The sequence below is a fragment of the Quercus robur genome, chromosome 2, assembly GCF_932294415.1.
Source record: "Quercus robur chromosome 2, dhQueRobu3.1, whole genome shotgun sequence".
NCBI classification, from domain to species: domain Eukaryota; kingdom Viridiplantae; phylum Streptophyta; class Magnoliopsida; order Fagales; family Fagaceae; genus Quercus; species Quercus robur.
The window spans coordinates 26,859,369-26,931,457 of NC_065535.1; the positions used below are offsets into that span (position 1 = coordinate 26,859,369).

Below are 72,089 nucleotides of genomic sequence, written 5' to 3' on the forward strand. Positions count from 1 at the left end.
GTTTCTTTTTATTTGATTTTTTTTGCTTTAAAAAACTCCACAACTCTACACCCACCACCAAGAACCATCACCCAAAACCCAAAACTCCACTAACAAAAGCCCATCCAATCAGCCAGCCACCCTTCACCTCCAGTTGCACACCACCCCCCACCCCCCCTCCCCCCCCCCCCCCCCCGCCCCCGCGGGCGCCTCTTCCCCCAACAGAAAATCCACCCTACCTAGATCCTTTACACCACCATCACAAGTTGTTGGCCGATCAATACGTAAAAGAAATAAAATTGAAAATCTCTATTAAGTCAAACGAAACATCAAATCTTATGAAATTCATAAAAGCAGTTACAAATCCATAGAAACCTACAAATGAAGATACCTTCTATATATATCATTTTAAAATCTTGTCAATGAACTCTAATAGTTGAAATATGTATGTATTTCATACAGTATATATTCCCCCCTCCCACCATATTACTAAGTATATTTACAACTCAATTAGAATCTCTCCAAGATGTATCTCCCTCACAACAATAGTAGTGCAATTGATACTTTGGCACAAAGGAAGGTTGGTGACAAAATCGAGGAAAAAAAACTGAATGAAAAAATTTTAATGTGGTCAAAGAGTTAAGAAATTAAAATAAAAAAATTTTAACTTCAAACAAAAATCAATATTAACCTAAGTTTAAAAAATGGCGGACCATCAAAATTTTGTTGTGCACCACCCTTATAGTTTATCTTTTTAGCAATTAGTGTAATTCATCTTATAAAAGTTATATATCAATTTAACTTTGCATAGTGCATACAATAACTTTTACCTAAACCAACACCTTAAACTTTTTCTCTCCCCCTGTAGGAGTCTTACTTCTCTCTTCGGTAAGAGTCTTTTCTCTCTCAACTAGATAAGAGCTTCCTCTCTCCCTTAAAAATCTGTCTAAGGGCTTTTCAGGGTCTACACCGGTTTCTATATGGGCTGTAGCCCTTTTTCTTTTTGCATAGTGACTGCATGGATCAAGAAGTGGTGAATGGTTTGGAAAAGTTAAAGCTTACAAAGGAAGAAGAAGAGGATATTGTTATTACAAACAGTACCAGCTCTGAAATCCTTGAAGAATGCTCATTGAGCTTATTTGGGCGTTTACTTTCAGATCGTCATCAAAATATAAGAGCCCTGAAGAATACTCTAAAGGCAACTTGGAAGATGGGCTCGGATTTGAGGATTGTGGAGGTAGGGAACAATCTTTTACAATTTAAATTTAGTTCAAGATATCAGTTAGAGTGGGTTGAGAAAAGCGGGCCTTGGAATTTTGACAACAACCTTCTCCTTCTATGCCGGTGGAGGAAAGGTTTAACGTCAAATAATATCAGTTTCTCCAGCTCCCCTTTCTGGGTGCAGATTTGGGGCTTAGCTTTTGAGAATATGACTGAAGTAATTGGGAAGGATATTGGCAGTAAGATTGGAAGGGTGCTAGAAGTTGACAAGCGGGCGATGCAAGCGGATCTAGCTAAATTTTTAAGAATAAGGGTGGAGGTTCCAATTGACAAACCCCTCCGTAGGGGGGGATATGTTAAGAATGAAGAAGGTGGAAGATATTGGGTTGATTTTAGGTATGAGAGACTACCTAATTTTTGCTACATCTGTGGCTTGCTTGGGCATGATGAAAAGCATTGTCAAGCTAGTCCAATGGAGCAACGATTAGGAAGGCAATATGGGGAATGGTTGAAGGCTGGTGGAAGTTTAAAAAATGGAGGTGAAAAGGATAAGTTGAAGATGCAGTTTGAGGCTAAAAAAGGAGGCTCACGGTCTAGGGTGGTGGACGACGGGGCTGGTGAAGAAATTGGAGATGAAAGGAGGAGCTCGCCTACTGTAATGGAGGCCGGTGGAGCTGATGGAGGCAATGGCTCAGCTGAGATGATGGATGCAGTATCCTTGGGCATGATGGAAGGCTGTGACACGTCAAATCATAGGGATATGGAAAGGCAGATCAGATGGGATGATGCTGCTCCAGTAGCTTCGAGTAAGGGGCTGGACAGGACATCACGTGAGGAGAAAAAAAGTGCTAGAACTGAATTAGTTGGGAATAAAGTGCATGGAAATAAGACAAGTCAGGATGTAACTGAGAGGGGGTATGGGCCAGCTTTTAAAGAGGATGAAATAATAAGCCCAAATGGGCCTAAAGGAAGAGGAGACTTAAATGAGGACAAGGAAAGCGGGCCGGTTATAAGAGAGACTGAAGCTTTAAGCCCTTTAAGGCTGAATGGAAAAGAAGGCTCAAGTGAGGCTCGAGGTAGTCAGATACAAAGCCCAAGCCGGTTATGCAAGAGAGCAATTAGAGGTAAAATTAAGAGCATGGCAAGGGAGAAAGGGAAGAGCCAAATTATGGAGAAGTCTGAGCAAGCCCGGGAGGTAAGTAAAAAAAGAAAAGTTAATGATGATATGTTGTTTGTATGGGATGATAGAATTTCAAAACGTTTTTGTGAGGAGAAACATGGAGATGGGGTAAATTCTTTTACTGAAACGGCAGTGACTGCTGAGCAGCACCGCCTGGACCAATGATTACTTTAGGATGGAACTGCCGGGGGCTTAGGAACCCCCGGTCAGTTCGAGTGTTGCGTGAACTTGTGCAACGTTGGAAGCCCAAAATTGTCTTCTTGATGGAGACAAAAATGAAGAAACATCGGATGGAAAAAGAGAAATTTAAAATTGGTTTGTTGAATGGACTAATTGTTCCTAGTGTGGGAAGAAGTGGGGGTTTAGCTATGTTATGGAGTAGGGACATAAAAGTGGAAATTCAAGGCTATTCAGGGAGTTACATTGATGCATTTGTGACTGACCCAGAATCTGGTTTTCAGTGGCGCATCACGGGTTTTTACGGAAATCCTAAAACTCATCAGAGAAAGGAGTCGTGGGATCTTTTGAAAAGCCTTAGCCAAAAGTATCAACTGCCCTAGCTATGCCTTGGTGATTTTAATGAAATTGTGTCAGTAGAAGAGAAATTGGGTGGGGTGCAAAGGTCTCAAAAATAGATGGATGAGTTTAGAGAAGCAATACACCATTGTAGGTTCAAGGATCTAGGTTACTGTGGTCCTGAATTTACTTGGTGTAATATGCAGGAGGGTGAGAGTAGATTGTATCTAAGATTGGATCATGCTTTGGCTACCCCGGAGTGGGTTGATCATTACAAAGATATTAAAGTGCAGCATTTGGTGGAATCCACATCTGACCATTGTGCTTTGCTTATTTCTGATGATACTGTTGTCCAGAAGCATCCCAATCGACGTAGATTTCAATCTGAAGCGATGTGGGCAAGAAGGGAGGAATGCAGAAATATCATCCAAGAAGTCTGGGATGGTAGCCAAGACTTAAACTCTCCTAGTGGGATTGCTGCCAGATTAAGTCATTGTGCTGAAAACCTCTCTAGATGGAACAAAATGGTGTTTGGGCAAATTCCTAAGCAAATTCAGAGAAAGAGGGAGACTCTCAATACTCTTGTCTGTAGGGATAAAGATGGCAGCTTAGGAAGTGAGATTAATGTAATAAGAAAGGAGATTAATGAGCTACTAGATAGTGAAGAAATTATGTGGCAACAAAGAGCAAAGGTGTAATGGTTAGGGCTTGGGGATCGAAATATGAAATACTTCCACACTAGGGCTTCAGATAGGAGAAGGAGAAATACTATCAACAGTATTATGGATGAAAATGGGAATTGGCATGATTCTATGGATGGGATTGCAGAGGTGGCGGTGTCATATTTCAAGAGTCTGTATTCTACTTCTTTTCCGACTCGCATTTCGGAAGTCATAGATACTATCCCAACTAAAGTCACTGAAGATATGAATCAGCGCCTTATTCAAGAGTTCACAAGGGAGGAAGTGGAGGCAGCTCTAAATCAGATGCACCCAACAAAAGCCCCGGGTCCGGATGGTATGTCTGCTATCTTCTTTAAAAAATATTGGGGTATTGTTGGTAATGATGTCATATGCATGGTATTAAATGTGCTTAATTCTAATGTGTCTATGGTAGAGATAAATAGAACAAACATCACTTTGGTGCCAAAAATAAAAAACCCCACGAAAATAACAGATTTTAGACCTATTAGCCTTTGTAATGTTATTTATAAACTCATATCGAAAGTGTTAGCCAATCGCCTTAAATTTATCCTTCCTCAAATTATTTCAGATAATCAGAGTGCGTTTCTCTCTGGGAGACTTATTACTGATAATGTGCTTGTAGCTTTTGAACTGATGCATTATTTAGAACATAAGAAGGATGGTAGGGAGGGTGTTATGGCGATAAAGTTGGATATGAGTAAAGCATATGATAGGGTAGAGTGGGGTTTTATTAAACAAGTGATGGAGAAAATGGGCTTCCATGAAAAATGGATTGAGTTGATCATGCATTGCATCACCTCTGTATCTTATTCTATACTTGTTAATGGTGTTGCTTACGGTAGTATTACTCCTACTAGGGGTCTCCGTCAAGGAGACCCAATTTCACCTTATATTTTTCTGTTGTGCGCAGATAGTTTTTCCTCCCTTATTAATAATGCTGCTATGAATCAAAGAATTAGTGGAGTATCAATATGTAGAGGCTGCCCTAAGATCACTCATCTGTTTTTTGCAGACGACAGCATCTTATTCTGTAAGGCAAATAGTCAAGAATGCCAAACTCTTATTGATGTTCTTCAGTTATATGAAGCTGCTTCAGGTCAGAAGATCAATGCGGATAAATCTTCAGTATTTTTCAGCAACAATACCCCAGATGATAGAAGATGTGAAATGTTGAATATGTTGGGTCCAATGCAGGATACCCGACACAAAAAATACCTTGGACTACCCTCGATCATTGGCAAGTCAAAAGTTGAAATATTTACTGAAGTCAAAGAGAGGGTGGAGAAAAAATTAGCGGGGTGGAAGGAGAAAATGCTTTCTGTGGGTGGCCGAGAGATTCTTATTAAAGCTGTTGCTCAAGCAATACCAACTTACACTATGAGCTGCTTCCAAATCCCAAAAAGTATTTGTGATGAGATTGAAGGAATGATGAGAAAGTTTTGGTGGGGCCAAAGGGGTCAGGAATCAAAGATTGCTTGGGTTAGTTGGAAGAAGATGTGTAAGTCCAAGTTGAATGGAGGAATGGGGTTCAGAAATTTATAGGCTTTTAACCTTGCTATGCTAGCAAAGCAAGGTTGGAGGTTGATTTCGAATCCTAACTCTTTGGTGGCCCAAGTCTATAAAGCGAAATATTATCCGCATGGTTATGTGTTCAATGCAAAACTTGGTTTCAGCCCTTCATATACTTGGAGGAGCATCTTCAATGGGTTGGAAGTAGTTAAAAGAGGTACCCGGTGGCGAGTTGGCAATGGCGAAAGGATTTATATTTGGGAGGATAAGTGGCTTCCTACTCCAACAACATATAAAGTAATCTCTCCCCCGAAGCACTTTAATGATTATCCTAGGGTCTCGGCACTGATTGATAGAGATACAAGGAGGTGGAAAAGCGAGGTAGTAAGATCTTTGTTCTTACCTTTTGAAGCAAGGACTATCCTGAATATTCCTCTTAGCCATAGCCTTCCGGAAGACCAAATCATTTGGGTGGGTAATAAAAAGGGAGAATTCAGTGTGAAGAGTGCTTATTATATTGCGGTTAGGGTGCTAGAAACAATGGAGGAAGGTGAAAGCTCCTCGGGTGATGCTAGGAGCCCTCTTTGGAAGAAACTTTGGCACTTGAACACTCCTCCAAAGGTACGTATTTTTGCTTGGAAAATGTGTATGAATGCTCTCCCTACTTTTGTGAACTTACAAAGAAGGGGTATTAATATTTGTGATATTTGTCCGGCTTGTGGAAAAGAGCCTGAATATAATTTCCATGTTTTTGTTAAATGTGAAGTAGCCAGGAGAGTATGGAGTTGTTGGGTAAATAATCCCATTGATTTGTTGGATATAAATATAGATATTGTAGATTTTGCTTTGAAACTTGTTGAATTGGGTACTGCCTGTGACTTGGAGGTTTTATTTGGGGTTGCTTGGGCTATATGGTATAACAGGAATAAAATTGTGCATAAGGCCTCAAGTCAAATTCCGGACCAGATTTGGTGTTTTGCTGTAGAATATATTCGTGAGTTCAAAAGAGCCTCAACAATTTGTTCTCAAGGCTTGGCTAAAACAGATGGGAAGTGGACTGCGCCTCCACCAGGCTCTTTTAAAATCAATGTAGATGGTGCCACATCTGAAGATGAAAGGAACTCAAGTGTGGGAGTAGTTATAAGGGATGTAGATGGCAATGTTCTTGCTGCTTGCTGTAAATATTTACAGGGTCAATATTCTGTGGAGGAAGTTGAAGCTCTGGCTGTGGAGTATGGTCTTCTTCTTGCCAAAGAGCAAAAGCTTTCTCATATTATTTTGGAGTCTGATGCATCAATAGTTGTTTCTAATGTCACAGCAGCTGAAACAAGTGGCAGGCTCGGCCATGTGTATCAAGGTATCCGTGGTTTGTTGTCTTCGTTTAGTAGCTGGAATATTAAGCATGTGAAAAGGGATTACAACAAGGCAGCCCATATGCTCGCACAATATGCTAGACAGAAGGAAGAATCTTATGTTTGGAAGGGAGTTTGTCCTCCCATAGTGGCTCAGATTATTCAGGAAGAGGGTCTGTTAGTTTGATTCTGTATTGAGTTTGCCTTTGGCTTTGTTGTACTCTCTTTTCTATTTGGTAATGAAATTCCAGTTATGTTTCAAAAAAAAAAAAAAAACTTTTACCTTCAAATGGAAAAATAATAATAATAATAATAAAAAATAAATAAATAAATAAAATATTCAACTTCCTCCTATAGTCCTATCTTTTTATTTTGCTAGATGCTCCGTATGCCTTGGGAACTACCAAACAGATGACAGGCTTCAACAAATACCAGTACGTGGCCATATGTTTCACAAGGACTGCATTGGTTACTGGCTCACTACCCATACCACCTGCCCACTCTGCCGCCTCTCCCTCCTTCCTCCCACGAAAACAGTAGTTGAATCAGTTGATATTCAGTTAGAAATTAGTCACGGAGCTTTTGTTGCAGAGAACAATAATGAAACATCTCTTGAAGAGAATTCACAGGCTTGTAATGAAGGGAAAAAAGCTATACAATTCTCTCCACGATAGAAGAATTAAGAGAATTCTACTAGCTCTAAAGGGTACTAGTCAATTATCATATTTTTTTTTTATGGGTTTTGATTGATTCACATCCAACCCACACTCTTTTATGGGTCCGTTTGGATTGAACTTATTGTTGCTGAAACTGAAAACTGAAAACACTATAGTAAAATAATTTTTAAATGTGTAAATAGTACCGTGGGACCTATTTTTAATATTTTTTAATACGTGAATAGTGTATGCACAGTGCATAAACAGTGTATGATAACAGTAAATTCTGCCATCCAAAGTCAACAAATGCGAAAAAAAAAAAAAAAAAAAAAAAAAAAAAAAAAAAAGGGAAAACGTAAAAATTTGAAAACGCAGACGCCGGATTCAGTGGAATCCAAACAACCTCTATATATATATATATATATATATATTATGTATGAGGTGAATATTCTTAAAAAATATTGACACCTTGTGTGAATGTGGGGATATTATTTATATAACCAATAGTGTTAAATAATAATTTTCCTTCATATATTTATATTGATGAAGTTCTAATACATTTATGCGTGCGTGTGCACTATGAAAAAGATTGAGAGCTAGTCTAACAGCCCACAATTTCTAGGATAATGATCATTATATATACTAGCCGTAAACCCGCGCGATGCACGGGAAATTTTGACGTTGTTTTTATTTATTTATTATTTATTGATAAGTGAAAGAAGAAATAAGTACATGGAACTTATAATTATTAGTCTAAAACTCAAAATTATATATTTATTTTTCTAATGGGGTATAACTGATGAGTAATGCTACAGTCACAAACTATTTTACAACATTTTTACAAAATATTGATATGGTCAATCTCTTATTGGTTTTCATCTAGGCCCATCATTAATATCACTTTTTCATTTACCAATAATCACTCACCACATCAGTAATTTGTAAATTTTTTTTTTATAAAATAGTTTGTATCTCTAGCATTATTCATAACTGATATAATGTAATATATATTTTGTAAGCTAAGAGATTAATAATTAATTGTTAACCTACATAATAAACAGTTTGCTTTTATAAACTCCATTTATAAACAGTTTACTTTTATAAAATGTAAACTTATTCAAGACAAAACTATTTATAAATGTCCATTTTTTTAACCTGAATTGTTCTAGGAAAGAGAAATGACACCATGGTCAAAGCAACATTTAGATGTGTACATTTGAACACGATTTAGTTTGCAATTTATCATACAGTCTATACTTTTGTAAAAAAAAGTTATGTAAATTATCTAAATATCTAGATCATATGCATATGCTCATATGCTAAATCTGGTTTGACACCAACGTTTGTTTTTGTGATACCATGGAATAATGAAGAATCGCTTCATTATGCTGAGGTATTGATTGGAATATATACATGTGCAATACGGAAATGGCAACTCTTAGTGGGCTAATTTTCCCGAAAAATTTGTAACTATATGCCAAATTCCCATCTCATGGAGAAGTCAGAGGGGAAAAAAAATGAAACACTTATGAGCAAAAAAATTTATACATTTTACTCATTGCTTATTGAAATTTAGTTACATGGACATTGATTGACTTTAAGAAAATCATGGTTCTTCCAAAGCAACTTTACTACTCTTGTTCTCTGAAGAATCATTTAGTAGCTTTGGAATCGCCTACCTCTTCAGGGTATTCGGCTTTCACCCAAAGCACAACATTTAAACCTGTGATCATAGAAAAAGAACCTAGCAACTTAGCAAGTTGAAGACAAACACTTCTTTTATTACATAAAGGGAAAATGGTTACATTGATTGTGAATAGAGAGTTGGACATTGTTGAGAAGAGGGGACCTCTTTGTGATGCACCAAGCCTAAACAAAAAAGTTAACTACAGATCCAATTCAACATCTATATGAAAAATTTTAAGTAATCAAAATGTGTACATTACAAAGAGTCATCAGAAAACATCCAAGTAAGAAGTATGGCCATGAAAAACTTATTCCTTACTTCACATCAAAATTCCTACAAAAAAAATAAATAAAATAAACACCAAAAGAGTTATATGCACATACCATTTTTCTAAGTTATACCCGAGAGCAATGCAGTATTGACTGATTTGCTAACGCTAAAAAACATCCCTATTATCTTGGCAATACTTCTTGAGCTTCATATATTAACATTCTCCATTCTAATCAATTTAAAGAGTTTTTAAAACATTTAAAATGTTTATATAATTGAATATAAAGAGACACACAAAAGAAATATGCATAAACATTGACATTTTATAAAATAAATCAACATGGTCTAGTTGCTTTCCTATTTTATCTATCTATGTTATTTTTATCACATTTTTTAATATTCCAAATGAATCAGGAATTGAACCATAATATATCATGCCATGAGCCTTGTAAAACAATAATAATATATTTTTTGAAAGACCCATTACACAAAAAGCCACCTACAAACGCTTTACACTTGCATCCTCTATATTACCGCAACACTTTCCTTTGTCCTGCAGCGAGCAATTAGAGTTTTTTATAACGTTAAAATCAAACATTTAATCTTCTGCATAATGGGAGAAAATGCAATTTGTACCAAACAAACCAATGAAGATGGAGGGGAAAACAGAAAAGGCAAAACTCACCTTAAAGGGACTTTCCAACTCTGCTTGTACTTTGGTGACTTCTGCAGTGGTGGAGAGAGAATTGGAAATCTATAAATAAATAAATAAAAAACAAATGAATGGGATTTAATTCCAAAGGGGCAGGCATTGAAGGTTTTGATAAGAAGAGGAAGAGCCCAAAAAGATAGAGTTAAAGGAGGGCCAAAATGATGAATGTGATTTAATGGGAAAGTAAATAAAGGGAGAATTGTTAACCATTTTTTGTTTTGATAAGGAGATGAGAAGTCTTGTGAGTGGATGGATAATATATAATACGTGGGACACTTGGACAGAATTAATAGAGAGTTGAAGTAATAAATGAGGAAGGAGAGTTTATTGGAAATATTAGAGGGAAATATTGAATGATTGAAATTGATTAAAGCAAATTTGGGGCAAAAAGGAGAAGAAGAAAGAGACAAAAGCTAAATGCAAATCACTCTAATAGAGTGCCACATGGCAGAACCTCATTATAAGAATAATCATAAATGTAATATAGAAACAATCATAAAGTTAATAATTTTTGTTGTACTAAAATGAAAAAAAAAAAAATACAATTTTTCTCAAAAATTCAAAAGGCAATTTAACGAAAATATTTATTTTTTAATAAAAGTTATTTATAACATTTTGTGAATCATTAAAAAGAAAAGAAAATTTAAAAATTATTCTTTTAGTATTAAACAAACTTTCTCAAACTTATTTTTTCTGCCTACAATCCAAAACACTGAAAAAAGTAACTAAAAAAATTAATAAAACTTAACTATGATTAATTGGACCAATTAGGAAAAAAAATTGTTATTTATAATCTACTAAGGTTATTTTCTTTGCGGAAATTGTAATTTCATCCACCCAAAACATATTATCATATAATCAATTATTAGCAAAATCTAAGAATTAAATTTCTATATATGCATTGTTATAAAATAATAATAATAATAATAATAATAATAATAATAATAATTAAAGTAAAATTGCAAAAGATAAAATTTGTCTCTCATCCAATAACTTTTGTTTAGCCAACCTTTGCTTGTCTCTAAATAAATTGCGTTATAGGGTACTTTTAATACTATTAAAAGTACTTTGTCCACCACAATGGATTAAAAAATAAACAAAAATGATTAAAGTCTCATAGTTTAACATCTAAATTGAGCACTATAAAAATCATGCTATCAAATTACAGTAATTGCCAAATTAAATTATCCAAATCATGCTATGTATTAGAATAATATTATATTTTTATATTTAATCCTTTATAATGCAATAGGATAACATTTAACAATCAAAGAGAGAGAGAGAGAGAGAGAGAACTGAATCGCATTAATCTAAAGTAGATTAAAGAATATAAAAAATTATCAACCTAAAGCGAAGATGCAAGAAAAATAAAAAATAAAAATCCACTCAAAAATTGTGTGTGTGTGTGAGAGAGAGAGAGAGAGAAAGAGAGAGAACCTTTTTTTGGTAAGGGAAAACTATGCATGAAATGAATGAGATAGTGACAAATTTATAGTAATAGAGTGTGAATAAGAAGAGACAAAAATAGAGGAAGATGAAGGAAAAGATAAAGAATGATATTAATGTAGAGAGTAGTGGAGAGATGAGAAGGTGAGAGAATGAGAGAAGGAGAAAAGTTAGAGAAGTAGTGAGGAGATAAAAAGGTAAGGGAGGGAGAAAGGTTGGAGAAGTGTAAATATGAAATAAAAAAAATTATAAATAATTATAAGAAAATGGAAAAAAAAAAAAAAAAAAAGATGATGACATGGACGTTGACGTGGTTCAACGTGAGAGCAGCAGTATTAAACGCTACGCTTCAGCTTTTAGTAATATATTGATTTGCTCAACACATCATAACAAGGGAATAATTTAAATGGTATATATGACCTCTATTTTTTTTTTTTTTAGATACCAAACAGAAACTTTTTTCTTTTTTTTTTTTAAGATTTTGGCTAACATTGTTATTTTAAACAACTTGGATGTCTAAAGGAACAACCTCCATCCAGATAAGAATAGGATCAGAGAGAAGAGCTCGTCTAGCGAGCTAGTAGGCTACCAAGTTCTCCTAACAACGTACATGACATAACCTGACCTCATGGAAAGAGGCCGCTAAGGCCTTGACGTCGTTGATAATTGTAATTTCCGTGATTCATACTCTCTTTTAGGACACGTCGACATGTCGGTTCCTTTTCGCAAAGGCAAGATACGCAGTACTCAATCTCCCTTAAAACAGTTTTAGACTCAAAGTTGACACGAGCTTGGAAGTACGCAGAGTCTCTTAAAAAGAGACGAATGAGTTGCCACCTGGTTATAGGTCCAAGAACCAAAATAGGACTCCATAAAAGGCCTTTTTACCAAACTAAGTCTGGAGTTAGGTTACTACATGTCATGTGAGACAAGCAAGGGAAAGCAGATAAAACATGTGATCATGGAAGCATAGACATACAGAGAATCAGACAACTCATGGCATCAACTCTTTCCGTTATGGTTCCTCAAGGAAAACTAGTTTAGGTACTTGTCTTAGTTGGTACCAAAGTCTCATCAAACAGACAAAGCTTAGCTTTTAGAGTTTCAAATCATGAAGTTCAATATACAAATTCAATGTGCGTGCTAACAGTTTTCAGTATACAAGGAGTTTATGCCTTTTTTTGCGTTTTTCCATCCTTTCAAATAACTACAAAGTTCTTAAGCATTATTATCTCTCCCCTCTTTGCTCTGGTGTCAGCCCACCCTGCCCGCAGCTAGGGCAACTCTTTAGCCCGAATCCTTGGCAATCAAAACATCTATGCAAATGCACATTAAAAAAATAGAAATTATTTAGACCAGGAAAGTTATAAATTACATATTCTTCAAATTAAGCAAAGTGATTTTTAAAAATAGTAATGAACTTACTTCCAGCGCTCAAAAATATTTCCATTCTTTTTGTTTCTTCCTGTGCCCTAATGAAAGATGAAAAAGGCGTTAGTTTCACGACATTGCAACAACGGATGAGTGAAAAAGGAAGAAAAAAAAAAGTAATTCATCTTAAAATAAACTGCATTAATGGAAAAGCAATATTAATCAAAGATTTAACATGAAGATTTAAAATGACAACAATACTACTCTTTAGTTCAATTGCTTAGATTAAGAATGATGCTCTAGAAAATGTAGTAACCACGTCCAGAAGAATTAAAGACAAAAGTGACAAAACAGATTCTGAATTGATATCAAAGATGGGCCATTGGATTTGGGAAATTGCAAGGCAAAACAGAAAAGCCCTAACCTGCCATGGGTTCAATCACTTTCTTTGTTTGGTAAAGTTACATGCAATGTTATCCAACAAAAAAGAAATCCAACACAAGGTCCACAAAGTGCCAGTTTTGTCCACCTTTTTGTGAAGACATCTTGTACCATCACCTATATATATAGCATGAGCCAACTTATTGGATCACCAATTCTTATGGTCCGTTAAGATCGAGGGAGAGGGAAGGAAAGTAGAGTAGATAAGAATTGGAACAAAATTAGTCTATTTTTAACTAACTCTACTCTATTATCTTTCACTCTTCCTCCCTCCCCTCAATTCAAACAGACCCTTAATAATTCCGCACAACAGAAAAGGGCCTTTTAGTCCCTAATGGTTAGTTGGAAGTATCTGAATTAGCTAGATCTTGTGTCTTGTGGCCTGGTCCTAAAATGAACAACCCCCCCCCCCCCCCCCACTCCGAGAAAAAAATAATAATAATTATAATAGCAACAACTAACAAGTTAACTTGTACGAAGGACTTTAAAAAAATAATTAAAAAAAGAAGAAGAAGAAAAGAAAAGAAATATGCATATAAAACCCATTATAAATGAATTACCTTGCATCCTGAGCACTCTAGAGCACCTTTTCCTCCACATGTTTCACAACTTTTCAAGATCTGCAGACAATTATAAAAATGAATGTAAATCTAAGTCTAAATATGCATTATACCACTAAAAGCAATGGAGAATCATTTGAAGGTCCTTCATGTTTCTTTGTGTTCATATAAATTTATAATCCAGTAAATCAAGCTTCCTAAAAATTTTGCTAGTTCTTTCTTTCTCATAAAATGGTGACCTGACCATCCATCTTATGTTCTTCCCCTTTCATGCAGATATATGGCGCTTCCCTAATCCCTATTCATACCCACAACAAAGCAATATCGAAACTATCACATGCTAGTCAAAATTGAGTATGCTTTTAGAGTGCTCTACATACAATTTTAGGTTAATTAGGCTAATAAATTAATTAATAAGTCCGGTATTGAGTACATTCAAGCTTATGTCGATATATTACCAACTGTGCCAAAAACTTAATCAATATTCTAACACTCTCTTGAACTAAACTTAGGTCAAACCCAAGTTCTATTGCTTTGATATCATGATAAATCGCTGATTGGGAATGTTAGGAAACAATAAATATAATCATTTAATCAATAACGTAAAACTTAAGTTCTGCATTAGGTTCTCCAATTAAATTCAAACATATGATTATATTGACGCGATAAAAAAACATAGTTAGGGTCTATTTGGGACCAGTTTTTTAGCTGAAACTGTAAATATTTTGCTAAAAATACTGTAAATAAAGCTAAAAGTTAACTGAAATAGTATAATAGAACTCGTGAATAATAATAAAAATAAGCTGAATAGTAACAAAAATAAGCTAACTAGTAAAAGAAGGTGCATAAGCTTAAACGCAACCTTAGTTTTCTTTTTCAAGGAAAATTAAATTCAATACAGCCAACTATTTGAATTTAATTCTAACTCCGGTAATGAAAGCATTTAAAAATATAAAATAAAAGTCCAGTTCATTTAATTTTTTTGAGAGAGTGGTTCATCTAATTTATTGTAAATCAAGAGTGAAACACATGACAGTACATATATATTCAAAGAAGAAGCCACATAAGTGGCAGTGATTTAATTCTAATACATACTAATTTTGCTGATCATAGGTGGCTCAAAAATTTTTTTTTTTTTTTTAAGTTGTGATAGAATTTCAATCGTTCCCTTATAATGATTTTTCTTTATCATCGTCTCAAGACACCAAGGGAGTGTTTGGTAATGTTGTTTGAACCACAATTTTCGTTGTTTAATCTACAAAACGCATATTTTCACAGCACTTTTTCGTCCACACGTATTTTTACAATATATATATATATATATATATTGGTTTAAGGGAGGCTTAAACCATATATCTCTTATTTGACAGTTTAACTAACCAAAACAGACTAGTAGGCTCATCTTCAAAAGTAATAAATGTCATGAAACAAACGTAGTTTAGAAGAAAATATGACGTAAAGTAGAGCTATAAAATAAAAGAGAGTTTACCGAATTAAGTGAGAAACCACCAGATTTTGCAGCGAAAGCTGTAGTTGTTGTTGTTCCACGTCTGAGTTCTATGCCATTGCCACCTATGACGATCGGTATCCTTGGACTAAATTGATGAGGATGCTGAAATGTTGGTAGTGGCGGAGGAGTCAAGCTATTGCAACACAGAGAGAGCTCAGCCATATAATTAATTTTAAGAATTTGTTGCTATTTCTAATGGATATTAATGAGAGTTTTGTGTGAACAGTTTCCAGTTGCCTGACCTTTAAACAATTATCAACGTGAGTTGGCTTCTTTTCCTTGGAAGTTGAAGTTCACACGTGTGAATAATGTGAATCTCGTGACACACACCCGTTGATCCTATAAGCTAAAATGAGAGCCACTACTTTTTCTCGCACTCATAAGGACACAAATATTTGTTGCCTAAAATGGAATGGGATGTTCATTGGTTTACAATTTTACATTAATGAAATCTTTTTATTTTCGGGGTGGATAAAAAGAAAAGCTTTATATTTAAGACATATTTGGTTGGGCGAATAAAATACATTTTTGTTTTTCATCATTTGTATTTATATATATATATATATATATATATTATGAATGATAGAAAAGTGGATCATCAAATTCCTCCACCACATCAACCAAATTTGGATCCTCAAAATTCTAGGGGTTGTTTGGTTAGGGGTTTTGAACAACAGTTTTCATCGTTTAAACAATATTATACGTATTTTTACACACTTTTTCATCCATAGGTATTTCCAAAAAATACAAACAATATTACTAAAACAACGTTACCAAACGGCCCCCTAATTGTTCACCATTTGTCTTTTTCTATTCCTTCTCTTAACACTTTAGCCATATCTCATGTCTTTTTATTAACTTCTTCTCACTTTTAGTTTTAGTTCTATTTAGAAGATTCATAATTTTTTCTAGAAAAAAAAAAAAGATTCATTCTTTTTTTCTAAAAGGATAAAACTTACATATAGTTTATTAAATTCCCCATTTAAGCTCAACTATATTAAACACAATAGGTTCTTGAAAATGAAAATAATGTTTGTGTTTTATTGGTCATGATAAATAAGTGGTTGAGTTTCATTAGGAAACGTAATATACTACACTTAAAAATGTTCCGTATTTAAGTTTTTACCTTTCCCAAAACTCTACAATATGTTCTTTCATTTTTGAGAGATAGTTTCAACCTATAATGTCTGCTCATAATTATTGCTCTTTATTACTAGACCAAAATACTAATTGGTTTTTTTGTGTAGATAAGGATCAAACTCTAGATCTCTTATTCAACGACAAAAAACTTTATCAGTTGAGTTAACTAGAACCCACATATACCCTTCCACTTGATCATTTAGTTTGATATTTTAATTGCTAATAAGAATTACACTAACAAAACAAAACTAATGCACGAAGACGCATATGTATATTGTAGTTTGAAGTTTTCCTGAATTACAAATTAATATAATAGTTTTACCTCGGCCTCCCCCAAACATAAATTCCTAGCTCCACCCTGGGAAAGATTATATTTTGTTGGCATGGGTGGAAAATCACCCACCCATTTTTCATCCCATCAATTTCTCTCACCTCCACCAATCAATGGAAAACACCTATTTTCTCTTTCCCCTTTTCTATCATTTCCCTTTTTCACCTCAACCAAACATAGCATGATAGTCCTTTTACTAATTTGGGATAGATTCAATCTTGAATTTTGATCCCTTTTAAAAGGATATGATCAAGCATTTTTATCCATATTCCATCAATTGTTTGCATACACATCTTACATCATGTTGATGTAGCATGGAAAATAATTAAATGCTATCAAAGTATAAGGACATGATACTTCTTCCTCTCATATGAATGGTAGATCTCACTATGATGTGAGATGAGAAAGTATAATATTGTTGTACAATTAGAATATTGAATAATTACTCAATATATAATAATAGTAAAACATTCGAAAAACAAACAAGTAAAATGTATGTGCAAGAAGCCACATAGATGGAAACAACAACACACACAATCTTCAATATTTTTACGAAAATGTCACTGGACTCATTTTGTTGAAAATAAAAATGCCAAAAAGTTTTTTTTTTTAATTTATAAATGATATATATATATATATATATTATGTTTTCATTCTCATTTTTTTTTTTTTTGGTATTGAAAACGAAAATGAAAACAAAAAACAAATCCAAACAAGATTTTCACTAATGGGTCCCATAGAAAATAGGAAGCAAAATACACTATATTTTCAGAGGAACCACCATCAAGTTCCTATCCACCACGCTGTCACAATTCATATGATTAGGTTCTAAAAGAATGGGTTTTGTTGAACCTTTGAAAACCCATTTCATATTCAATTTTGTGATACTTGAGACAATTAAACTAGATACGTTTTCTTTGGTGTAAAAATTTTTTTGTAAACATTTTCAATGTTCCATCTTCAAACAAAAGTCTGACTACACCAAACACCTCTAAAATTATCAAAACACCACTACAATCTCTAAAATGATCAAAATACTTTTGAAACCACCAAAATTGCGAAAATACCTCTAAAACCTCTCAACATCTAAAAAACCCCTCTCTCTTTTTTGTTGAGAAAATCTTAAAAAAAAAAAAAAAAAAACCTTTTGAAACCTCCAAAACTATAAATTGTAAATAACCAAAATACTATTGGCATGTCCAAAATGACCAAAATGCACCCTAGAACCACCAAACTAACAAAAATACCCTTAAATTCACCAAAATGGCTAAAATATTCCACTAGGAAACTAACCTAAATTTCTATAGAACTTTCTCTTTTTTTTTTTTTTCTTTTTTTATTATTATTATTTTTTATATTTTTTTATACAAGATAGAAATTTTACTCTAGAATAATTTAACAGTATATGTGTGTGAAACTCCCTTTTGAAGACTTGAATCTCGGCCCTTATCCTTTACACCCCATAAACACTTATACTTGTGGAGTTACCATCACATTAAACGTGCGTGGTGATTCTATAGAACTTCTTAAAATGCTTTCAAAACTACAAAAATGACCAAAATAATCCATAACAACCAAAATATCCCTAAAACCATCAAAATTACCAAAATAAATCTCAAAAATTATTAAAATATCTATCAAACCTCAAAAACTGTAAAAATACTCGGAACCTACAAAATGAAGTTTAAGACTTTTACCTATTAAAATTTATTTCCAATTATGTTAATTTCTAATCAAAGCTTATATATTTAAAATCTGGTTAAGTTAAAGCCCAATCAAACCCAAAAATTTAAATTTAAATTTAAAAATTTAGGTTTTAGAACTTTTGAAACTATATATATTATTTGCATTTTAGATTAAAAGAATAAAAATAAATAAAAAAGGAGAAGAAAAGAAAACGACGAGAAAAGAAAGAAAAGCTTTCGGACAGAAGCTTGATAGAAAAAGTTACCCAAACAGGGGGATGTGTTCAGTTCCTTGTGTGAGCAGAGCAGCAGAAAGAGAAAGTTCCATCCCATCACATTCACATGTCCAGTCCTGCAGCCTTGTAATTCCTAATTCACCGAAAATTGCATTTGCATGGCAGCGAAATCCGAGAAATCGAATGTGCAGGCATCATCATCCTCCTCCTCCTCCTCCTTCTCCTTCTCCGCCAAAGTGCATCCTTCTGAACTGGATCCCAACCACAACAACCACAACAACAACAACTCCTCCTCCTACTCTCTCGAGAAATTCAAACTCTACGAAACCCGTCAGAGATTTTACCTCATCGGAAGCGATCGGAACAAGAGGGTATTCCGCGTCTTGAAGATCGACCGTAGTGAGCCCTCTGATCTCAACATAAGTGAAGACCCAGTGCTCTATTCCCCCAAAGAAATCAAAAACTTGCTCCAGCGTATCGATGAGGGCAATCGTGCCACCGGCGGCCTCACCCCTGTCGCTAAGGTCTACGGTATTGCCGGTAATTTTATTTTATTTACCAACTGTTTTTTTTTTTTTTTTTTTTTTAATTTTACTATTTGTGCAATGAGGCGACTATTTTTAATATTTGATAGGTTGCATCAAATTTCTGGAGTCTTATTATCTGATTCTCGTCACTAAGCGTCGCCAAATTGGGAGTATTTGTGGTCACGCCATTTATAGCATTGATGAGAGCCAGTTAATCACAATTCCTCATGTCTCAGTTCAAACTGATCTGGCACATTCTAAAACTGAGCTAAGGTAAACTCTCTTCTTTTTTTTCCTTCTGATTGAAATGGGTTTTTGTTACTTAGTCCACCAGTATAGTTTGCAAATGAAATTGACCCTGCAACTGTGAATTTAGGTGTTTGTATTTGGGTAATTCAGACCTACTGAATTGGCTTTGTCTATGTTGTTGTTAATCAATGGACAACAATGACTATCCTTTTTTTGAAAGAGTCTTATTTCATTCTGTGAATAACTACTTTTTGCTAATGGGTTTTTTTTTTTTTTTTTTATTTTTTTTTTTTTTTTTTAAAAGAATTTTAATAAAAATTAATTTTTACTGTTTCATCATTTGAATGCAGGTACAAGAAGCTTTTATCCAGTGTTGAACTGACCAAAGATTTTTTCTATAGCTACACCTATCCCATCATGCAAAGTTTGCAAAAAAATGTGCATTTTATGGGTGAGCAAGGGATGCCATATGACAACATATTTGTGTGGAATGCTCATCTAACAGAAGCAATTAGATCAAGATGCAATAACACTATCTGGACGATAGCTTTAGTTCATGGGGATTTTAAGCAGGTATGTGATGATTGTTTTGTTATTTTAATGGTTTTGTATCTCATCTCATGTGAATGTGATATTTGTATGCCATCCTTGTTGTTTACACATAAGGCCCAATATTTTCATTTGGATCTAGTTTAGACATACGTCACGCATTTGCTTCTTTCTAGCTAAATATATGTTATCTAGCCCTTTCAACTGGTTATGTCTAAATCTTGAAATTGTATTCAAAGTCACATTCAACCGCTTCAACTTGTCACTAGTTTGTCTAATAATGATATTTTTGCATCTAGAAACCCATTATCTCTTTTAAACTTTGAAAGAATTCATATATATAAGATCCTAGAAAAAGTTTTAGCAAATCAGTTGAAATTGAATTTAGATAAGGTGGTGTCAGAACCCCAAAATGCATGTGTTAGAGGGAGACAGATTTTGGATTTAGTGTTGATTGCCAATGAGTGTATCGATAGTCGCATAAGATCCGTCATTCTTGGGGTATTGTACAAATTATATATATATATATATATATTATGTTTTTCCTTTTATAAGTAAGAAAGCTTTTTTTAAAAATTCAAAAAGTAGAGCATTTACACAGGACGTGTACATAGATTACAACAGTCTAAGAACCAAACGAACAAGTATCAAGAATCTCAAAGATATTATCAAAGGAAAATAGAGAGGAAGCATTCATCCACTCAAATAAAGGTTTGAGATGAATAAGCTTAAAAATCATGCACTGATTTCACCCATCCCTCGAAAGTCCATGCATCTCACACCATAGGCACCACATGAGACAATGGGGAATCATGCTCAAAATCGTTTGACTTCTAGTTTCACCCAGCCTTTGGTTCCAACTATTAAGGAGATCCTCCACCCTTTCTGGCATGACCCACACAACTCCGAACAATGCGAAAATATACTCCATAGCTCATAAGCATCAGGGAAATGAAGAAGCAAAATGGTTTATAGTTTCTCATGCTAATTTGCACATACAACACCAATCAATAACAAGGATCCTTCGTTTCCTTAAGTCATCAACAGTTATAATTTTTCCCATAGCCTCTGTCTAACAGAAAAAAGCCTAGACTTTTGGTCTCCACAAGCTTTTCCAAGGAAAAGATAACCGAGTGGAAGAGTGAAGCAATCTACAATAAGATTTTACTTCTAACATACTCCTAGGAGAGGGATTCCAACAAATTTCATCCATGCCACTCTGATTGATCACACTTGAATTAACGAGATCCATGAAGTTTGCCACTGATTCTAGCTCCCAATCATGTATCGTACTTGTGAAATTGATATCCCAATGGTGTGTCTTCCCTTTGAAAATGAAGTCGTCTGCCACCAAAGCTTCCACACCCCTTGCTATTTTACTCAGGAACCTCTCTTGTAGCGGTTGCGCTCAACACCAAGAATCATGCCAAAACTTTATTTGAGTTCCATCCCCCAACTTGTAGCTAATGAAATGAACAGACTGATCCCATCCTGCCCTTATGGTCTTAAGACTAACCCCATACATTCCTCTAACCCGGTGAGGACACCAATCACCTCACACACTACCATATCAAGTTAGATATGGAGAAAGCATACAATCACATGCATTGGAATTTCTTGTTATACATACTTCAGCGATATATATTTGGCCCCAGATGGAGGAAGTGGAATTTTTCGTGTATTTCCACTGTTTGTTTTCCTATACTTGTGAATGGCAGTTCGTTTTTCAGTACTTGTGAATGGCAGCCCGAGTGTCTTTTTTCAAAGCTCACGGGGGGTTGAGATAGGGAGACCGGAGACCCTCTATTTCCTCAGTTGTTCATAATTTTTATGGAGGTACTTAGAAGATTGTTGGAGACAGCAGGTAGAGGGAATTACATATCTGGGGGGAGTCTTTGGTTCTATTTCTAGACTTGTTGTTTTCAGTTAAAGTTTGGAGGATGCAAAAGACGTGATGGTATGTTTCCTTTCTAAAAATATGTAGTTCACAATGTTAAGGAAAGGAGAAGTAAATTTATTATTTCCTTGATGTAGTATCTCAGAGGTGAAAGTACCACTTGGAGTTGCATTCTCCACCTGGGCTGCAAATTTGGGTAAAATTTTGATGTTTTGCAATTTAAGGCAGTGGAACAAGGTAATAGTAGATTGGTGTTGTATGTGCTAAAACAGTGTTGAGACTGTCGATCTTCTTCACTATTTATGGTGTGTCAGTGAGGGGGAGTGGTGAGGATAAGATGTGTTGGGAACCATCAACCAGATAAAAAAAGAGTTTTAGGGTTAGTATATTGGTGTTGTATGTGCTAAAACAGTGTTGAACTTGTCAATTTTCTTCACTATTTATGGTGCGTCAATGAGGGGGAGTGGGGAGGATCATAAGATGCACTGGGAACAAATAACCAGATAAGAAAAAAGGGTTTTAAGGTTAGTGGTTTCTACTGAGTCTTGCTGCATGCTATTTGGTTTCTATCGGGTATTGCTGCATACCATTACTAGCGATCAGTCTAGAGTTGCTTTCTTTGTTTGGACTGTAGCCTTAAGGAAAATTTTGACAAGTGACAATTTAAAGAGGAGGAATGTATGGACTCTGGATTGGTGTCATGTGCGAATGTAATGGGGAGTTAGTAGACCACCTATTAATACACTATCCTATTGCTATGGTTTTGTGGCTTTTGGTGTTGGGTTTGTTGGGTGATGTGAAAGTCTGTTGTTGAGTTACTAGCTTGCTGGCAAGGACAATATGGGCATCATAGGAATGGTTATATATGGATGGCTGCCCCGCACTGCCTGATGTGGTGCTTTTAGAGGGAGAGGAACAACCAGAGCTTTGAAGATATAGAGAGAAGTCTGCCTGATCTAAAATTATTACATAGTCAATCCCTATGTTTGGTTAGTTTATTTTTTTGACAAGTAAGAAAAAGTTATATGAAATGAAAGTGCTACTTCATTCGAAAAGAATGAAGTAGCCTAAAAAATATGTATAGGAAAACAACAAAAAAAGAGAATATATACAAAAATAAAGAATCTAGAAAAATGGAATGGAATCACTAGAAGTGATTCCCCAAGCACGAGACCAGTCAAACAAAGTCCCAGCAAACAATTCTTTGAGCTGCGCCTCCGAATGTCCCAAATCATCAAAAATATGATTATTACGATTATTTGGTTAGCGACTTGATAAATTTATGTAATTTGCATGATTAATTGTATGGTCCCTAGTCGTATACTCCCTGTATACTTGGGTGACTCTATTTTTTGAAATCAATAAAACTTTATTACTTGTCCAAAAATCTTCTTCACTGTTCTATAGCAAGATAATTGTGGTCATCTGTTCTCTCTTTGGGGTTAACATGGGTCATGCCTTGCTAGGTGCTGGAGTTGTTAGCTTGCTGGAGAGGCTGTTTGGGGAGACTTAGAATAGTTATGATTTGGAGTGTTAAACCCTTTTTTTTGTATGTGGTGTATTTGGCAAAAGCAAAATCTTTGTATATTTGAGGGTTGTGAAACTACAATTGTAGAGATAAAGCATATGTTTCTTAGGTTATTTGGATGGAGTTAAATAAATTCATTGTATTTTTTATTTTATAGGGGCTTTCATGGGTGTAGAGCTGGTATACTCCATTGGTCCCCATTGTACTCTTTGTAAAATCTTGTTTAAAAAAAAATGACTTTACTAATATAAAAATACGTTATTTGGATGGATTGAGGTAATGCATTATTTTTCTTTCTCCAATTTGTTGGAGTTTTTAGAGTTAGTACACTTTCGATGTTAATAATTTTTTTTTTTACTCTTTTATACTTCCCGTATATTTAAGTGGTGCACCATTTTTGCACTCTAAATGTGTTTTATTACTTATCAAAACATACAAAACTAAAGGAATTTTTGTATATAAATACAAATCCAACAATGTTAAATATAAAATTCTCTTTGGCTCCAAAAACTTAAAATCAAGATTGCCATGTTGAATCTACTGCTGAATTACAAATTGCAAGGCTTCACAGCAATGACAATTTATTTTAAACTTTGATTCTGCGTGACTGAGATCAATTGAGGGAGTAATGGTGCAATTATTTTAGTGATGGCCAAATCTATGTATAGATAGCAATACTAGAAAATAATTTAGCATTGTTAGTATGTGACACAATGTTTCAGTCTTGTACATAGCATGTAGTATGCAACATAGTTTGTTGATTATTATGATTTAATTATCATTTCTATATTGTAGTCTTTATTCTTTTTACTAATAATGGGTGACTTGGTATGCTATATCCTTCCATTGTAAATGCCTCTTGAAATTTTATTTTATGGAAGCAGAATATTCAAAGGTGATCGTGTCTGTTCACCACAATATGTACCCCCCCCCCCCCCCCCCCCCCCCCGCGCCCCTCTTCTTTTCCCTAGAATTCAACTCATAGCGCATTGCATGATCTTATTGTCTTCTAATTCAATTTCATTGGGAACAACATGTATTTAGTACCTCAATCAATTTTATTAAACGTGATGGTGGCAGACAAGGCTATCAATTTTTGGGAGGGACTTCAGTGTTTCTCTGGTTTCAAGACGCTCTCGACATTTTGCAGGGACACGGTATGGTTGAATATCTTAAATTTTCTTTGGTTCATCTTATTCTTTTACTTAACAAGCAAATGAAATTGTATTTAAAAAATTTAGTTAGAAAAAAAAAATGATTACTAAGATTAGTTTTCTAACTTCTAGGTCCTGGACTTCTGAAATTTTTTTGCCTTTTCCATATAGTATGGTTTGATTTGTCCATCCACAATTGGTTTTTAATTTTCTTGTTGTATTGACTATTTCTGGATATATATGACTTTTGCACCCATGCAGTTATCTTTTTCAATTTGTGAGTATCTAATCAAGTTGAGATAAAAGAAAAAAAAAAAAATTTATTACTGTGGTTGAGTTAAAGGTTGGAACTACTGTGTTGATGTTGAGTTAAATTAAAATTGACCCTGTAAATAAGAAATCAAATGCTGAAAAATAGAATATAATAAAAAAATATGGATTATTATTAGCCTCTGGAAAAACATCTGAAGCAACTTAAGATTCTCAAAGTGCACATGCTAGTCATGTGCATGCCATATCATCTATTTATTGGTCAAGTTGGCAGAAAACATGCTACATCATTAAATTCTGCATTAACAGTAGCACCTATGAACATACTTTAAAAAATCGAAGGGTTCTAATTGCACATGTTGAAACTTGGAAGACCCAATTGAAATTTCTAAGGACCAACTAGTGCTCTAGACTAAATAAAATGCAGTTGAATGGCTTAAAATTTGTTCCTCCGATGTGATTTCTTTATGTGAGGTTGGTTAGTTTTGATGACTCTAGGAGCATCAATGGTATAGGCAACTAATACTGTTGAAAGTTAAGGGGGTGAACTGCAAAATAGAGTTAATGCAGGCAGTTTTGTGGATGTTGGAGCACCTACTTACTTTGATAGGTCTCACTTGGCATTACTTTTTTGGGTGTTTGCTTAAATATTCGTTTCCTTTTTATAGTGTGTGTGTGTGTGTGTGTGTGTGTGTGAGTATATGCATGTGGGTGCGTGTGTAATCCACAAATTATGGGATCCAATAAATAGTTTATATAAGCTTTGCCCCCCCCATAGGTGTTTATCTCTTGTGGTTTGTTCAGGGAAGGACTGAAGGAGGAGGAGCAACAAACCAGGTTAGACATTCTCTCTCTACCTTGCTTTCTGTCTTCACATTGGATTCCTTCTTTCAAAGTTTGGCAAAACTGTAACTGGAGATTTTCTCTCCCTTTACATAAGTTTTTTACAGAGAACCTTTCTTTTCACCTTTTATCCCCTCATTTCAGGATGTGTTGGTTTGTTTCTTATGTTTTTGCAAATGGATCTTTAATTCATTTTTTTTCCATTTCCTATTTTAATTCTCTCTCTCTCTCATATTTACCCTGATATGATCTTCTGTTTCCCTTTTCAAAAATCTTGGTTTTTGGAGCTTCTATTTTTTTGACAAACTCATTGATCCTGTCCTGTGTATCTAATTTTTAGGTTTTTCTTGAAAAAATCTGGATTCTCTCTCTCTCTCTCTCTAGCTATCTTTAGATGTAGAATAATTAGTTTAAGTTCTCTGGCTTCTCAACTCTTCTGTTTAGCAGCATCCTTTTGTATAATTTTTTCTTTTCAAGATTTTGTGTTTGTTCTGGCACTTCTAAGGCAGTTGTTATTATTATAATCTCAGTGTCTGCAGTTCTGCTTGTTCAAAGGTTTTTTTTTTTTTTTTTTTCTTTTCTTTTCTTTTTGCTTTATTTGCATCTGTGAAAAGTGGTAGGAGTGGATTGTATTTTCATGGGGTCTTGAAGGGCATGCCACCAGGAGGATTAATGCTAAATCATTATAAGTTGTGGATTATTGATGTAGAATAGATTTGGAAGCTTGCTCACAATTGATTATATGGTGGTCTCCATGCTTTTAAATCTTGTGGTTTTAGGCTTTAGATTGTAGAAGAGATTTTATAAATTTTGTGGAATAATTATTTATTAGAGAAGTTTGGAAATAAAACCAACAGGCTAGGTTTTTTTTTTTCCCTCCCTACTCCTTTTCCCCTTATAAGGTGGAAAAAAAGAGGAGCTGTTTTCTTTCTTTCAGACTTAGAGATTGAGGTAGATGTTGCCATAGAAAATGGGCAATGTAAGGATTTGGTGCTCATGGGGAAGGCAGATTGCAAATTGGGCTGAAGAATGTGAGGATGCAGGAACATGGGACGAGTTATCTGTTGATTTGGAATCTGAGGGTGAGATGTTGGACTATTCTGGGGAGCTGGTATGTTGGTAAATAGCCACAGCAAACCCAGAAGTGGTGAAGAAGACTTCTGTGAAGGAAGATGAGGACAAGGCCAAAGGAGATAGTGTCTAGTTGTCGCAATGGGTTACTAGGAAGATCAAAGCTCTTAAAAAAACTGTGGTACTTCTTTGGAGGGTCTTGAGGAGGAAGTTATAGGATTTTTCTTATCCTTAGAGGTGAGGAGAAAACAACAGATGCTAGAAGAAAGTGCTTAGAAAAAACTGGCGAAGGAGGGATTAGAGGGCAATCAGGAGCTGAAAAACTTGTTGAGTTCTTGGAATTTTGAGAACGGGTCTGCCAAGCCAAGAAGTGTCAATAAGAAACGGGCCTTAGTCGTTCATCAATGAATATCAAAATCATTTCTTGGAATGTTAGGGGGTTGAACAATAATGATAAAAGGCTTTGATCAGGAATATGATCAAGACGTACTTATCCAAAAAAAAAAGGAATATGATTAAGACGTGTAGGCTGATATAGTTTCTTGCAGGAAACAAAAATGGATTTAATTTCAACAGGAGTGATATGATCTCTATGGGGCTGCCAGCATTTGGACCGGTTATTCTTAGGCTTTGTTGGTTCTTCGGGGGGGTGTTCTAGTGATGTGGGATAGAAGGGTTGTAGACAAGATAGAGGAAACTGTAGTTTGTTTCTCTGTTTCCTATAAGTTCAAAAATGTGGTTGACAATTTTTGAGTGGGCATTTATTGGGGTATATGGGCCTAATTAAGATAGAGATAGAAGGCACCTTTGGGAGGAATTGTCTGGGATTAGAAGTTGGTGGAATGTGCCTTGGTGTGGGAGGTGACTTAATGCAGTGAGATTTCCATCGGGGCACCTCAGTGCTGAGTATTTTACCCCATGCATGAATTTTTAGATTTCATTGCAGATAATGGTTTGTTGGATCTACCTGTGGAGGTGCTTTCACATGGTCTAACTCTCGATTGGATGTTTAGATTTCTCTTGTCGACTGATTGGGAGAAGAATTTTCTCAATGTATATCAATGTCCATTGATGAGGCTGCTCTTTGATCATTTCCCGATTATGCTTGAAGGAAGGAATTTTTAGAGAGGTGGTAGGCTGTTCAGATTTGAGAACATGCGGTTGAAGGCAGATAGTTTTGTGGAGAAGGTGAGCTCTTGGTGGGAATCCTATCATTTTCAAGTTTCTCCTAGTTATATAATAGCTAGCAAATTAAGAGCTTTGAAGAATGATCTAAAGAAATGGAATTGGGAAGAATTTGGCAGTATGGAGGAGAAGAAATACAATCTATGGAAGAGCCTTAATGAGTTGGATCTTGTTGAGGAAATTCGTTCTCTATCTGATGAGGAGAAATTGAAAAAGACTTATAAGTGAGTTGGAAAAGGTAACTCTTTTGGAGGCAATAATCTAGAGCTCTTTGGCTTAAGGAGGGTGACAGAAATACTAAATTTTTTTCATCAAATTGCGAATTCTCATTGAAGGTTCAACACCATAGATACCTTATTGGTAAAGGGAGAGTTGACATCAGACTCAGATTCTATATCTCTGTGCATTTCTCAATTCTATCAACAGTTGTATTCTAAAAATGAAAGACGAAGATTTGTGTTGGGTGATTTGGAGTTCTCAAGGATATCAGGGGAAGCAACTTGGTTGGATATGCTATTTCCTAACGATGAAGTGTTATTCAGTGTGTTTCAAGGTTTTAATGGAGATAATGCTCCAAGACCGCATGGTTTCTCTATGGCATTTTTTTATTTTTATTTTATTTTTCAGACATGTTCGCATATTTTAAAATTGGATATTATGGACTTATTTCAGAATTTCCTTGCCCAAGCTGTTTTCGAGAAGAGTTTGAATGCAACTTTCCTTACTCTCATTCCAAAAAAAGTTGAAGCTATGGAAGTGAGATATTTTAGACCAATTAGCCTAGTGGGTGGAGTTTATAAAATCAATTCTATGGTGTTGGCCAATAGGCCAAGGAAGGTGTTGTTGGGAATCATTTTGGAGTCCCAAAATGCTAATGTGACAAACAAACAGATCTTGGATTCGGTGTTTATTGCAAACGAGTGCTTAGATAGTAGGTTGAAGACAGGAGTTCTAGCAGTGTTGTGTAAATTGGACCTGGAGAAAGCTTATGATCACGTGTGTTGGGATTTTCTTATGTATATGCTGCAAAGGTGTGGGTTTTCAAAAAGATGGAAGAAGTGGATTATGTTTTGTATTTCCAATATCCGCTTTTCCATATTGATTAATGGCAGCCCTACTGACTTCTTTGGGAGCACTAGAGGGCTCCGTCAAGTTGGCCCTTTGTCCTTGATGTTATTTGGCATTTTGGTGGAGGCTCTGAGTCGAATGTTGGATACAATGGTCAATGATGGGCATTTATCAGGTTTCTCAATTGGAACCACCCCAACACTGCAATGATGGTGTCACATCTATTGTTTGCAAACAATACCTTAATTTTCTGTGATGCTAACTCTAGTTAGAAAGCAAATTTGCGTGATATCCTCTCATCCTTTGAAGCAGTATCAAGGTTGAAGATCAATTTGGGAAAATCAGAGTTGGTACTAGTTAGGGAAGTGAACAACTTGGGAGAATTAGTGGCTTTGTTGGGTTGTAGGCAGTCATTGCTCCAATGATACTTGGGACTTCCCTTGGGTGCTAAATTCAAGGAGAAGACGATTTGGAATCCACTAATAGAGAGGCATCTGTGGCCTCATCTCTCGAACGGTTGGGGACCGAGACTTGGAGAAGCTGGAAGGTTCTGTTACTTAGGGATCCAAATGATTGGGATATGGGAGAAGTGGATGAATTCCTTCATACCTTGGGTTCTAATTTACCTCAATCTGAGCAAGGAGACCGTATGATATGGAAATTGTCGAAGAAAGGGGATTTTAACATCCTCTCGTTCTACGATAGGCTTCGAAGTCCCTTGCCTATTTTCTTTCCTTGGGAAGGTATTTGGAAGGTTAAGGCTCCTACGCACGTCTCTTTCTTTGTTTGGATGGCAACTTGGGAGAAGATTCTTACAGGGGACATTCTGCGATGTAGAGGCTTTGATTTTGTTGACTGGTGCATTATGTGTCGTTGTAATGGGGAGACGGTGAATCATTTGCTTCTCCATTGTGAAAAAGCTTATAAGTTGTGGAGCTTGGTTTTTAGATCTTTTGGGATTTCTTGGGTCTTGCCAAGATCGATTGCAGATACGCTTTTCGGTTGGTGGAATTGGTTGGGAAAGCACTCTTCTAGCATTTGGAATTTAGCTCCGTTGTGCCTAATGTGGTGTATTTGGAGGGAGCGAAATTGGCGAACTTTTGAGGACAGGGACAAATCCGATGACCAGTTGCTTGCTTATTTTAGTGGTTCTCTCTTTGATTGGTCTAGGGCTTGGGGACTCACCTCTAGTGATTCTCTCCCTTTGTTTCTTAGTTCTCTCCTTTGTAATTAGCTCTTTGTTGTTTTCGTGTTTCTTTTCCTTTTTTTCTGTTTGTTTCTTTCTCTGTAATCTTTGTTTTGCCTTTTGTTTTCATGAGGTAGTTTCTTGAATATACTTCTTTCTTAATTATAAAAAAAAAAAAAAAAAAAAAACGATTTGGAATCCAATTATTGAGAAGTTGGAGCAAAAGTTTGCGGGATGGAAGCAATTATATTTATCTAACGTAACTTTGGTTAAGAGTACTCTCTTTAGTTTACCTTCCTATTTTCTCCCTTTCCTATTTCGGTGGAGGTGGCTAAATTTACTAAAAAGTTACAAAGAGATTTTTTATGGAGTGGGATTGGTAAGGAATCCAAATTTCATCTGGTAAATTGGGCCCAAATTTGTGAGCCGATCCATAATGGATGGTTGGGTAGAAGGAATTTGAGAAGATTTAACTAAGCATTACTAGAGGAGTGATTGTGGAGATATGGTACTGAGAGAGAGTTACTTTGGATGAGGGATATAGAGGTGAAGTATGGGAGCGAATGGGGGGTTGGTGTACAACAGTTGTGGCTGGTCCTTATGGTGTTAGTCTTTGGAAATTCATAAGGTGGGAATGGTTGACCTTCTCCCTATATCTTCAATTTGATGTGGGAGATAGTTCTAGAGTGAAGTTTTGGCATGATATGTGGGGTGGAGATTGCCCTCTTAAAGTGGCTTTCCCAAAGTTATTTAATATCTATCTCAATATGGAATCCTCACTAGCTGAGCTTATGCAACTCTCTAATGGGGTGACCCATTGGGACGTTCATTTCTCAAGATTGGTTCAAGATTGGGAGCTTGAGTCTTTGGTTAAGTTTATGGAACCTAATCTATTCCAAGTCGGTGAGGGATGAGGGGTCGGATAAACTTTGTTGGAGACCTGCCAAGCGTAGAGGTTTTGAGTTATATGAGGATACTACTAGTCTTTATCCTTGTCCAATGGTACGGCATTTCTGTGGAAATTGGTGTGGTGCTTGTATATTCCTCCTAGGGGCCTTCTTTTCTTGGACTGCTGCCTTAGGGAAGATTTTGTCTACATATAATCTTTGAAGGAGAGGCATTATTGTTTTGGATTGGTGCTATATGTGTAAAAGAAGTGTGGAATTGATGGAACATCTTCTTCTTCATTATCCCATAGCTTATGAGCTGTGGACTATGGTGTGTTGTTTGTTTGGTTTGCATTGGGTTATGCCATAGAGGGTTCTTGATATGCTTGCAGCTTGGCAGGGTAGTTTCGGCAAGCACAAAAACATTGCATTTTGGAGGGCTGCGCCACACTGCATCATGTGGTGTCTTTGGCGGGAATGGAATACTAGAAGCTTTGAGGGTTGCGAATGGTCTATTCTTGAAATTATTATTATTATTGTTATTATTATTATTTTTTTTTTGTACTTTACAGGATTGGCAGATTTTGATTTTGGATTGGTGTTGTATGTGTAAAAGAAATGGGGAATCAGTTGACCACCTCCTCATCCATTGCTCTATTGCTTTTGATTTATGGTCTATGGTGTTTACTCTATTTGGCATTCATTGGGTTATGCCGAAAACAGTGGTGGAGCTGTTGGCTTGTTGGCAAAGAAAGTTTGGGAGGCATCGGAATTCTGCTATTTGGATGGCTGTGCCCCATTGTTTAATGTGGTGCATTTGGAGGGAGAGGATAACTGGCATTTTGAGGATTTAGAGAGATCAGTTTCAGATCTTAAACTCTTCTTTCTTAAGACTCTTCTGGATTGGGTTACAGTGTTAGGCTTTTGTTCTTTTTCTTCAGTCCATGATTTCATGGACTTTTGTACTTTTTGCACTTGATTTGTATTTGTCCTTGATGTATACTTCCTGTATACTCAGGTGACACCCCTCTTCTTTTTAATATATTTTTATTACTTATCAAAAAAAAGAAGGATTGGAGTGTTGCCTTTCAGTCTGTTCCCTGTTTCTCTTTCTTTGATATGTTTGAGCTTTTTCTTTCTTTCTTTTTTTTGAGAGGCTGATTGTATTGCTCCTTGAGTACACCCTGGTGTACTTGGGTTTCTTGTTTTTTTATAAATCTTTTCATTACTTATCAAAAAAAATTATTTTTAAATAAAAACTGCTGGCAGGAAAATTTTGGCAGCAGCTATTTCGGGTAAGATAGGAAATTTGGTTGGTTGTTTGCTAGAGGAAACTTTGGTTTTGAAGGGTCTTAGAGGATATAAGAGGGGGACCATGGTTTTGGGTTGTGAAGAGGAAAGGAAAGAGATGTTCAAGGGGGCTTCTCTTTGGCTGTGAACAGTATCTAGTGACTGGTGATAATGCGCCAGAAAGAGGAGAGAATACAATATTGCCTGCACGCTCAAAATCTAATTCTTTGAGTACGTTGAAATTTACTTATAGAGAATATTTTTCTCTACAATACCAGGACGAGGACTCAATGCAAGTTACCTAATGGACACTTAATGGCTTAATAATCATGTAAAACAACCCTAAGTGCAGAATAAGCATAATTAATTAAATACCCTAAAAGTTTTGTCACAAGAATTGGGAATTTTTGTCTCTCACTGAAGTGCAAAACAGTAAAATATAGTTACCTTTGACTAAAGTTATTGAACCAAATTAAAATAAAAACTGTTTTAACGGTTGACTGCTTATGACAAAACCTTTAAAACTATATAAGACTCAACTTCCATAAACTTGATAAGTAGTCAACTAATAAGCATAATGGTTTGATGTCGCACAGGGTGCCACAAACATGAATTTGTCTAAATTATAAAGTAGTACATGTAAAGCAATAAACCCATAACTTATTAAGGAACAAAAAGCTGAATCCATTTGTTTGTTTGTATTCTTTTTTATTTACAAATTACAGACTAAAGTGTCATTGAACAAGGAGTCGCCTTGTAGTTGATTTGTGATACAACTGAAAAGGACATATAGATTAGATGGAATGTCCTGAGAACTAGGGAGGGATGTAGAAATATAACTCTCTTAACACAATGCCATTAGTTTTATTTATTGCAGTTGTTAAGAAAAAGGAACCATTTCCTTTTCTGCTGAGTTTCTTTATATAAATCACTAATATTTATTTTAGGAACTATGTATTCAGTTCCATAATACACAGAACTTGTTTCTGTCTGTATATATTTAGGAAACTGTTGTATTAAATCCTTGCCAATGGTTTTCATAAATTGCAGTTACTTGAAAAGGGGAGTTAATGATCGTGGAAGGGTTGCAAATGATGTTGAAACAGAACAGATTGTCCTTGATGAGGAAGTTGGGTCACGCAAGGGAAGAATGAGTTCTGTTGTTCAGATGCGTGGCTCAATTCCCCTTTTCTGGTCGCAAGAAGCTTCAAGATTTAGTCCTAAACCTGATATAATCTGTATGTTGCTTTTGTTGTTGATTCTTATGGGCGCTATTTTATTGTTAGCTTTGCAATTTATTTTTATTTTTATTTTTTTTTCCATAAGAAATAGAAGTTTTATTAAAGATGAAATAAATGAAGTGTGTTTCCTTTTTGACTTCAGTACAGAGATATGATCCCACATATGAGGCAACCAGATTGCATTTTGAAGACCTGGCAGGGAGATATGGCAATCCAATTATTGTTCTTAATTTAATAAAGGTTATCTTTAAATGCATTTTTAATGTCTTCCAATTAAAAAGTCTTGTTTTCAAATACAAGAAATTGGATTCTTCACGTGCATGGGGCTTTGTTGGTGGTATTGATTCTATTGAGTTATTTTCATATTGGCCACACAAAAAAACTGGAGAAATAAAAAGATTTCAAATTGGGGTCTTTATTTCTTTTTTCTGATGTTAGATCTAATACCTAGTGCAATCTGCTACTTTTTCACCCTGTAAAATTTCTTGTATCAATTTGTTTATAGCAAATTCAAGGATTGGCAAACTCCCCATCACTTTCTTTCCAACCTGCTGTGGTTGCGAATTTGCATCAAGTTACAGCTAATGTATAATGACGGTTGATGGATTTTGATAAATTTCCATTTGTCCCAAAAGCTTAAGCTATTAGGAAATGGTGAATTTAATCATTTAGCCATTATTCTAACACTCCCCTCTCATGTGTGGGTTTAGATTGGCTTAATATTAAGGGAGGCCCAATATGTGGGATTTTTAAATTTTTAAATGAGAGGTAGAGTGGAGGTAGATTTTGAACTTAGGGCCACCTACTCTTATACCATGATAAATTACCACTTGTTTTAAAAACTTAAGTTGTTAGGAAATAATGTATTAAATGAGGTTTGTTGATGTAGACAATGTATATTTAGAGTGACTTTTTAATGAGTAAAACCAAGAACAATACATGTATTATAATGATTAAAGCATGTTACTCCTTTGAAGATTTTTGAGATTTTTGAATTTTGATGAGCCAAAGAGTTCTAGCTTAAATGAAATCTACTTCCCTTTTGTAAGAACAAGATTGTGAAGTGAGGTTGTGGGTTCAAGTCTTCAAGATCTACCTATGTAACTTACAAATAAAATATATATATAAAAAAAAAGATTAAAATAAAATGAAAAGACGAAACCATTTTTGATGATATGTGGATGCGTGTATTAAGCTCTCTCTCTCTCTCTCTCTCTCTCTCTCTAGTAGTGTCTATGCCTATGACAAATACCTGGTATGATGGAGAGAGAATGGAAAGCTTTCTCTCGATGAAATTTTAATGTGACAAATTATGAATTTTTTTCCTGATCCCAATGCATATATACCTCATCCTAATATATATATATTGATAAGTGTATATTTGGATACTATGTTTACATTGCACATATATACAAGCATTGTTTCATATGCTTTCAGCCTTTTATTTTCTCAATTGCCGACTATTTAGTGCTGAGTTTAATGTCTGATATTCCTTGAACTAATTTAAATGTCAAATTAAGACCGTTGAAAAGAGGCCAAGAGAAATGATGCTAAGGCGCGAGTTTGCACATGCGGTTGGGTATCTGAACCAGATTCTTTCAGAAGAAAATCATCTTAAATTTATTCACTGGGACTTTCACAAGTTTGCAAAGAGGTAAGTAGGTTGCTTCTTCTTCTCTGTCTAGTTTCTATTATTTTTGAATTGGAGCTAAGCATTCTGTATTTCTGCTGTTTCCAAAGCAAGTCTGCCAATGTTTTGGCTGTTTTGGGTGCTGTGGCAAGTGAGGCACTGGATTTGACTGGTTTTTACTATAGTGGTAAACCTACAACTTTTAAGAGGGCCAACAAAATTAGTCGGACAAGCACAGGAAGGTATGTATTTCTTTCTAAACACATTGATCTATATCCATTTAAGCGCAGCAATGCTCTTTTTTGTTTAGCTTACAAAGTGGTATCTGATTGATTGTCAATGTTGAGATTTTATTTTGTTATTTTGCTTTATCAAGAACATTTGTAATGTCCAAGTCATAGGATGTAAGTTTTAACACAAAATTTTTGATTAAAGCTATATTACTAAGGGTGCTTCTCTTGTTTGCTGAAGAACAAAAAAGATAAACCCTTGGAATTAACATCAAATGTTGGAAAGAGGAAAAAATTCTAGAATTCAACACCCAAGGTTGCTTAGAATCATCACCAAGTGGTGGAAAAAGGGATAGATCTAGGAGTTAGTGTCTAAGGTTACTTGAAGTCAACACCAAGCACTGGAAGAAAACTTCCAACCAAGTTGTCAATGATAGTGAATATTGAGGCCTTTAAATAGGTTACCCAAATTACATCAAAGAAGGAAAATGAAATAACTTCATAATTGATAAACTACCATTTGTCCCAAAAGTTAAAGTTGTTATGAAAGGTTGAATTTAATCATTATTCTAAATTATTCTAACATTATTCACTTGTGGGTCTAGACTTCCTTTTATAAGTAGGACCCAATTTGTGGGATTTTTAATTTTTAATTTTTTAAATTATAGATTGGAGACAAGGTTCAATTTGAGGATCACCTGTTTTGATCCCATGATAAATTCGCATGTCTCCCATTTAGAGAGAGAGTGGTAATCCCATGAGATGGAGGCTGAGGAGTGATGGATTCAATTTTCGCTCTTTCTATATTGCTCTAAGGGGCTCAAGTGGTTCTTTTCCCTTGGAAAGGCATTTGGGGGGTTAAGGTCCTGTAGAGTGACTAGAGTCTCTTTTTTGGACAACAGCATGGGGGAAGATACCCACATTTGAGAACCTTATCAGGAGGGGTTATACAATATTGGGTTGGTGTTGCACGTGCCAATGTAGTGGGGAGACGGTGGATCATCTATTGATACACTGCATTGTTGCATTTGATTTGTGGAGCTTCGTGTTTAGATCCTTTGGGTTTTACTTTGAAAGGTCATCGATCTAATTTTTGTTGGAGAAATTAAGTTGGAAAGCATTTTGTCGGATATTTTGAAAATTTTTCAATTATGTTTGATGTGGACTGGGTTCAAAACCTCTAGCTAGCAACTTGGAGCCATCCTCAAGGGATTCCTTCTGTAATAGCCTGGTGTGGTGAGATGGGAAGGAATAGTCAGGTGTTTCAAGAGCTTGGATACCTCGTTTCTAAAAAAAAAAAGGTTTGATATGAACCATATAAGGGAATGCAATTGATGCACTTTTGAAGATGCGGTAAGTATGAGGATTCAGCTGCTAGCACCGTTCACTAGCTAGCTCCTTATATGAGTGGTCTCACTCTTGGGGTTTTACAACTAGCTATTCTATTGCATCATTTATAATGTTGTTGCCATTTTGTGTGTAATTCTTTCTTACTGTAATTCTGTAGGCTACTTTGTGTCCTTCGTATATGAAGTAGTCTCTTTAAAAAATTATTATTATAAAAAAAAAAAAAAAATTCAAGGAAGGTCACGCAATAATTTTTAACTAATTACATTAAAAAAATAAAAGCAAATAAAATTAAATCCTAAAAACTCTCATTCTCTTTCATCATCAATTAGCTTACAAATGGAATCATTCAACATAAATTGTAAATCGAGTCCAACGGGCATAGTTGGTGTTTGCAACCACTCTCCTAGGGTGGGAGACACTCAGTTTGCACAAAGAGAAAATTCATTGCAATTACTGCACACCTATTTATGTTAGGATTAGGAGAAGCTGACAAAAACTGCAAAACCTTATCTTTGGAGGGACTGTTGGTCGACTCGTCACTCAGAATAGTCCCATTGGCAGTCTCGTCCCTATGAAAATATCAGTTGGTCTTTTTTATCCAATTGCTTCCAAACTTCTATGGCTGCTCCTCCTGATTGCCATGCACATGGAACAAATAAATGCATGTAACCATCAATTGCCAAATGAATGAATAATAATCCTTTTGTTAAGACGTTTTGTCTGGTCTTTCTTTGGAGGTAGAGGCTCCCTCAAAGTAGTACCATTCTTGGAGATGGTGACTCTCTCAAGGTAGTCACAACTCACTGAATCCATCACCATTTGCATGTATTCCATCAACTAGATCCCTTACTAGCCAAAACGCTAATCCATTTCCACTTCAAGAACCTTCATCAAACACCTAATCATCCCATTCTCAAGCCACACCCAAACCCTTGGGGCAAACCCTAAATCCAAGACTCTTAATCTCTAGCATCCACTTGAATCCCCTCAAGGAGCCTGAAACCCAAGTGTGTTCCTAAAACTTTAACTAAAATTACATTAAATTTGACAACCATCCCAGTTGTCCATCAAACACATCCTCTTCCAAGAAATCAAGATCCACACCACAGAAAGACTGAAACATGGTGGCAGAGAAGATGGCCTTGAAAAAGGTAGTGAGGTGAGCTAAAGGCATCATGCAGGTCCTATTGAAAGAACTTCTAGTTCCACCGGCGTGAAGCTATTTATGAAAATTACGGGAAAAAAAAAAAAATCAGGAAGCGTGTACCAACCCAAAATGAGAACTCCACCCAAAACTTGAAAAATTTGCCGCAAATTTTGATGATTTGGCTGAAACAATTTGAAAAATTGCTTGGTACGTGAACCAGTATGTTTCAAGGGATAAGTGTTGGAAGTTGGGGCTAGCAAAAGTGCATTCATATGAACAATTATATGAAATATTTGGGGATGCCGTTGGGAACTTCTTTTAAGACAGTTTTGATTTGGAATCCTATTTTAGAGAAGATGGAGAAGAAACTATCAGGGTGGAAGCTTCTCTATCTATCTAAGGGTGGTAGGCTCACGTTACTAAAGAGTACTCTCTCAAGTATTCCAACATACTTTTTATCTCTTTTTACTATTCCTAAAGCTGTGGCTGCTAGATTGGAAAGAATTTAGAGGAATTTTCTTTGGGGGTCTTCTGAGGGGAGTTTCAAATAGCCTTTGGTGGCTTGGGAAAATGTGTGTTTACCCATCGAATTGGGTGGTTTGGGGATAAGAAGTGTGGTGTCATTTAATCAAGCTTTATTAGGGAAATGGCTGTGGAGGTAAGTTCATGAAGTTACCCATCTTTGGTAGAGAGTTATCTCCACAAAATATGGTGAGGGTCAAAGGGGGTGGAGTACTAAAGTTTGCAGGAGGACTCATGGATGTGGCCTTGCATTCATGAAGGGTGGGAGAGCTTTTCTAAGCCTCTGTCTTTTGTAGTGGGTGAAGGCACTCGTATCCGCTTTTGGCATGATAAGTGGATTGGTGATAATACCCTAAAAGATCTCAATCTTGAGCTCTATGTTTGTTTAGCTGCCAAGGATGCTTGTATCTTTAAGGTTTTGTGGATCCCAGAAGAGGGGGTACCGTTAGAGTGTGGGATTTAAGGTTTTATAGAGCTTTTGAAGATTGAGAGCTAGCTGCATCTTATTCTTTATTTCAGTTAATCCAAACTTGTATTCCTTGGGGTGATAGGAGAGATACTCTTCGTTGGCGGCTTAAAGGTGATGGTAAGTTTGACACCCGGTCTTATTACCATGCGATTTGGGGTACATTGATTTCTTTATTTTCTTGGAAGGGTGTTTGGAAACCAAAGGTTCCTAAGCGAGTGGCTTTCTTTTTGTGGACAGTTGCTCATGATTGGATTGTAAATTTGGATAATCTCATGCTTAGGGGTCGCCCTTTGGCAAATTGGTTTTGTATGTGTTGTTGTGATGGGGAATCGGTGGACCACTTTCTTCTTCATTGTCCAATTACACATACTTTATGGACTTTTATGCTTCAAGCTTTTGGTATACGTTGGGTTATGCCAGGATCAGTGGCGGGATTGTTATCTTGTTCACATCTATGGCTTGGGAAGCATAATTCGAACATTTGGAATTTGATTCTAGGGTGCTTAATGTGGATTGTTTGGTTGGAAAAAAATCGTCGCTAGACAATGAGAAGATGCTGGATAAGTTAAAGGTTTTATGCCAACGTAGTCTTTTTGAGTGGTCTCGTTATTGGGGTTTTACTGATTATTCTTCTCTCTCTGAGTTTATGCTTTCCCTTAGATTAGTTTCCTAATTACCCTCTTTTTTTGCTGTTTGTTTTATCTTTTTCTTGTTGTTCATCATCATGAACAACTTGTACTCTTCCTTATTTACTCATTAATAATAGTTCTCTGATTATCTATCAAAAAACAGAAGAAACAATGGTTAACGTGCTTGGAAAACTTTATGCTTACATCCACAAATGACAACAACCAAAATACATTATCAATATTCTAGATTACAAACACACCCAACAAAATATCACAAGCTAAACTCGCAAACTCTTACAAATGAAAACAAACAAACAAACACAAACTAACAGAAATCATTTCTAGAGTGGCTTTTTTTGTCTGGACCGCAGCCTTGGGGAAATGTTTGACTATTGACAATCTTAGGAAAAGAAAGGTTTGTATTTTGGATTGGTGTTATATGTGCAAGCGTAGTAGTGAAAGTGTTGACCATCTTTTCCTTCATTGCCCGGTTGCTTCGGAGTTATGGGATATGGTTTTTGGTTTATTTGGAGTGTGTTGGATCATGCCCTCGTCTGTTGTTGGTCTCTTAGCTTGCTGGCAAGGTCACTTTGGTCGCCTCCGCAATGGAGTTATTTGGAAGGTCATTCCTCTTTGTTTGATGTGGTGTATTTGGAAGGAGAGGAATAGTAGATGCTTTGAAGACTCTGAGCGTGCTATGCCCGACCTCAAGCTTCTTTTCTTCCGAACCTTACTTGATTGGTTCTCTGTGTGGAGAAACCATCCTTTTTCTATTTTGGATTTACTTGACTTTTGTAATTTTCGTTCTTGACTTGCTCCCCCTTGTATACTTCCTGTGTGCTTGGGTGTATCTTTTTATTATCAATGAATTCTTATTACTTATCAAAAAAAAAAAAAAAATTCATAATAAGGCACTCAAAATCACATATCAAAAAAAAAAAAAAAATAAGGCACTCAAAATCTGAAAACCCTAATACAACGAATGGTGCTTTTGAAATAGTATGCAAACTATCTACTTACACACATGGGTATCTTTGAACACCAAAAGAACTACCAAACGACTCTTTGAAGAAACTCGCTCCAAGTTCTTCTAAGTCTTCTCTTCTCCCAATGTGGGAAGGCCACTTAAGCCAAAGCCACCAAACTCTTTGTTGTTTATTACAAGATTCTAACTCTTATTATTCTGTGGACAAGAAATACTAAATTACTTCTTTAACAAAGAATGAGCTTTGCTTTCACACCAAAAGTACTTAAATGGTTAATCAAGTCCAAATAAGAAATTGAGTCAATTTCCAACAATATGTGTATCGGATTGGTGACAAAGATGGTTTGGTAATGTGCAAAGGAGATTGGTTAATGCACCAATGAGAAAGAGTGAGTTGATTAAAATCAAGGGAATGATAAAAGCTTGAGGACGGCCTAAAATAACATTTGTAGTAATAGTAAAGTAAGATATATCAAATAAGGAGGTGACAATATGATTTGGATATGGCCAACCTTGATTAGTCTATTGAGGGTCTATAACCAACCCCAAAGTATTGGGATCAAGGCTTGGTTTTATTATTGTTGAAATGATCTGTTTGGATACCACTTGTTTTGCTGAAACTAAAAACTTATTGCTGAAAATACTGTAGATAAAGGTAAAAATTAGTTGAAATAATATAGTGAGACCCATAAATAGTAGCAAAAATAAGCTAAATAGTGCAATAATTTTCATTTTTCATTGGTATCCAAATTAAGGCTAAGTGTATCAGATTGGTAGCCAGTACAATTTTTATAACTTTGGTTTGATGTGGGTTGGTTATGACTGGCCTAGATGTGTTGTGGTCCTAGCTTCTAGGCCCACCAAAGAAGACTATTGGGCCAAGGCGTGTTAGTATTTGGGTTTGCTCACATGGTATAATGGGTTATAAAGCTGGTTCAAATGAGGCGTTCTTTGTTTTTTGGTTTTATTTTGAAAGCTAGAAATTGTATTCACCATGAACAACAAAAGGATTCTGCATTGACTTGTCAAACACTTAGTGGTAGACCATGATTAGGGGAGTGACATGATGACATGACATGGTGACGATTGCAGCGGTACATTCTGTCTAGGGTTGTCTGGTGTAGTATCAGAAGCAGCATATAGGGATGTGAAGACAAGCGAATTGGCATAAGGCCTCAAGCCACATTGTTCTTAATATTTGCAAGTCTTACATTGTTGATGGAGTCGCTTGAGGACTTTGGAGGATGGGTCTCAAATCTCAATAGCAATCTGGGCTTGATGGTCTAGCTTGGTACTTCAGGGTTTGGTATTGCCGTATTGGGGTGGCTTGTCTTGGCCGAAGGATTGATGACCTGGTTGTTGTACTTGGGTGGTTTTTGTGCATTTGGGGTTGTGTATTTTTGAATGACGGTCCTAGGTTTGAATTTTTGAGGCTTGGTTGTGGTCTAGTGGTTGATGCGCTTTGATGGTCGTTGGATTGATTCATCAGTGGAGGGGTTTAGTTGCCACAGCTTGAGAGTGACAAAGGTGGATGTTGGCCTCAATTGGGTGTGATCTGGTAGATTCGTAGGCCAAAGGAAATTTCTATCTTTCCTTTTTATAATATTACTTGTATATTAAAAAAAGAAAAAAGCACAAAGGAATTGGTTCCATGAACTTCATTTGTGGATGCTCTTTTTGATAATTCAAAAGTTGGGGGTGGGAGTATTTGAACTTTAGATGTCTCTATTGAAAACACCAAGAGGTGACAATTAGTTAAGCTAGAAGGCTCTTGGCAACTTCATATGCGGATGCATAGGGTAGTTCTGTCTCGCATTCTTATAAGAAGAGTAATGGTTTTTTAAACTCCTAACTTTGCATATAATAAAGTCTATTATAGTATGCGGCCCCACAAATGACAGAAAACTTGAAAATACTGATTGTTGTGGTATCAGATGTCATCTAACTTCTTAACAGGGAAAGCAGTCCATGAAACTTCTGTAGATAGCCACTTATCAAAAAAGAAACTTCTGTTACAACGAAAAAAACACCATAACAATTGCATAAAAAAAATGATTGAATTAAGTGCTTTTGAATTTGATAGTGTTATTATTTACAAAAAGAAAAATTAAATTTGTGATTATTACTTATCATATAATGCTCTTTCTGGACAATAAGTTGTGTATCAGCAATTTATTGACCATGTATAAATTCATGAATGTTGGGGGGGGGGGGGGGGGGTGGGGTTAGTAGTAGTTGAGGGCCCCATTTTCATACAAGGGTATTTTGTTTGTAGTAATCATCAAGCCTGGTGAGGTCTCATTTAAGGCACCTACTGGTGCTTGTTTAACATTGAAATAGTTAATCATCTTGGTGTGTCCTTTTGATGTTCTTCTATATATAGTTCATTTTCATCTCTTTCAGGGATGCTTCGCTTAGAGATTTAAGAGCTAATTCAACGGACCTAGCTATGATTGGAAGCTGTAATGATAATCTAAATTCTTTAGTTAATCGAGACAGAGAGACTGATTTTAATCAACAGAATGGAAAAAATAATTGTGGTGGGGAAGCACCTCGTTTTCAAAGTGGAGTTCTGCGCACCAACTGCATTGACTGCTTGGATCGCACAAATGTTGCCCAGTATGCTTATGGCCTTGCAGCTTTAGGCCGCCAACTTTATGCAATGGGTTTAACAGACATTCCCAAAGTGGACCCTGAGAGTACCATTGCTGCAGCTCTAATGGATATGTATCAGAGCATGGGGGATGCTCTTGCCCAGCAGTATGGTGGATCTGAAGCTCATAATACAGTAAGTTTTATTGTGAATTTGTCTTAGTTTATTTTACATTTGTCTATTATTAAATTTGCACATCTACATTTTCTTTTTTTCTGTTCCTTTTTCTTAACCATGCAGATGAGATTTTGTTTTCATTTCCTGAATCACTGTTTTGTTATGAGCATCAGGTCTTCCCAGAGAGGCAAGGAAAGTGGAAAGCTACTACCCAATCTAGAGAGTTTTTGAAGTCTATCAAGCGATACTATAGCAATACTTACACTGACGGTGAAAAGCAAGATGCAATAAATCTGTAAATATTCCTCCCCATTATGATTCTTATTTGATTTTTATGAAAATAGTATCCTATTTCATTTTTATGAAATACTATTTTCATTCCTCTTGTTTTTAATATATGAGATTTCTGAAGTTTTGAATTCTCATTCTATCAATGAGCTCTAGCTTAATTGGCACCTCCTATCCTTATAAGTGCTAGGTGGAGGGTGAAGTCTTGGGTTCAAGACCCATCGGGTGCATGTGTTATGTACCAATAAAAAAATTTTCATTCTGTAACTTCTCACTTATGTAAAGAGATTTAAAATATTTTTGGAAAGCTGGGTTGCCTCAGTTTTTCTGACTCTTATCATTTATAATTTCCTTGTTTATCTGTTATTATTTATTTTGTTTTTGTGCTCATTTTATTTAACATCCTCTCAAGCTATCATCATTTGGTTGTTGTACAGATTTTTGGGTTACTTCCAACCACGGGAAGGGAAACCCGCTCTTTGGGAGCTTGATTCAGATTACTATCTCCATGTGTCTGGGATGGGAGATGATTTTTTCCTGGATAAGTGGTAAGTCTCCATGTTTTCCTTCTACATGCTACCTCACCCACACATTCACGAGCATGTACACATGCAAACATTGTACACTTATGATTGTTTTTCATATTTTTCTTATTATATTATCTCCATTGATTTTTATTTTTATTTTTTTGGTTTGGTGCATTTATTTTAAATATTGAGTATCTAATCTTTGTGTTCCTTACTCTTTTGTTCTTGGTTTATTCATCCTTTTTTAAAAAAAAATAATAAATTTATGGTTTTCAACTTCGCAGTTTGCTAGCTAATGCCATGCCTGTTGGAGGTGCTAGAGTTACTTTGGCCCCTATTTCAGCTTGCAGGGAAGACTTCTTGCGGATGAAGTTGACATCATTTGATAAGTTGATACAAAGGACATGTAGTTTAGTAAGGAATGTAAGACTTTGTAGAGAAACAGATCACAGACATGGTTCTGGCATAGGAAATTCCAGTGTGGCACCTGATGCAGCGTAATTATTTCCTTTTTATGATTCATATCCTATGTTTACCTCCTATGATTATTCAACCTTCTCTTGGTTGCTTGCACACAATGCATTATCTCTCTCTCTCACTTGCTCCTATATGCTGCTGATTTGTTGGTTCTGCTGCTATGTTGATCTACAAAACTGAAATACTTGCTCCTGTTCCTGGGTTTCTTTCATTATAGAAGAAAATTTGTAGTTAGTCTGAGTATACTACCTGTTGATTGAGGTTTTAATAATAATTCTTCATTAGTTAAATCAAATTCTTGGTTTTCATGCAGTCTACTATTTTCTAAGTCCATTGTTTGTGTGCGATTTGTGGTGCTTCATGTCACTGACCTGTTTGTTATACCCTAGAAATGTCACGTGCTTGTCTCCTGTCCTTTATTTTAATCAACATTTTTGTCCCTCAAATATTATTTTGACCACATTGATGTTTGTGCAAGTGTGTTCCTTTTTCTTTTTCTTTTTTTTTTTTTATTTTTTAAAGGAAAGGATTTAATGTCACAAGGATATGTGGAAGGATATGCCTTTTCTTGCATTTTAGCTTCCATTTTTACATCAAACTGATTAAAGTTGTGTGTAAAGTCATAGTTATGTTCTAAATATTACAATAAAAAAGTTATAAATAATAAATAACACAAATAAGTTCCCTTTTTTTAAGTCTGCATGTTCAAGTGAATTTATAAAATAGTCTCCAGTTTCACACTTCTTCGAGTTCCAAGGAGTCATAAGACATTTTAAAATGATTTGTATCTCATTCTGTTACAGTAAGAATGTCCATTTACGCACAATCTTCCCAGTGTTGATGCATGTCCTCTTAGTTCTCTCTCTCTCTCTCTAGAAATGATAAAATTGCTGGTTTCTCTTTTTTTTTTTTTTTTTTTTTTTTTTTTTTTTTTTTTTTTTTTCTCATTGTTGGGTGGTTATGGTGCAAAGTAGTCTGTATATCCTTGGAAACCTAGTTTCCATTACTGAATCTTAGCATTTTTTGTCCAGTGAAATACAGCTCAAAAGCCCAAATTGGCTTTTTGGTCAGAGAAAGCATGAAGATAGTGCCTCAGCTCCCAAAGTTTCTTCGCATGAAATTGCAAGTGGAGGATCTCAGGCTGACAGAAGAGTTGATGGTTTATGTGACCTAAATTGGCTTTCTTCTGCTAGCGATACCAATGAAGAGGAAATTTTCCAGAGGTATATCTCTTGAAAGTCCATTTTCATTTTTCGTAGAAACCTCCTTGGTTGTTCAATATAATCAACTAGTTGAATCAATCAGATTTTTCTTGTGGTGGCTGGTTCAACAAGTTACTTGCTGTGAGAGAAAACGTAAGGCTGTGTTTGGTTTAGTGATTTTCATCACTCATATCTCAATTTCCATCACTTGTCACCCAAAAATTGTGGGCCCCACTAGTGCAAGGGTTGTTTGGTTTGATTCTCATCACTCATTACTCAATATATTGAGAATGTGTAGTGAGAATTGAGAACACTTTTTTTGTGTTTTCAGATTTATGATTTATGAGTTGAGTCAAGTGGCAATTTGGTAATAAAACATTAGTAGTGGGACCCATTGGCTAGTGTTGTCACACTCAAAGTCAGACACAAGTTGCTCAACGGCTCTTTCTTTCTTTCTTTATTTCTTCATCTCCTCACATCGGTGCTTCTTTGTTTCTTCTTCGAGCTAAACACAGCACACACTGCACAAGGATCTCACAGCCTCTTGGTGCTTGTGCTGAGAGAGATGTGAGCTGGGTTCTTCCTTTATTTTCTTTGCTTTTCTGTGGCTGAAAGCTTTAGTGATAAGAGAATTAGAGATACGTGCATCAAGGGAGCAACCGATAGTGGTGACAATAGCAGCTGTGAGATACGAACAGGGAGATGATAGGCATTTGCTTGTACCATTCCTTCATAGCCTGAGCCATTCCCTACCAATTTTTCTTGTTTTTCCCTCTAGCAACTCAGATTCTGAGGAAGACAAACACACATGGAAAATTGAATCTTTATTATTGGTTGGAGAATTTGGGTGATTTGTGTCTTTGACAGTGATAGAAGATTAATTGAGAGAGAGAGAGAGAGAGAGAGAGAGAGAGAAGACGAAGACATGAGGAAATCTGAGTGGGTTTTGGAAGAGAGAAAAAGCTATGAGTAATGGAGTGCCAAACACACCAATGCATGGGTTAGGAGAAAATTGAGTGTGAGATGTGACTTATGAGTTATGAGTCAACACCTAGGCCTGGCTTGGGCGGGGAAACCACTAGGAGTCAACACCTAGGGACTAGGGTAGACCTAGAGTAAGCACTAGACTAAAAGAGACCAAACGGCCATTTTTTCATTCATCAAAATATGAACTATCTCCTTAAAGAGTACAATAGGTTGCTTATAAAGGATTGCTAAACCCTAGTTCTAATTGGCTAGGAAACCTTAATTGCCTTATTACAAAAATAACCTTGCTTCCAAATTAAAATACTAATAGTCTAATAAACTACTAGGACCTAAAACGTAAAAATACAATTGACTTGCAAATATAAATAATACTAAATAATAATTTCCTTGCGTCTCCCGCATCAGACGGGTTGTGAGATATGAGTCATGGGCTAACCAAACATAGCCTAAATCTCTGTATATGCCTTGTGAATCAATTCTGAGCCTGAAATTACAAAGTTTGAGAACTTTTTACTTTGTACTCTTTGAGTTTTTATTTTTTTCCATTTTCAATTGGATGAAGGTTGACTAGTTTGAAGTTGGAGTGCTTTTTCCTGATAAATTTCAGTAATTATGGAACTATGAAATGAACAAAGTATATTTGTGGTGTATGTATACTAGCAGAAAGACATTGGAACCTTTAGGTCTAAGGAATTTAGTAAGATTAGCCCCATTGTAACCAGCGGAATATTAAGGAGGATAGAAGGGAAAAATATGTTTGTCATTTAATTATATTGTATGCAGTTTCTTATAAATGTCTCTCCAAAGGTCAGCCACTGAGAATATATCCTCTGTTATGCCAATATGGAAGCAAGTGTACCACAGATGATGACATGTCCAATGGCAACCTCGCTTGCATAGAATGGATTAAGGAATGATATAATTTGGTTTAATGATGCCACATCTTTTTTGTTAAGATAAAATGATTAGGATTGACCAATTTCTAGATGTGACTAACCATTAGAATATACTACATGTGCATTAAATTTCATTTGAATCCATCATATTCTTTTCAGCAGACTTCCCTTCCCGACTAATTGACATGGGAAAAGAACCAAAACAGATATCACTAAAAATAGAAAACAAAATAAACTTAGGTATTAACATTTAGTCTTGCTTGGAATTTTCACACCAAGCAAGAGAAAACAAAACATAGGAATCAGCACCTAGGGTTGCCTAGAATCAACAAAAAATATTGCAGGAAAAATTTTAACAATAAATTTTTTTACTCAAGCTAGAGTACAATAGCCTGCTTATATAGACAACTAAGACTGTAACCTAGTCATAATTGACTTGGGTTGAAGCCCAATGTTTGTAATGTTTTATTTTCCCAGCATGTTTAAATGGCTTCAGCAAATCCCTATAAATAATTGGATAGCATGGGCTGGGTTAGTTTTTGGACAGATTTAGGCTTCACTTCTAGTTGTTGAGCAAGTGCACACGAGATAATCCAGTTTCTTTTATTTATTTATTTGGAATTGTGTAGACCTTACTACATAAAAATCAAATTAATAATTTGGTTGTACTTTTATAATTGATGTTGGCCACAGATATTAGGGAAATCATGCCTGTTTGATAACACAGTTTCAAACTGCAATTTTTAAAAGTACAACTTTTTCAAACTTCACTTTTTTATTCGTATGGCTTTCTCAAACTCCCAATTTTTAAAAAGTTGAAAATTTGCTGTACTAAACAGGGACTTTATTTAACTGATCTCAAGCTTGGGGATTCACGTCTAGTGATTTCATTCCGTTGCTTTAGATTCTCTTCTTTTTTGTATATATTTCTTTGTTACTTCATGCTTCTTGCATGAATTAGCCTTGTTTAATAAGATTTATCTCACTTATCCCAAAAAAAAAGGCACATGTATCTCATGTTGTATCATTATTTGAAATTATATCATGGAATACAGTGTTTTTCTTTTAATTTATTACTTTGGTTTTTGGGTTTATTGCTTGATGAGCCTGATTTCTTGTGATAAGAACTTCTCAAGAATTTAAGATATTTGTAGTACTTATCAAAAAATAATTGTAAAATATGACCAGAGGTATGTGTCCAATCTGCACACTTTGTGATAATTGAAATTAAGAAGGGTGTGCATGATATGCTAAGTTTTGGTAGGTAAATACAACCTAGGAACCTGCACAGGATTGAGTCTATGCTCTCATCCTTTACCCCTAATTTATGTGGGGAGGATATGCCATTTGGTCCAAGGTTTGTTAGCATTATATACTATTTTTGTAGCTTTGGACATGTTTACTGTTAGGGTTGAACTTAGCTCAGCTTTCAACAATCTTAAGCTGAGAGATGGCAGGAAAGGAGAGGGCAAGGGTTTCTGAAACCTTCATAATTCCTCTCCCCCCATAAACATAGGGTTAGCTGTTGTATTTAACTTTGCAGATGCATTTTTAAGTGACAAAATTTTGTACTACTTTTTCTTTTTCAGTTTTATTCTGTGACAATTACCCAAAAGAAAATAAAACATAATTATTATGTAACAGACTGTTAAAATGGAGGTTGTTATTAATAAATTCTATATTTTGTCCAGTTAATTAATGCACATATTTGTTCTTTGATTTTCAGGTACCTTGCAATGACATCCGTTGATGAGGGAAATGGTTGGTATGGTGGTACGCTGCTTGGTGATCAAGACAAAAACAGTGAGATATATAAGCATTATGCTGCATTATGTCAGGTAATAATACTTGGCATTTCTGATAATTTTATCTGTTGGTTGTAGGTGCCTTATAAGATTCAAGGCAATTACTTTTAACCAAACTCGGAAGGAGGTTCTCTAATTAATTCTATAGAAGTAATGGCTGAAATTCATATGTTATCTATGATGGTATATAGAGAAATTAGGTTATGTCTGGTAACAGTTTTTGTTTTCTATTTTCAAAAACTTGTTTTTGGAAATATAAAGAAAAAACAGTTTTCTTGCATTTTTGAAATCAAAAACATGTTTGGTTAGTTGAAATTAAAAAAAAAAAAAAAATTTGAAGAAAAAAATAGAAAATATTAAAATATGTTGGTATTAGGATTTGTACTCTAATGCTAACTCATTAAATGAGACATGTAGGGACACAATTCGCGTGGGCCCACAGTAGGGTTGGGTTCACACGAAAATGGACCCGTACAATATCATTTGTAGAGAATGGGGTCGAAAGGCTAAGCCATGTTTACTCAGCCGTGGTTTTGTTGAGTTGTTCATGCATGATCTAGAGGTGTTCACCCCTTTAGGTCTTTTTCTTTCCGGAAGAACCCCCCCTTACTTTAGGTTGTATATTTTCCTTTTATATTAGCATGCATTCAATTTCCTTCGTCCACGTGTAGGGTCGGACTTTCCAAGACTGAACCTGAGTTGCTGGGAGTGGTTGAGTAGGCCAAAGAAACACGACTCTGTGAGAGGCAAAGCTCTGTCTAGGGCCGGTAGTATTGGCAGCCTTTCCTAGATATTTTAGATTTCTTACAAGATTATCCCTATACCACTTTTGCCCCTTTCCTTAGTGTAGCTCTGGGCTAACCGAGGGCTGTACCTTCCTCGGCGGCTTCTATGGCCCATTAGTGCTTTGTGTTTATTGGGCTGGGACTACTATCCTCCTCGGCTTGGGCCTTAAGTATCCCCGTGAATAGGTGGATCTGGCCCATCTGTTGTCGGGCCCCACAATAGCCCCTCAAAACCCTGCTATCCAACTCTTCGGTTGGAAAGGTGGGTTTTGATAATACCGAGACTTTATTGCGGCTTATTAAGTTCGGCCCTTGATCAACGTCAGCGACTTCTCACCTCCCCAAGTAATGCGCCGGTCTACGTGACAATTCCCTTGACTTACGCGTGAGGCGTTTATTCCGTTTGGATAGCCGTAGTGCGCTTTTAATGTCTTCTTTTTACGAGGCCTCTTAACTCTATCGGTTAAGGATGGCTTGGAGAAACGAAACGGTTTTGCATTTACTAGCAGATTTCTTAGAGGATCGGAACGTGTCACGTACCCTCGTCTTTTTCCCCTATATAAAGAGAGAAGATAAGAGGGTGATTCTCTCATATGCGAATCCCTTAGACTTTTCCCAGAATCCGCCTCTTCCCTCTGGTTATCCCTCATTTGATAACACGTCCACCACAGTGATCAACCATGAATGAATCCCTCCTTTCCCTGAAACACCATATCTTAACGAAACTTGAGATGGCTCGGTCGGGGCAAGGATGGTGGAGACTCAAGGTTTGTCTCCCCATTCTTTTAGCCAAAATCCGAAGCAGGGACTCGTCATACCCCATTTCTGGTGTGACTGAGTCGAAAACCTCCCTTGTCATCTCCATCTGCTCTCTCATGAGCATACCTAATTAGGCTCCCCTTCTCCCTCTTTTGCTCCTTTTACTTTCTTTTCATTGCTTCACTCTTCTTCTCCTCCTTCCCGTTCATGTCCTCCATCTTCTTTTTCCCTTGCTTTCTTCAGCAACAAGAGCTTGCTGAAGTGCTTCCATGTGTTCCAATTCTTCTTCCTTGTCCTTCATTATTTTTGTATAAGGTTCTTCTCCTGATATGAGCAGTACTGAGGCATGGATTTCAGAGAGATCTTGAAGGCAGATTCAAAAGACACCTGATGGTTTACTTATTTGTATTACAGATATTGTTATTGTTTTTGCAGTTCATTTTTTGTATAGGCTTGTTTAAGCCCTTCCTTGTACGTTGTAACAAATTTTCATATTAATAAAAGATAGTGTTACTCTATTTCTTATGTCTTGTTTATATATTCTAACAAATGCGAAAGCGCTGCTCGGCATAATAGTATAGCATTTGAATCAATAATGACTAAGGACGAAGTAATCGTTGATAAAATGATGCCACGATAATTTTAACAAAATTATTATTCAATATAACAGTCCGACCAGTAAGGAATGAGACTTATCTTAAAGTTAGCAGTGATGGGTGTCAAATGTCCGATTAGGTGTGAGAAGTATTTACCCGAGGACATGTTACCCCTCGGATGAATGGCCTCCTTAGGTTGACGATCATTAGGTTGCTCTGCCATCTCCACGAGGCGTGAGCATTAACCTTTTCCATTATTTAAGCCGAAAAGAATCCCTTCATTAGGGCGGCTGACTTCCAAAGAAGCTTAAGTCCGAGGACTTTGCCAAACCTGGGCTTTGTTCAGGACTTATACGTTTTATCTTACGTACTTGATTTTTCTCGGAGGCATGAGTCCGAGACTTGGGTTTTGTCGGTATTGAGTTTTACCTTTTAGCATAGGTCCGAGGACCATGCGAGCCTTAGGTTCTGTCCGAGACCAATGTCTGCACCAGTACTTGGTTTCCCTTATCTTTGAGCATTTCCCGAGGCGCCCAAAAGTGACTGTCCTCGGCCATGGCCGCTGCTCCGCGTCGGCCAAGGTACCTGGGCCCTTACGCCAAGCGGCCCCGGGTCCACGAATCCACCTAGCCTATGAATTAAGAGATATTTCTGCAACTTCTGGCCACGTGGTACTCTCTGATGTCACGATGACCGAAATGCGCCTTTACGAGGCTTTTTAATCTTGTGGTTGCAGTCGATGTTGGAAGTTGAGCCAAGACCACTTTGTCTGTAGTGCTCCTTGGGACGCTGCATGAGTTGACTACCATCATCTTGTCTTTTCAAATAAATAGGAGGGAGAGATGGCTGCGTTATATATAACACCCCTTCTTTCAGTTTTCTCTCACATCACGCTCCCCACATCCGGAGCTCTCCTTTCTTGGCATAACATGTTGAAAACGAGGGTTGGGAATAAAGAACTTCCTCCGCCGCAGAAGCATCGTGTCTTCATGAGGCTTACAACCATAAGACATGGGCGCAGGAAGCACAAATTCAGGAGTATACTCCCTCTCCGCCGAGAGGGAAAAGAATCGTCCCCTCTTTTAGTCAAAATCCGAAGCAGGTTCTGTTCATGCCAGAGTTTTGGTACGGCAGAAGAAGGGTTTTCCTCCATCAGCGCCTCCGCTTTGCGGTAGGCGTATATTTAGAGAAAGCCCCACCACCTTCAACTCCCTACACCTTTTCTTCAATGGTGTCAGGTTCAAGTTGGATCTCTTTCGCTGTTTGAGTTGTGGGCAAGTGAGAGCTTTGAAGAAGAACAAGGTCTTGGAGCTGTAGCCAACTTCTCCTCTGACCTACTTCCTCGGCTTTTACTTATTTTCTTGTATCTTCCTTTCTTTTGGTCATGTAGTGAACTTTGACACAGACCGGTTCTAGCTTTTCATTGTACATTGTACTGTCTTTTTGCTTTAGTAAGAAATGACGATTTCTTTATTTATTCTGAATGTTGTTCCTTTGATAAAACTACTTTGTGAGTTGGTGTACTCCATGTGTGTGTTTCTCCTTGGCAGTATTCAGGGCAAGGACTCTTGAAACCCGATTCAACTAATTTTAATCTATGCACACTAACAGACATGATAATAACTCGTAATAAGTTAAACTTAGAAAACTAACCGAGATGTCGATTGAACGCTCTGTAATAAGTGTGAGAATATCGTCTGAGGGTGACGAACTTTGAATAATTCATCTGAGAGCACGACCAAACGTTGCGTGACTTTGGTGGTGCTTTTGAAAACTTGTTAATCCATTCCATATTGGTCCCTTTAGTGTTAAGGGTTCAAAAGCAGACTAGAGAGTCCATGTAACACAGCTCTTCCATTTAAGTAGTTGATTTCCCCAGAGGCTTGGGTCCGAGGACCATGCAAGGCCTTGGTTCTGTCCAAAACTTGCTTTTTCTTTGTAAGTAGTTGGTTTCCCCAGAGGCTTGGGTCCGAGGACCATGCAAGGCCTTGGTTCTGTCCAAAACTTGTGTTTTCTTTGTAAGTAGTTGGTTTCCCCAGAGGCTTGGGTCCGAGGACCATGCAAGGCCTTGGTTCTGTCCAAAACTTGTGTTTCCTTTGTAAGTAGTTGGTTTCCCCAGAGGCTTGGGTCCGAGGACCATGCAAGGCCTTGGTTCTGTCCAAAACTTGTGTTTCCTTTGTAAGTAGTTGGTTTCCCCAGAGGCTTGGGTCCGAGGACCATGCAAGGCCTTGGTTCTGTCCAAAACTTGTGTTTCCTTTGTAAGTAGTTGGTTTCCCCAGAGGCTTGGGTCCGAGGACCATGCAAGGCCTTGGTTCTGTCCAAAACTTGTGTTTCCTTTGTAAGTAGTTGGTTTCCCCAGAGGCTTGGGTCCGAGGACCATGCAAGGCCTTGGTTCTGTCCAAAACTTGTGTTTTCTTTGTAAGTAGTTGGTTTCCCCAGAGGCTTGGGTCCGAGGACCATGCAAGGCCTTGGTTCTGTCCAAAACTTGTGTTTCCTTTGTAAGTAGTTGGTTTCCCCAGAGGCTTGGGTCCGAGGACCATGCAAGGCCTTGGTTCTGTCCAAAACTTGTGTTTCCTTTGTAAGTAGTTGGTTTCCCCAGAGGCTTGGGTCCGAGGACCATGCAAGGCCTTGGTTCTGTCCAAAACTTGTGTTTCCTTTGTAAGTAGTTGGTTTCCCCAGAGGCTTGGGTCCGAGGACCATGCAAGGCCTTGGTTCTGTCCAAAACTTGTGTTTCCTTTGTAAGTAGTTGGTTTCCCCAGAGGCTTGGGTCCGAGGACCATGCAAGGCCTTGGTTCTGTCCAAAACTTGTGTTTTCTTTGTAAGTAGTTGGTTTCCCCAGAGGCTTGGGTCCGAGGACCATGCAAGGCCTTGGTTCTGTCCAAAACTTGTGTTTTCTTTGTAAGTAGTTGGTTTCCCCAGAGGCTTGGGTCCGAGGACCATGCAAGGCCTTGGTTCTGTCCAAAACTTGTGTTTCCTTTGTAAGTAGTTGGTTTCCCCATAGGCTTGGGTCCGAGGACCATGCAAGGCCTTGGTTCTGTCCAAAACTTGTGTTTTCTTTGTAAGTAGTTGGTTTCCCCAGAGGCTTGGGTCCGAGGACCATGCAAGGCCTTGGTTCTGTCCAAAACTTGTATTTTCTTTGTAAGTAGTTGGTTTCCCCAGAGGCTTGGGTCCAAGGACCATGCAAGGCCTTGGTTCTGTCCAAAACTTGCTTTTGTTTCTTTTTATTTGCTTGTTTTCTGAAGGCTTGACTCTTCGAACAAGGTGGGGGGAGCTGGCCTGGTGTTTGAAGCCCCTAGGCTTGTCTATGTCGTCGACGGCGTGGAACGTAGCCCCTAGTAAGAGCTTATGTTGGAACATCAGTAATATGTCGCCGGTGATATAGGCACCTTCGTAGCCCCTTGTTCGACGGAAGCTCAACTTCACCATCGCTCGAGCTAACATGCAAGCCTCCCCACAGACGGCGCCAATTGTAGGGACACAATTCGCGTGGGCCCACAGTAGGGTTGGGTTCACACGAAAATGGACCCGTACAATATCATTTGTAGAGAATGGGGTCGAAAGGCTAAGCCATGTTTACTCAGCCGTGGTTTTGTTGAGTTGTTCATGCATGATCTAGAGGTGTTCACCCCTTTAGGTCTTTTTCTTTCCGGAAGAACCCCCCCTTACTTTAGGTTGTATATTTTCCTTTTATATTAGCATGCATTCAATTTCCTTCGTCCACGTGTAGGGTCGGACTTTCCAAGACTGACACCTGTCCCATCAGTTTCAGACCTGAGTTGCTGGGAGTGGTTGAGTAGGCCAAAGAAACACGACTCTGTGAGAGGCAAAGCTCTGTCTAGGGCCGGTAGTATTGGCAGCCTTTCCTAGATATTTTAGATTTCTTACAAGATTATCCCTATACCACTTTTGCCCCTTTCCTTAGTGTAGCTCTGGGCTAACCGAGGGCTGTACCTTCCTCGGCGGCTTCTATGGCCCATTAGTGCTTTGTGTTTATTGGGCTGGGACTACTATCCTCCTCGGCTTGGGCCTTAAGTATCCCCGTGAATAGGTGGATCTGGCCCATCTGTTGTCGGGCCCCACAAGACAGATTCATTAAATTAAATGCGTGTTTTCATTGACTTTTGAAAATTAGAAATTGAAAACAACATTTTGCATGTTTTCAGTTTTCTTCACAAATTGATTTTTGAAAACAGTTTTTGTTTTTTGTCCATTTTGAGTTGCCAAACAAGTTTTTTAATCTCAAAAATAGAAAATTGTTTTTGAAAATAGGAAATAAGGAAAAAAAACAGTTACCAAAAATACCCATTTTAGCATTTTTAATGTTTGTGTCAATTTTTTTGCATTGTTTATTTTTGATAAGTAATAAAACTTAATCGAAAAAGGAAATTGAATACAATGCACCAGAGCACACAGGCAGTGTACTAAGGATCCAGTAAAACAACAAAAAATTAAAGAGCAAAGAGAGTACAACTATCTAACAAGTCAGCCAAAGAATTAAAAGAAAAAACACCCGAAGCATTTGTCCACTCTAGCAACGTCTGGAGGAAGAGCAGCTTCATATCTTGAATCGATCTCTCATTTCCTTCAAAAGTACAAGCTTCCTCTCCCGCCAAATACCCCACATAAAGCAGTGAGGAATTATATTCCAAATCACCAGTCTTACATTTGCTACATTTAAATGACTAGCTTGCTAGAAGATCCACAACATGGGTTGGCATGACCCAATGAACCCCAAATAAAGAGAACATTGTATTCCACAGCTCTCTATCCACATGGAAATGTAATAGAAAATGAAGAATGGACTCCCATCCTTCTTACACGTGCAATACCAATCTATGACAATTACTCTATGCTTCTACAACTTATCAGTAGTTAAAATTCTCCCCGAAGCTGTGGTCCACAGAAAAAAATACTAACCTTTGATGGCACCTTTGGCTTCCATAAAGCCTTCCAAGGGAAAGAAGAATGGGTAGTGGAATATAGTACCTTATAAAAAGATTTGTCATAAAAAAAATCCCCCTGTAAGAAGGTTTCCAGCATAATTGATCCACTAGGGAATATAGAGAAGAATTTAGGGAAGCAATTTGCCAGGAGCCTTGTAGCTCAACTAGTTGGTATCTCCTAGAGTCTCCAACAGAGATGGTTCAAATCCCCCGACTCCCAACTATTGAATTATGAAAAAATAGGGAAGCAATTCAACATCTTTTTCCAATATGAGAATATGCCTCTAGTTTGTATATCTTGAAGATTGTTTTCCAAGACATGATTTTACATCTTTTTTTGGATAAATCATAAATATATGTATGATTTTACACATTAATCAGCCCCTGTTGAAAGTTATGGGCTGCCTTGTGATTCTTCTAGGAGTTTTGAAGTTGTAGGTTTTTTTTTATAGATGGTCATTTGACATTTGGTATTTTCCTGAAAGTTAATTTTTCACTAAAAGCATCTACCGATAAACAAGTTACATATGCCAAGTATTGGAAGCCTGTTTGGTAGGGAATAAAATTTGAGATGCTGAACAAACCCATAAAGAACTAACCCCTAGGTAAGTTCAGCTGATGTGTCTGATAAGTAATTTATGAAGTTCATCAATGTTACTGTGTTCGTCCAGTTTGCCTGTTGGATATGTTGGGATTCATCTGATCTTTGTGTGTATCTTGTGGTACATGTCATATGATTGGTGTCTATATATATGTTGGAACTTGCAGGGCCCTGCAATGGAACCTATCCAAAATGATGCTGAGAGGGAGGAGCAATATGCTGATGTCCTACACTTGGGCTCAATTGACATTGTAGATGATAATGCTGTTGAAGCAGAGATGGCAGCAGCTCTCAAGGAGTATGATCAAATCGGTGCAGATCTTGGAGTCATCCCTTCGACTTGTAAATACTTTACTGAAGATCCAAGCTGGTTGACAAGATTGATAATTGGGGAAGAGGAGGTGCAAAGAATCTGAAAAGAACTTTCCAGTCTTGCAAACATTTCTGGAAAAGATTGTTATGTACAGTAGAGGTTTTCTATTATTTTCTTTATTCCATTGTATTGATTTTTTGATTTGTATCTGGAATCCTCTAATTTTTTTGCTTTGGGTTAAAAGTTAATTAACCCTAATACGCACGAATTATATATAGGCTTACCCAAAATACAATATGATCCACATACCCTTACCATTTAAAGAACATTACTCATAACAATCCTCCGTAAACTGGAGCATATATATTGTTAATTGATGATGTATAAATGACAGAAATGATGTGTTGGAATTTCTGCTCTTAGCCTTCACCTTATTCATTTCTTATAAAGAAAGCATAAATACAATATGACACGAACATTCTTCAAAGGGACAACTGGTAGGGTGAGTTGATAGGGATAGCTCCCTCTTTAATTTATAGAAGAGTACCGCCTATACAACACAAGGTACAACCATAATATATCTCCACCTATTTATCTAACATTCCTCCTTAAAGCTGAAACATAAGTCTCATATATGCTTAGCTTGGAACATATTGACTCTATATGACTTCTACATAATGCGATATCAAGAAGTTGATCTCCAGTCTCCACAAATGGTGCAGTTATATTTCTCCACTTAGAATCTTGTCTTGGACAAAGTAACAATCTACCTCGATGTGCTTGGTTTGGGCCTCTCACGGAATGCATAATTGGAAGCAATGTGTATGACAGCTTGGTTTTTACCAAGAGTCGGTACATTGAAGCTTAAGTTTTGAAGGATGTGTTGTGGCCACGTTAGTTTACTAGCAGTAAGTCGACAATGCCAATGTAAAAGAGAAGTTGAAGACTGGAGTGCTGGTGGAGGAGGAGAGCAACAGAATCCTAGTAATAGAGACTCTCAATTTCATGCCCCCCATACAAATCATTCGCTTTGTCCGGAGATCCTAAAAGATACAAATGGAGGGTAATAACTAACACAACAATTAATAGCTTTGATGAGTTTACTAATAGACCAACATATTCATGGAAAACTAAAAATTTGTGCAGTATATAACTAGTGAAGGGAAGGTTGGGAACTAAGGCAAGTGGATCCACACCATTGAATCTTATTTTTAGCACTATGTGATGATGTAGCAAGTTAAAAGCCAGAGAGCTGAGTAGACTCACCATTCATATGCTCAGTGTGGCACCTGATTCGATAATCCAAGGAGTGGAAGTTGCTGAATAAAGACGGGGATGCAATACCTGACTAGGCTAGAGTGGTTGTGGCAGAAGCATAGTTTTCAAACCCAGACCATTTATAGAACTAGTAAAGGGAGAGATTCAAAGTTTTTAAGGTCGGACCGAGGTCGAACCATGATAATGTCATAATTATCTTATTAATTAATTAAATACAAATATTGATATTATATTTATTAAATTATATATGTGGGGAAAATTAAATGATTTTGAAGCATATTTTAAAGAAATTTAATAAAAGTAAAATAATAAAGCATGAAAAAATACTTTAAAAGTTATAATTAATTTTTGAAGTATAAAAGTATGAATATATTTATATACTCCCTTTTAGAGATGGCTAATTAAAATATATAATATAATAAAAATATTATGAATATTAGTTATAATATAAAATAAAAGTAGTAATGAAAGTTTATTTAATTAGTGGTATGAATTTTGTTAAGTTTACTTTAATTATATTTAGTTTTCACTTAGAGCATCAACACTCCAGTATAGCCTAGTGGTAAGACTCTAAAACTAACCCAATTCAACCGAAGTTCTAATCTGGTCCGGGTTTGACAACCTTAGGCAGGAGTGACAAGCTTCTAATGGGCAAGCAACTAAGCATAATAGCCTTTGGGAGTAAAGATCAATCCAGTGTTTGGGATATCGATGGATGGTTTAGGGACTTATCCTAAGTGAAGGCCTGATTAGTAGACCGTGCATGCTCGAAGCACGTTGAGGTGAGATATCATTGGTTAAGACTTGTTCTTGAGCAACATTCATTTAAATTAGAGAAGATTCATACAGATGAAAATTCAGCAGACGTTATGACCAAGGTTGTGTCTAGAGAGAAGTTAAAGCTTGTGTCGGATTGGCCAGCATGAATTCTAAGTGAAGAGTTGGGCAGAAGATCTCCTCCTTTCATGGGTTGGAGGGGAAGATTATTGGGTGCTTTGCTCTATGTGGGTCTAGCCCACTTGTTTGTCAAATCTCATTTATGAGCTTGTCTTCTTAAGCTTTACTTCAAGTCAGCTTTTGATTTAATGAGACATGGCTTAAGCATGTGGGACACGCTGAAGTAAAAGAAAAGGCTAAAGAAACATTGAGGCCATTCGGCCTAAAAAAGCTAAAGCAAGATAGAGTCATTCGGCTATTGTGAGAGAAACACAAAAAGGAGAGAGCTTCAAGAGAGGTGCAGTCAAAAGAGATAGAGAGAAAATACAGTGAGAGACATTTTTCTTTGCTTAAGCTATACACAAAGAAGATAAACTAGAGGAGTTCGCTTGGAGTTTTTTGAGTGCTACAACTAGGGAGAGTTGAAGTGTTCAAAGGAAGATCTTTTCTACTAGTTTTGTGGTGAGATTGTATTTACTCTTTGAGATTTATTTGTTGTATATCAAATTTATTGTTGACTCAAGTTAGGCATAAACTTGAGAATTGTAATTGTAAAGTTGTGATTTTCAACTATGTTTTGTTGACTTTAATTCCGTGTCAAATATAATTGTACTCTGTCAATCTTTTCCCGGTATGTTTGTGGGATTTAATGTAAAGGTTGAGTGTGAGAGTTTGGTGAAGAATTGTGAAGACAGTGAAGTTCATGACTTGTTTGCAATTGTCTTGTGAGTGGACAACCCGCAAAAAGTCACGTGAGAAGCACATGCTGGAATTTGAACAGTCTTTTGCCAAGCTATATTTCGTGGGTCACTTTGCGACTTGGCCAACCCGCGAGTGACTCGCGAAACTCTCTACCTAGATGATTTTAAAGAGTGCTCTCCTCATTTCTTTACACATACTATATAAGCTCACATTACCCACGAAATTGTAAGGAGACTTTCAGAGAGAAAACCCTTCCAATACACTTGAGGGTTAAAGATTGTAAACCCACAATCATCTACACAATTTCTCTTAGTTTTCCTCTACTCCTACCTCTCCAATTACAAATCCTTGAGAGATTCTTAGTCCAAACACTTACTTCACCCAATCTAAGTGTTGAGAGAAGTTTTGGTGCATGTGGGAAGTATTGAAAGATGCCATTGATTGATAGATGTCATTTGGAGCTAATTGCGGGTTCAGATAACTAGTGAAGACAAGACTCGATGAAGTCCGTTGGGAGCTGGAACTTGGAGGGTTCAAGTACAGCAGGTAGATTAGGCTTGGAGGGTCTTTTTGATATCCTTGTACTCCTACTTTATTCACTGGTGGATCATTTCGGCTTGGAAGGCCGCGGAGAGGTTTTTCATCGAGTACTTCAGTTTCCTCTTCGATAACACGTCTCGATATTATGCACTAGAGTAGTTCCGGTTTATTGTGTTTCATTTACTCTTGTTCCGCATTTAGATAAGAAGAGTAAAAGCAATTTAGTCGTAAGTTTAAAATTGGGAGTCTAAATAAGAAATAGTAGTTGTAGGGACACGATTCGCGTTAAACCGCAGTTGAGTTGGGTTCGCACGTAAATGGGCCCATACAATATCATTTGTAGAGAGTGGGATCGAAAGGCTAAGTCGTGTTTACCCGGTTGTGGTTTTGTTAAGGAGCCCATATATGGTTCAGGTGTATCCACCTCTGGAACCCCTCCTCTTTTTCCCGTGGGACTCCCCTCTTTTAGGTTACATATTTTTTCTTTTATACTAGCATGCATTCAATTTCCTTCGTCCACGTGTAGGGTCGACCTTTCCAAGACTGATACTTGTCCCATCAGTCCCAGACCTAAGTCGTTGAGAGTTGTTGATAAAGTTAATGGATAAGGCTCTGTTAGGCGCAGAGATATGCATGGGGAAGGTGGCAAAGGAAGCCTTTCTTAGATATTTTAGATTTCCCTTCAAGCACGTCCCTTTACCTTTCTGCCCTTGTTCTTGGGTCGGCCGAGGACTGCACTGTCCTCGGCCGCTTCTCCGGGCCAATTGGGCCATACTATTCTTGAACTCTGGCCATGACCTTTTTCGGCTTAGGCCTTTGGACCCTTCATCAGCAAATGGGCCTGGCCCGTCAATTATTGGACCCCACAGTAGTTTTACAATTGAGCTTACAGTAATCTCCATTTCCAAGGTGGATATTTTTTCGTAGCAACCCTGTGGTTTTTTCCTCTACACCAGAAGGTTTTTCACGAAAGACTTGGTGTTACGTGTGATTATGTTTCTATTGGTGCTTGCTGAAATTTTTGTTTTAATATATATATATATATATATTGTTATTGCTTGGTAGCCATTTATTTTAATTCACACATAGACATCGAAGGGATTTAGGTTTTTTCCCCAACATTGAGAGTATTATTCTACCAAATTTGACTGCCTTGCTCAAGATTGAAGTACTGCTTACAAACATAATATAACCATGAGAAATTCTCATACCCAAAAGAAATATGTAGCACACATTCCTAATTAGCCTTGTAGATTGAAGATGTTGTAAATGTTTTCTTTATGTTGTTAGATTATAAACAACTATAATATAAATTCTAGGATTTTGAATTATCATGATTTCACAACTACACAAATTAATTATAAAGCTTACCTTGATCCATTGCTGAACTTTTCTTAAAATCAAGTCTTAGTATAAAAGGTACTTAATTCTTATAGGATTGGTTTCTCTCTCTTGACCATGTTTTCTCTTTAACTATTCAGTGTATGTGATGGGGTAGCTGAATGTCTCTTTTATAGGTAGAGAGAGGACCAAATTCCTTGTATCTATAACCTCCACTTGCCCATCAAAGTTGGAGTTACTTATGAAACTTACTTCTCCATTAACCAATGTTTTAAGGACATGTAATATCTTATTAAACCGTAACATATATGAAGTTATCAAATGGGACAATTGATTCTTACATTCTCCCACTTGGCCCATATGATAACTTATGTCAAGGCTTAATAAGATATTAACTATTAGGTGCACAATGGTACATATCCTCTCACTTTAAATTGGTCATCATAATACTTAATCAAACAACCCACTAATGTGAGTCATGGCGGTTCCATATCAATTATGCGACATAGTTCCTTCCATGTACTACAACACTAGCAACCTATTTAATATAGCCCATCAATGAGAAGTGACTTAAAAGGTCCAACAATAATGTCTCTTTTGTTAGAGACTATTCCTGTTATTATTCATTCATTATCATATATGTACATATAAAAAATAAAATAGGAATAATCAGAAACACATTTAATGAGATCTCCAGGTGTCAAAAGCATAAAGTAACATTAAAATAACAACTATTATCTTCTACGTTCAAGACCCATTCAATCAACATGTTCCTTAAATGTCTTAGGAGGTAACCTCTTTGTCAATGGATCTGCAATCATAAGTTGTGTGATTATGTGTTCTATTGACACTCGTTGTTTCTGAACTTCTTCCTTAACAGTAAGGTATTTCAATTCCATGTGTTTCGCACCATTAGAAGACTTATCATTTTTAGAGAAAAACACAACTTCAGAATTATCACAATAAATTTTCAGTGACTTCGAAATAGAGTTAACAATTCCAAGTCCTAAGATAAAATTTCGCAACCACAATCCATGAACTATGGCCTCAAAGCATGCCACGAATTCAGCTTCCATAGTGGATGTAGCAGTGATAATTTGCTTTGAACTTTTCCATGATATTGCTCCTCCAGCTAACATGAACAAATAACCAAAAGTGGACTTTATACTATCAACACATCCAACAAAATCTGAATCTGAGTAACCAATGACATCAAGATTATCAGATCTCTTAAATGTGAGCATGTAATCCTTTGTGCCTTACAAGTACCTCATCACTTTCTTTGTAGCTTTCCAATGCTCCAATCTTAGATTGCTTTGGTATCTTCCTAGCATACCAATTGCAACATTGATGTCGAGCCTTGTGCATGTTTGGGCATACATTAAACTTCCTACTGCAGAAGCATAAGGAATTCCTTCCATTTGCTTTCGTTCCCATTCATTTTGTGGGCATTGCATAAGGCTAAATTTTGTCCCCTTTTTGAATTGGGGCAACCCTAATAGAATATTTCTCCATATTGAATCTCTCTAGAAGTCTTTCAATATATGCTTTCTGAGACAACCCTAACAATCTACGTGATCTATCTCAGAATATTTCTATTCCTATCACATAATTTGCCTCACCCATATCTTTCATTTCAAAGTTCTTAAGAGAGAAACTTCTTGGTTTCATGCAATAAGCCAAGATCACTACTAGCAAGCAAAATATCATCAACATACAAAATTAAAAATATAAACTTACTCCCACTAACTTTCAGATAAATACACTGATCAACAGTGTTTTCCTTAAATCCAAAAGAAGTAATGGTATCATTAAACTTAAGATACCATTGTCAGGAAGCTTGTTTAAGTCCGTATATTGATTTCTTAAGTTTGCAAGCTAAGTGTTTCTTACCCTTAATGGAGAAACCTTCAGGTTGATCCATATAGACATCCTCTTCTAAACTCCCATTCAGGAAAGTAGTTTTCACATCCATTTGGTGCAATTCCAAATCATTAGGAGCTACCAATGCCAAAATGATTCTAAGTGAGTCCTTCTTGGATATAGGGATGAAGGTCTCTTGGTAATCAATGCCTTCTTTCTGAGTGAAATCTCTAGCCACAAGTCTAGCTTTAAATCGTTTGATATTGCCCTTAGAGTCACACTTGGTCTTAAAGATCCACTTATTACCAACTTTCTTATATCCTTCAGGCAATTTGACGAGATCCCAAACTTTATTTTGGTCCATTGATTTCATTTCATCTTTCATGACGTCCATCCATTTAATAGAATCAACACTTTTTATGGCTTGTGAAAACAAAATCGGATCCTTACTTGTTCTTATATCAAAATCATATTCATGTAGATAAACCATATAATCATAAAAAATAGCAGACTTTCTTTCTCTTTGAGATCTTCTTAATACTATTTCTTATGGTTCTTCTACCACCTGTTCATTGGTAAGCATCTCATTATGGAGTAGTGGTTCATTAATTTGTTGTTCAACATTGTTTGGCTGTTCAACAATTGTTGGAACAAGTAGTAGAACATCCACATTTCGTAGATTATCACCCCCATTACTTTCACCATTTTCAATGAATCTGGCATTACCAGTTTCCACAATTCTCATACTATGGTTAGGACAGTAGAACCGATACCCTTTAGACTTTTCAGGATAACCTATAAAGTAACCACTGATTGTTCTTGAGTCTAATTTCTTTTCATGTGGATTATAAATTCTAGCCTCCTCTAGACAACCCCAAACATGCAAGTGTCTTAAACTCAATTTCCTTCTTGTCCAAAGTTCAAAAGGGGTTTTTGGAACTGCATTACTAGGAACCCGATTTAATAAGTATACAACGGACAACAGTCTTACGAGCATGCATCCACAATGATAAGGGTAACATGGAATTACTTAACATACTCCTAACCATATCCATTAGAGTACGATTGCGTCTTTCAGTTACACTATTTTGTTGTGGTGTTCCTAGCATTGTGTATTGTGCATAAATGGGATGCTTTTCAAGGAGTTTAGCAAATGGGCCCGGGCATTGCCATGATTCATCATACTTTCCATAATATTCACCACATCTATCTGATCTAATGATTTTCACTTTTCTTTCTAATTGCCTTTCTACCTCAGTAATGCACACTACAAGGGCTTCCATTGCTTGACATTTTTCATGCAATAAATAAATATAAGTATAACGTGAAATATCATCTATAAAGGTGATAAAATATTTTCCTTTACCAAAAGATGGAGCATCAAAAGGCCCACAAATGTATGTATGGATAATTTCAAGAAACTCTGTACTTCTTGTGGCACCTTTCTTAGTGTGTTTGGTTTGTTTGCACTTAATACAATCAACACACATACCGAGATCAGTAAAATCTAGGTTTGGGAGAATCCCACCATTTACTAGTCTCTCTAACCTTTCTTGGGAAATGTGTCCCAGCTTTTTATGCCACAAATTTGAGGAATTTTCATTAATTAGGCAACGTCAGTACCAATACTACGATGCAATGTGAGAAGGGTTTCATTAAATTCATCATGAAGGTTAAATTTGTTCAAACCATTAGAAAGAATACCAGAACCAACAAAAGAGGTATTCTTAAATAAAGTAAAACTTTTATTACCAAATTTTATGAAGTATCCATCAATATCAAGATTAGGCAAAGAAACTAAATTTCTAGAGAGAGAAGGAACATAAAACGTTTGAAAAAAATCTATGTGTTTATTGGTATCTAGAAATAAACAATAAGTACCAATGGCTTCAATTGGTGCTTTCACCCGATTTCCCATCAATACAAAATTCTCATTTGGATTTATGGTTTGGATAGAAAGAATTCTTGCATCATATTTGAAATATGAGTAGTAGCCCCAGAATCAAGCCACCAAGTATTAGAAGGAACTTCAGTTAGGTTTGATTCGAAACATACATAAATATAACCTTTAATTAAAGATTTTCCTTTTCTTTAGAACCATTGCCTACGTTTTGGGCAATCTTTCTTAAAATGTCCCAAATTTTTACAAAAGTGACATTTATAATTGTCATTTTCCTTCTTTTGAGGCTGATCAATTGGATTAGGATCACTTGCTTTGCGTGATCCATGCTTTAAGCTTTTTTTAGGCTTTCTCCATTTTCTTTCAGCTTCTTGCTTTATGAGATGAATTGAATGTTGCTCAAGTTGCTTGAGTCTTGCCTTTTCTTGATCAAGCATAATGGCCAATTGATTTACATTCCACTTATCTTTCATAGTGTTGTAATTAATTTGAAATGGCTCACATCAAGGAGGCAAGGAATTCAATATAAATTGAACGAGAAAAAACTCATCCACATTAATCCCTAGTCTTTAATTAAGCAACCAAATTAGTCATTTCAATGACATGCTCCGGTATCCCACACTTACCATCAAATTTCATGGTGGTAAGTTTAGCCATTATTGTCCCTGCAAGGGACTAGTTAGCTATTTTGAAATGGTCTTCCACGTTTGAAAGGAATTCTTTTGCACTTTTAGTTTTAAGAAGTGTTGTCTTGATAGTGCTTGCTATGGTCATTCGCATAAACATAATACTTAGTCTATTTGATTTTTCCCATGCTTTGTATGAAGCCTTCTCTTTTGCACTGCTTGTATCAGTAAGAGTAGGAGGTTTCTCAAATCTAAGTGCTATATCAAGATCCAGTACACTAAGGTGAAACTAAACCTATTCTTTCCAATTTGAGAAGTTTGTTCCATTTAGCATGGGAATAGACTAAGCATGAGAATGTAGTGAAGCAGGGATTGATACTGCAAACAAAGTAATAATATATGCTCACTACATTAGTGCTAAGAGTTATTGATTAAGGAACAATAAACCAAAATGAAACACATGTTTAAAAAATGATAAATAGTATTATCATGATCACCTTTGGGCTATTCTTATGGTAAACTATTAAATAGTTATGGTAATTCTCTTTCACCTAATAGGACTAATTAATAAAATATTCATAATTAAGTTGGTCTGTTACCTTTGGATATCCGTTCCAATCTCAATCATGAATATCCATCAACTATCCTATTCCAATTTATTAATCAATTGAAAGTGGTGCACCTTTGGGCCAACCTAATATTATTGTGATTAAAAAATTGTGATTTGCAAAGTCACTAATTTTTAACACTAGGGAATATGTGTTAAATTACAATTATTTTGACTTGTTATCTATGCGTCTTTCCGATTGGGCCACTTTGGTGACTACTAAAATGTATCAAAATACAAACTTCAAATCAAAATTAATAACCTTGCATAAACATTAAATTAATGGAATACATTACTCTAATACATATATAAAAGTTTGTGCCATACATGTTTACATTGAAACAAATAAGTCTCTTCTTTCATAAAAGACATCAATGAAATACTTGATAGAGCAATAAGTTATGGTCTTGATAATATTAGTAGTTTATTACATCATTAAATAAACTAAATTCAGCAATTTAGCATTCAATGCATTTAAAAAGTGAACATAAGACCTAAAAATTAATAATGAACAATAACTGACAATCTCAAAATATAAAAAGAATTTATACCATAACTATTCATGAGTGTCAGATGATATTATATTCTCAATTTTAAGATTTGAGTTTTTAACATTAAACATTAAAGTTGTTAATCTTTAAAGAAACAATTAAATAAACTACAACCAAATATCGTAGAAATCCGTAATACCCCAAATTTATTAACTAATGGAAAAACAAAGTTCATATTATCCAAACTTGATCCATGATCATATAGAATACGTTAATTGCTTTCACAAATCCAAAATCACAGTCATGATAATGGAAACTATAATTGTTTATAAATCTTTTAATGGAAAACATGATAATTCTAAAACACAAGCTCTAATACCAGGTGTAAATGTTTTCTCTATGTTGTTAGATTATAAACAACTATAATATAAATTTTAGGATCTTGAATTATCATGATTTCACAACTACACAAATTAATTATAAAGCTTACCTAGATCCATTGCTAAACTTTTCTTAAGATCAAGTCTTAGTATAAATGGTACTTAATTCTTGTAGGATTGGTTTCTCTCTCTTGACCATCTTTTCTTTTTAACTATTCAGTGTATGTGATGAGGTAGCTGAATGTCTCTTTTATAGGTAGAGAGAAGACCAAATTCCTTGTATCTATAACCTCAACTTGCCCATCAAAGTTGGAGTTACTTAGGAAACTTAATTTTCCATTAACCAATGTTTTAAGGACATGTAACATCTTATTAAACCATAACATATATGAAGTTATCAAATGGATACATTATCAAATGGGAAAATTTATTCTTACAGATGCAACAAAGTAGTGCTTATATTAGGTTCAATACTAGAGAGCATGAAAGAAATAATCAAATTGTCCTTTTGATTTGTGGAGATGGGAATGGTAGATGACTTATCAGGACTAGTCACCTTATTTGCAGATAGAGAAGATAGTGACGGGTTGTATAAATGGTGATCAAATAAGCTCTTTCATGGTGCACATTGTAGTTATGAAGGAGAGAAACTTAATAGATGTCATGGGAGAGCTCAAAGTAGTTATGAAGGAGAGAAACTTAGGTTGAGTTTTCATAGTGCACACAAACAAGTAGAATCTTTAATAAATGATAAAACAGGATGAAGTAAAACTTGATTAGAGACATGGAATGGAGTTGGTTGAAATATATAGGCTTGTACAGACTGAAAAAAATACAAAACCGATCGAAATGTAGCCAAGATAGGTTGGGTCCAATATGGGTTGCTTAAAAAGTATTCTAACTCAACATATAACCAAACAAACAAAATAAGCTGAAGTTGTGCCAATTGGAAATGGATGAATTTTATCTTGAAAATTAAGTTAACTTAGCTTAAAAAGTCAGCAACTACAAAATTGAAGAATTTTATCTTCAAAAAACGGATTTGGATGAGCAAAAAGTTGGATAAATAAACCCAAAAGAATAAGCTGAAGTTGTGCCAATTGGCAATCTTAAAGTGCTGATTGGTACTTCACAAGTGTCGATTGGCACTCTTGAAGTGCCAAATCGTCCAAAAAAAAAATATATATATATATATATATATCCATTTTTGACACTTTTTTAGCTTTTTTCTGAGTTTGAAAATGTATTTGGACATGTTTTGAACTTATTTTCATGAGAAACTTTATTCTAGAATGATCATTCGACTTTTAAAATAATTTTCTCAATGATAATTGTGGGGCCCGGCCCAAAAATGATGGGCTATTCCAAACTCAGGCCCGTCCGAGGAGTGTACTGTCCGAAGAGAAGCCTCATATGAAGCGTTACTCAACCCCAATAGCGCCAAGGAAACCTGTCCGAGGAGTAACTCCTCCTCGGACATCACGAAGCCCAAACGAGGAACTTTCCCCAGCCATTTCAGCTCATCTTCCCAACATATAAAATGAATTAAATCCAAAATATCTCATGGAAGGCTACCACCACATTAATTGCGCCCCAACCACCCTCTTGGCCGCATTAATGAGGAAAAGACTCCTGAGCAGTACCGTCTTGGCCTCTGCAACTCACAAAGGGTCTGATGAGGGCGTCTGATGGGACAGGTGCTCAAGTGGATGCTTGGATGATTAACAGGTGTAAGGTTGAGATGAAAAGAAGAGAAATATATAATGTAGTGGAGTCCCTCAAAGAAGAGGACGGGAGAACTGTATCAGGAACAAAAAAGAAATAAAATCAGACTTGAGAAAGGTCCATTCTGGTGTTTTTATTTTTCTTTTTGCAAACAATAGTGTCCATGCATTAGACCGAACAAGTTCACTGAGGCTAAGCTCTTTGACCCATCCTCTACAAATAATTATTGTGGGTTGCGCTTTGGGTCAGGGCCTAATCAACATAAGTTGGGCCAGGAAAATCGTGCAACTACAATTGGCGCCGTCTGTGGGGAGAGCTAAGGCATCAGCTAGTGCAACGGTCGAGCATGGCAGAACTAGATCCGCACCAGGAGGATCCTCACCAAGCTAACTCCCAACGGACACGACCCGCCGAGTCCTAGAGGCAAAATAACCCAACCAACCCAGGCGGCAGGGGGAATCGTGAGGGAAGTGTGCATACTATCCGGACGAGCCAGAGTCACACTCAGACAGGAAGTCATGTGTCTCAGAGGCAAAATAGTCACCAGGCCATGCAGCGAGAGATAGATGACTTAAAAAGGAAGTTACGACGTGTACAGCGAAGGCGATCTCCCTCTGACTCAGGCGAGTCTTCTAACGCGGAGGACATGAGTTACAGACGAAGGTCAAGGACCCCCCCAAGTGAGACCTTTTCTTACGAAAAGGAACCACGCCCAATACGGAAGTATGAGAGCCCATCCAGCAAAGGTTCGGGGAGCGACGCCATGAAGAAGGCGTTGGATCAGGTCTCGAGGTCACCCTTCACGAATAGAATCGAAGGGGCTAAGCTGCCAAGACGCTTCAACCAACCGGTATTCGCCATCTATACCGGCAGAACAGACCCGGTAGAGCACGTGAGTCAGTTCAACCAAAAAATGGCGATCTATTCGCAAAACGAAGCCCTAATGTGCAAGATCTTCCCATCCAGCTTGGGATCGATGGCAATGAGGTGGTTCAACAGCCTGAAGACAAACTCCGTAAGCTCCTACAAGCAGCTCACTCAAGCTTTTTGCTCCCGTTTTATTACAAACACCAGAGTCCCTCGACCTCTCAGTTCGCTACTGTCCTTATCCATGCATGAAGGAGAAACCCTGAAAGCGTACTCCTATAGGTATTGGGAGGTGTATAACGATTTAGATGACAACCATGATAATGTTGCTATCAGCACGTTCAAAAGCGGCCTCCCCACAAGGCATGGCTTAAGGAAATCCCTCACCGGAAAACCAGTTACTGACGTCCAACAGCTAATGGATAGGATCGACAAGTACAAAAGAGTGGAGGAGGATCAGCTGCAAGGGAAGGGAAAGGAGAAGGTTAGCCCCCTTAAAGCAAGTGATTTTAGGACGGAACGTCATAATCCTGGTCAGCCGAGGAGAGATTTTCCGCGACAGGCTGGGCAGAGCAGCCCGCAAACAGTGAATGCCGTATTCAGAGAGCCGGTACAACAAGTACTGGAGAAAGTAAGGGATGAACCCTATTTCAGATGGCCGGGAAAGATGGCTGGAGACCCTGCCAGACGTAATCAGAACTTGTATTGCCACTATCATCAGGACCACGGGCATACTACTGAGGACTGCAGGAATCTGTGGAATCACCTGGATCAATTGGTCCGAGAAGGAAAGCTACGTCACCTGCTGCACCCATCGAGCGGCCATCCCGGCCAAGCAACACAAGAGCCTCGAAGGGACGTGTCTTTAAGACCCCCCACCGGGACGATACATGTCATCCTCGCTGCACCGGGAAGAACTGGGCCACCCATCCCCAGGGTATTAGCCGTGGATCGCCTTCCCTCCGAAGGCAGGCAAAGGGAGCCCAAAAAGTTAAAAAAGGGAAGCTCTTTGATACTGGGGTTCTCGGATGAGAATAAGAGATGAACAATTCAACCTCACGATGACGCCTTGGTGGTCACCTTGCGGATTGGGGGTTTCGATGTGAAAAGGGTATTAGTAGACTCTGGAAGTGCGGTGGAGATAATGTACCCCGACCTATACAAGGGGCTGAATTTGAAGCCGGAAGATTTGACAGCTTATGACTCCCCTCTTCTCAGCTTCGAGGGGAAGCTTGTTACGCCAAAGGGGCAAATCCGACTGCCCGTACAGACTGGGGCGGAAGTGGTGGAGGTGAATTTCATCGTGGTCGACGCTTATTCACCCTACACCGCGATAGTTGCAAGGCCATGGATCCACAGCCTAGAGGCCGTGACCTCCACACTTCACCAGAAAGTAAAATACCCATCCAGAGGACAAGTGGAAGAGATCCGAGGAGATCAGGCCGTGGCCAGGAAGTGTGTGGTGGCCGCC

The 72,089-nt window shown here is 36.7% G+C and overlaps 2 protein-coding genes across 3 annotated transcripts; one reads left to right on the forward strand and one right to left on the reverse strand.

Moving 5' to 3' along the window:
- Positions 1–12,229: 12,229 nt before the first annotated feature.
- On the reverse strand, positions 12,230–15,341 carry LOC126713112 (protein PHOTOSYSTEM I ASSEMBLY 2, chloroplastic). Its single transcript, XM_050412759.1, has 4 exons — positions 15,094–15,341; positions 13,605–13,664; positions 12,658–12,704; positions 12,230–12,548 (listed from the first exon to the last, which is right to left on the reverse strand). Exons 1-4 carry the CDS (start codon positions 15,274–15,276, stop codon positions 12,461–12,463), a joined length of 378 nt encoding a protein of 125 aa, XP_050268716.1. The 5' UTR covers positions 15,277–15,341; the 3' UTR covers positions 12,230–12,460.
- Positions 15,342–18,498: 3,157 nt separating this feature from the next.
- On the forward strand, positions 18,499–57,776 carry LOC126713111 (phosphatidylinositol-3-phosphatase SAC1). 2 transcript variants are annotated; one of them, XM_050412757.1, is made up of 16 exons: positions 18,499–19,046; positions 19,141–19,306; positions 19,633–19,855; positions 24,337–24,413; positions 25,485–25,517; positions 33,261–33,448; positions 33,594–33,691; positions 34,972–35,105; positions 35,192–35,323; positions 42,817–43,201; positions 43,357–43,478; positions 43,909–44,019; positions 44,283–44,495; positions 45,507–45,698; positions 49,287–49,398; positions 57,217–57,776. In XM_050412757.1, exons 1-16 carry the CDS (start codon positions 18,665–18,667, stop codon positions 57,463–57,465), a joined length of 2,817 nt encoding a protein of 938 aa, XP_050268714.1. In that variant the 5' UTR covers positions 18,499–18,664; the 3' UTR covers positions 57,466–57,776. The 2 variants fall into 2 exon arrangements, with proteins under 2 accessions (XP_050268714.1, XP_050268715.1); XM_050412758.1 differs by lacking the exon at positions 25,485–25,517 and having other exon boundaries at positions 18,500–19,046.
- The last annotated feature ends 14,313 nt before the right edge of the window (positions 57,777–72,089 follow it).

Bases quoted from the DNA above. Each gene is read 5' to 3' on its own strand.
- LOC126713111 (XM_050412757.1), top strand. From the start codon at position 18,665: ATGGCAGCGAAATCCGAGAAATCGAATGTGCAGGCATCATCATCCTCC. The intron at 19,307-19,632 runs GTAAACTCTCTT...ATTTGAATGCAG, and splicing joins CATTCTAAAACTGAGCTAAG to GTACAAGAAGCTTTTATCCA. The intron at 25,518-33,260 runs GTTAGACATTCT...CATAAATTGCAG, and splicing joins GAGGAGGAGCAACAAACCAG to TTACTTGAAAAGGGGAGTTA.
- LOC126713112 (XM_050412759.1), bottom strand. From the start codon at position 15,276: ATGGCTGAGCTCTCTCTGTGTTGCAATAGCTTGACTCCTCCGCCACTA. The intron at 13,665-15,093 runs GTAAACTCTCTT...AATTGTCTGCAG, and splicing joins GTGGTTTCTCACTTAATTCG to ATCTTGAAAAGTTGTGAAAC. The intron at 12,705-13,604 runs GTAATTCATTTA...ATCTTTCATTAG, and splicing joins TAGAGTGCTCAGGATGCAAG to GGCACAGGAAGAAACAAAAA.